We start from the raw sequence: 55,825 nt of genomic DNA, 5'->3' as shown, positions 1-55,825 counted from the left end.
CCAAAATTAAAGCCTCAATCAATTTCTTACTCCACTGTCTCGATGCCTGCTTCAAACCATACAATGACTTTTGCAGCCTACACACCATGTTTTCCCCTTGACTATAAAAACCTTCGGGTAACTGCATGTAGACTTCTTCAAGTAAGACCTATTGCTAAAAAAAGTATTATGCACATTTATATGCCACAATGACCAGCCAAACAGAGAGGCGAGAGCCAAAACAAGACGAACCGTGGTGATCTTAGCAACAAGCGAGAAAGTTTTCAAAAAGTCAACACCTGCACGCTGATTGTAACCTTTAGCCACCAAGCGAGCCTTGAAACGTTCCACTTCACCAGTCGCCTTATACTTGATAATAAAGACCCACTTATAACCAATGCAACTCCTACAAAGAGGCAAATGAACAATAGACCACGTGTTATTCGATTTCAAAGCCCAAATTTTTTCTGTCATGGCCTCCACTCACTGAGGACTACATTGAATTCAACATAAGTTCGAGGTTTAAGAGTTTGGAAAATGGAAAAAATGAATGATTGAGCACAGTTAGACAAAGAAGAATAAGAAACAATTTTTGGAATAGGAAACTGACCTGAAAAGGATGTGGATTGCCGGAAAGAACATAATCATTTAACCAAAAGGGGGCTTAGAAACTCAAGAAGAAGATCGATGAGGATGATCGAAAATGGGAACAGGTTGAGAAACATCAGGATCCATAATAGATTAAGGAACATCAACGCCAAGCAAAGAAGAGCTACCACTATGAGAAGGCAAACATGCTGAAGCATTAGGAGCACTAGAGGAAACAGAGAAAGAATCAAGGGAAGGCACCAAAGAAGAATGATCAAGTGTTGTGAAATCATTTGTAGGCAAACCAGGTGAAGTGGAGCAATAGACATAAGGAGAAAATCAAAATCTAGTACAAATGGATGAGAAGGAAAAAACAAGATGACTCTTTAGAAGCATAATGAAATGAAAAGGCGTTCTTATAAAAAATTTCATCCCGATTAACAAAGAAAACTTTTCTGTCAAGATCAAACAAAACATAGCCTTTTTTATTAACAGAATAACCACGAAAAACAGATGGTATAGCTCAAGAGGCAAACTTATCACTACCCCTTAGATTACTAGCATAACATAAACAATTGAAGACATGAAGATGAGATAAATTTGGTGGCTTATGATACAAAACTTCAAATGGAGATTTCCAGTCTAAAACATAAGTAGGTAAACGTTTAATGATATAATAAGCAACAAGGACATATTTCCCCCTAGAATTTAATAGGAACCTTAGACTGAAACCGTAAAGCTCAAGTAACTTCTGAGATATGTATACGCCTTTCGGCAATACCATTCTATTGAGGTGTTTTGACACAAGAACTCTGGTGAATAATTCCACCAGAATAAAAAAATTGGTTGCACTCATAATTAAAAAATTCAGTGTCATTATCCCTGTGAAAGATTTTGATGGAACAGGAAAACTGATTTTTAACCAAGGAATAAAATTGTTTAAGGTAGATAATAGAATCACACTTATGCTTCAGCAAGTATACCCAACTCATCCTATTACAGTCATCAAAGAAATGACCTACAATCACTATGTGTAGAAATCCTATAAGGCCTCTATAAGTCTAGATGAACAAGTTGAAAAGGAATTTCAAATCGAGAATTACTCAAGGGAAAAGGCAATCTAGTTTGCTTAGATAAAGAAAAAATGACATAATTATGAACAATATCAGCCTTGAATTTCATGTTCTGTAAAAAATCCACTTGATTCATTGTAGAAACAGAGGTATGCCCGAGACGAGCATAACATACACATGAAGAATCATAATGGAAATAAGAAAAACAATTTGTATCACAAGAAGATGCATTGAAAGATTCAAGCAAACTAGACACAATAGAAGGATCAGAAAAAAAAGTGGCAGTAGAAAACAAACCATAGCTAGCAGCAGATTCAAAAATGTAACGGCCTTTTGATTTCCCACCAATCCTCTTCATTCTTCCAGTGAAGAGATCCTGAAAAAGAAAAAAAATTAGGATAAAATGTTACACAACAATGCAAATCTTTAGTAAGATTAGAAACATAAAGTAAATTGTGTTGAAACTTGGGGAAAAAGAGAACATTATGTAAAAGCTTGATCAGACTTGAGTTAACTAGAACCAAGGTGAGTAAAAGGAATGGTTTTACCATTTGGTAAACGAATGAAATGAGAAGAGGTACAAGGAATATGCTGATCTAGACTTAGAAAATCAGATAATATGTGGTATGTGGTTCTTGTGTCAACAATCCAAGAAAATAGTGCATTAATATCAGACAAATTGTAATCGACTATACCTGCAATATTGACAGCAGACTTAGCAACATGAGCCTTATTCATCATATGCAAGATCTAATCACATTTCTCATGAGTAAAAGTTGGAACCAAATGAGCAACTGGTAAACCACCATCATTGGCCACAAAAGATCCCTCATCGAAAGTAACAACAGCAACCTGAGCCCCTTTCTTCTTAGTGAACTTGTATCCAGGAGGGAGACCATTTAGATGATAGCATTGGTCTTTGTAGTGACCTTTGATAATCACACGTTCCAGAAAATTATTGGCGATTAGCATTCCCAGTCGAGTTAGAAAACAGAGCAGTGGAGTCGTGAAAAGTTGAGATAATAGATAATTGTGAACGTTGTGATTTCTTTGAACCAAAATAGAGTAGGCTCTATTACCAGAGGGAAGAGGTTGTATGAGCAAGATCTAGCTTCGAATGGTTTCATAACTATCATTCAAGCCCATGAGAAACTGAAATAGTTTCTGCTGAACCAGATGTTGATTTTGTTGTGGAACTGGGGTTGGCAATTATCCATGGATGGTGGCCAAGCCGACTCACTCGACCCAATTAAATGCAAGAAAACCCAATGAAACATGGGTTTGATCTATTTGAAGTGGGTGATGGATAGAACGGGTGATGAATTCAGGTGTAATTTTTTCAATCCACCATCCCATCTGTCACCCGCCTCATCCATCCATATAATATTAATTTAAAAAAATATTATCTTAAAGATTTTTTAAGGCTAAATCCTAAAAATATTTTTTCATTTTCTCATTTCAGCGTCATTTCTCTATTATTCTCGCACTTTCAACTAAGAATTAAACCAAAAAGGTATGTAAATTTTTTTATTTTTTTTATTCTTTTTTATTTTGATTTATATTTTAACAGTTTTTCTTTATCGTACAATTTCTTAATTGATTGAATTCGTTTTTTCTTATATTTGTGGTAAATGTTTTGTTTAAAGTTTTAGTTCATTTGTTAGCATTAGGTTTTATTTTTTAAATTATTGTATATATTTTTTTAAATGGGTTAAATGTTTTTACTTGTTTTAGCTTTATGGTAAGATGCAATAAAGAGACAGAGATTGATGCTTGCTCACTTATGTAGTTTTTTAGTTTGTTGTTCACTATTGGGAAGTGAGAACTTTGTTTATGTAAATTTGTTATATGTCAAAGTATTGGAAATTTAAAACTTTAATAGTTGTTGAATTAATGTATAAAATATTAAATATTTTTTTAGTAAGATGTTACATGTATTTTTAATTCTGATTTTCTAGTAATAGAACCCATTTATAACCTGACCCACCCGCCTCATCCGCAATTAATGGATGGGATGGATTTAAGTCAATGATCAAGTGGGTGATGGGTGGGTTGGATGACAATTTTGGATACGGATGGTGGGATGGGTGGAACTCTAACCCACCCAAATTTGACTCGTTGTCAGCCCTATAACATCCCAAAATCCGGGTCAGTGACTAAAAATATGAATTTTTGAAATTTGGTGATAAAATTATAATAGTTCAATAGTTCAATGACTTATTGGAAATATAGTTGAAGGTTGTTTAGTAATTATTGAATGAATTAAAGGGTAAAATGGTTAATTGACAAGTAAGATTTTTATTTTCCTTTATAAGATAAGGGAACCACGTGGAAAGGGAGAGATTTCTCCAGAGTTCTCTTCTTCTCTTTTTATTTTTCTTTCTTCTTCACGTGGAAGCCAAGAGCAAAGGTGAGTTTCTGGTTAATTGATTTCTTGATGAATTTTAAGTTTGGTTTTGATTATCAAGTGACTCTTAAGCTTAAAGGAATCTTAATTTGTCATAAACAATAAGAGGAAAGGTATAGAAATGATTAAAGGAAGGAAGTGAATAAATAAAATCTTGGTAGAAAGACATTTATGGGATTTCCAGACCAATTTGACTTGTCAAGGGTCCAATTAAGAAGTTAGAAACAATAGAATTGAATTTGGAACATGTTGAAAATTTAGTGTAATTCTTGAATTACATATGGAGAATAGGATTTTGATGTTAAAGATGTGATTAATGAATAGAAATGAGTTTGAATATGTGTATGTGAGTTAAGAATATAAAAGGGGATGAAATATGAAGAGTTGAGCTAAAAAGAAAGTGAATTTCGTGCTCTAACTGGAATTTCTGGGTTGTGTGCATCGATGCACATTCATTGTGTACCGATGCACTCTCAAATAAATAAACATCGAATGCAATGAGTGCATCGATGCATAGGGAGTGCATCGATACACCCCTTAAAATGGAAACATCGAATGTAAATTGTGTATCGATGCATGGGGTAGTGCATCGATGCACATTTTAAGGAATGCATCGATACACTGTGGAATGTACCGATGCACTTCAATGGGAAATAGAATAAATCTTTCTTTCAGTCTAAGAATTGATAGATTATAGTATATCAATTGGATATTGATAAGTATTAATGCATGATTGTGTAGACATCGATCGAAAGCAAAGTTCGGATAGGCCGTCAGAGTAAGATACGCAAGAAAGAGAAAGAGCTTGGTAGTGTTATTGGTGATCAAGTGAGTACATGATATGAAGTGTAGTTATGTTAAGGAATTATGACTTGCGAGAAGTTTAATTCTGATATTAGGTAATATGAGTACCCAGATGTAAGCATGTAGTGATATGATGATCAGAGAAATTCGAGTCTATGCATATGTTTAGATGTAATTGCATCTCTATGTTTGTGATCTAGGTGAATATGCCTTGTTGCATTACATGTTATGAGATATGTGTTGTATGATAGTGATCTATGAGATATTGATAATAAGTCATAAGATTTCATACATATGTAATATAAGTTAAAAGATAAGAAATAATATGTTATATGCATATGAGAAAAAGGTATATGTGAACTATATGAAATGGGATAAAGAACTATGTGACGTGACCATGTGTGAAAAGGATGAATAATGTGAATTTCATGGAAAAATGCTTCGTGAAAGTAAACTACGTGACTATGTGATCATATGAAATGTGATAGAGAGCTATGTGAAAGAATTATGTGATATGAATATGTGAATGTGTAATGAGGTAAAAGATAATGCTCATGTCATGTGTTATGAGAGCTATAGGTATAGTTGGCATGCCAAGAGTTGAGGGTCTACGCGGTCTTTCGGGACATATGTGTTATATGTGGTCCTTCGGGACATCTACGTGGTCCTTCGGGACAAATTCTACGCGCCCCTAGTGGGAATTATACGAGATGTGGTGACAACATAGTGCACAACCTCTATGTACTCACATACCTTAAGTTCTCAGTAGTGTGCATGGGATAACCAAAAAGGATAACAATAAAATGTGAGTTATAATGAGAAATGTGTTACATGTTTTATATGAGGATATATGTGAATGTGTGTATGTGTTACAGGAAAGAATGGGTGTTATGGGTTATGGCATTTGTTATGTGATGTACATGAATATATGTTAATATATATATATATATATATATAAATGAATATCAATAACTCATATGATGATGTAAAAACATGTTATAAGATATAAAATATGAAAATAAGAGATCATATGAACAAGAGATAAGATATAGAAAGGATAATTATATAATTGTATGAGAAAATATAAATGATGACATGCATGTGTGTATGTAATTGTTACATGAAACAGTATGTATACAAGTATGACGTTGTATTACATGATATGTACATGCATTTGATAATTTACATATGTGTTTATATGTCTCACTAAGTCTATGACTTAGCGTGTGAGTGTTTCACACGTAGGTTCAGGAAAGCCGGAAGAGAAGCTAAGAGGAGCAAGATAAGTTAGTTTCTCCTTACTGAAGGTCAGATCATAACATAAATGAATAACATGTATTTTGTTATATAGAATCAAGTTGGCATGTAGTTAAAAGATTTGTATTAGATACACTCTTATCAGTTTTGTAAAACTATATGTTTTATATCATAGAAAGTAAATGGTTTTATTAGAAATATCAAACTGAATCTTGGGTATTTTGTAAAAGTAAATGTTTTGAGAAGTCAATGTGACACCTCAGACTTATATCCGGGTCGGGTATGGGTTGGGGGTGTTACAAGCCCTATGTGGAACCTCACAATCGCGGGACGCAAAGGGAATAAGAGTCTTATACTCATCTTAGAGAAGCTTAAGGTGAGTAAAATAACTCGAAACAATGGACTCACCTTCATAGAGAGTAGCAATTTATCAGTGTAAAAAGAAGATACCCCTAGCTTACCTAACATCTCATAGACATGAAAAAACATATAAAAACATGAGATAGGTCCAACAATGTGGTTAGAGGAATTTACGTGCATCTCGGATAACATACTAACCTATCTAAATGCAATAGCTTCGGGGTAAGAGCTGAAATTTACGTGCATCGGAACTTGTAGCCCTTAGTCTATCACGGATCCTTAAGAGGTCGGGGTGAGGTCCAGAATTTATGTGCATCAAAAGTTCACATCTCGATCTCACAGATATGGACTCTCGAGCATAAGGTACAATTATGGAATTTACATGCATCAGAATTCGTATTGGTACAACAAGAAATTTACGTGCATTGGATACGTACCCAAACAAAATGTATCCGAATATCAATATAACATAACATAACATAAAAGACAAACATCATAATACTAGATTAACTCGGGTGTCCTAACCATTTCCCGAGTATCAAACAAAGGCTAGTTTTATGTCACTTTATTTCATAACGTTATTAGTCGATTTGTTAATTAGTGATGATATCCTTATGAAAAGGGATCGATCCTTTACACAACAGAAAGTTTGAGATCGATCCTTTTGGTCAAGAGATCGATCTTTTTCCCGAGGGGTTGATCATTTTTCCCGAGGGATCGATCCTTTACTGGACAAAAACTTTGGGATCAATTCCTTTTGTCGAGGGATATATCCTTTTTCTGAGAATGACTTGCTTAAGCTCATGAAACACCCAAAAATCAATCCAACAATTCCCCTGAGACTAGTAAACATGTTCAATGTCTTATTTAGTGCCTTAGAGGTCAAAAGGTACTATCTTTAATGCTTGCAACACACAACCATAGAATATGCCATGAATTGTTTATACATGCTTCATGAAACCAAACCTCCACATGTTTTTCTTACCCTATACATGAAACCAAGTTCATTTAGATGACATTACAAGTAGTAAGGAAAAGTTATAGTGTGTTACCTCAGCTTCTAGCAACTCAAAAATGTCTATAGCTTACTCAAGGATCAACCTTTCCTTGACTTAGCTCAAGGGGGTTCTTGCATCATTTTTCCATCACTCAAAAGTCACTAGCCGATTCCAACATGAAAATGAAGGACACTAGGTGTTAAACAACAACTAAACTACAATAGAAATCATGGGAGGAAGCTCTTGAAGCTTAAACCCTCCTAAAACGTAAAATGAGTTCATGGCCACCATTGAAGAAGATGGCGAGCTTTTCATAAAGCTTAAGAATCCTAGATTAAGAATCTTACCTCTAAATTTTGGATTGAAGAAGGAGGCAAAGAAAGGTGAAGCCTTTTACTTTTCTTCTTGCTTGAGTTAAGAGAAAATGAAGGAAGAAGAGAAGATGAAGAAAGAAAGGAGCTTTTTTGGCTCACCACAAAAACTCACTTCTAATATAGGAAAGAATCACCCCAAATCAACCATATTTTTTTTCAATGGTATAATTACACTTTAGGTTCTTCCTCTTTCACCACAAGCTTAAAAATCCCCTTTTTATCTTCTAAAAGACTAATTTCTTATTCGATTAGACTCAAGTTTAAACTAGAGTACCCTCATAATCTAATAAATCTATTAAATAAATTATCGGGTCGACATGAAACTACTAGGCCAATATTCGGGGCATTACACTCTTAGCTTCCTAACTACCTAACTCGTGACCGTCTACCCTCTTAACAATATCTCCCCTCAATATTTTCATCATTCATTAAATTTTATCTCCGCATTTTATGTATATATTACCTTGTTTCATTTCTGGTGTAGAATGTGTTTATCGTTGGAACAAATACATCAGCAGCCACTGTGATATGGGTTATGAGCTTCCTGATGAAAAAAATCAAAGTGTTTGAAGAGAACTCAAGTGGAAGTGAGGAAATTGATTGGAATAAAAAAGCTTTGTTCAAGAAGATGACACGCAAAGATTAACTTACCTAAAAGATGTGATAGAAGAAACGTTCAGACTACAATTAACGGTTCCATTGTCAGTGTCACGAGAAACAAACAGTACAACATAGCCGATTATAAAGTACCTGCAAAAAGCTTAGTCTACGTGAATGCATGGGCAATAGAATGAGACCTTGAAGTTTAGGAAAACCCAAAAGAGTTTTGTCCTGAACGATTCATTGACAACTCTATCGTCTAGAAAGGACTAAACTTCAAGCTCATAACATTTGGTGGTACTTCATAAATTACTAATACAATTTTAAAACACTTAATTCAACCTTTTTTTTTTAACTTGTAATTTCAATGTTTAAATATGTTGATAACCAAAGGTACTACAGTGATTATCGGCGGTTTATCCATTTTGGTATGAACGGAGAGTAGCAATTGGTGTCGGTGAACTTTGTCTCCATAAAGAGATAGAGAAAAGAGGAACAAATGTAAAGTGGTTGTATTAAGGGTGCATCCTCTCTCGGTCATGTTCAAGAGATTTTATAGAGGTCTTTGGTGTGTGTGTTAGTCGTAGGATTATAGTTACCAGTCGCAACTTCTTGAGGTTTAGCTCTTCGAGATCCTTTCTTTAGAGAAATTCTTTTTATGTCCTCCAGAGCTCCCTTCGCTTCGGAGGGTCATGTATGCTTTGGGGTCCTTCAGTGGTTGCGAGGTGCAAAGGTTGTGTGTGCAGAGGATATTTAGTGATGGTAAAAAACTTATCCCTTTAGTTGAAGAAATATCATAAAGTGGCTTGATTCGGGACCTAGTCGTTCAAGCGTTACAAGACTTTAATGGGTTATACTCGGGAAAACACTGAAATTATTGCTTATTGAATGGCTGGGAGATTTAAATACGTGGAGTCTTGTGTTTGGTGTGGTGTAATGACACGTTATTTTGATCGTTAGGGACATACCACTTCATTCTGTTATATAAAAAGGATTTGGAGTAACTGTCGTAAATCTTCATGCATTTGTTTTCTTTTTTTTTGAAAATTCTACGGGACTTATCAAAAACCCTTTCTACCAACACGAAGTTGGAGTGGACAAACTAAGCCAAAGAATAACGATGTACCCGATCTAAGAGTATTTAGCAAGATTGTGGGCCACTCTATTAGCATCCTGTGGTGCATAAACCACACTACAACTATTAAAAGCATTACAATTATCCCTAATAGGTTGCATGTGAATTCCCAACATAGAAGCGTCTCCTTCCATGCGATTGAACTTGGTAACAACCACAGAACAATCCAGTTCGAAAAAGACATGCTGCCATCCTTCCTTTAAAGAAAAATTCACAGCTGCAGCAGGGCCATGGAACTCCACGAGGCTAGCTTCGAAGCAACCAACAGTGGGGATAGCTAAGCCACCAAGAACATTCCCAGAGGCATCACGAGCAATAACTCCCACTGCAGCAGTTCTTGTAATGGGATCAATAGCGCCAACGGAATTGAGCTTTATAACACCCGGAGCCGGTGAAATCCAACGCCCTATCGGAGGTATCCTCATGCATTGTTGTTTTTCTCTTTGCGAGCTTATTTGTAATTTTCGTTGGAGTTTGCTCTTACAACGATGAAGTGTTGAAAAAGATGAGAAGAAAAAAGAAAGGATAGAGGTGAAGTGTTGACGTATAAAAATATTTTCAAATGTACAACTCGCCACCTTGAGGCCAAAAATCTACTTTTAGATCGGGGTATATTTACGAGTTTAAATTTAGCATCCATACTGGTCCGCAGTGTATGAACGACCATGGGGTGGAAATTATGGGGATCCGATGTGGTTTTACCTTTTCCTTTGCATTTTAGAAGTCGGGTTTCACTTTCCTGTGCACAGCTTCGTGACTAAGGTGCTGGACCATTACAAAATAACATTATGTCAATTAGTCGGAATCAGGATGGATTCTTATGGGCTATTTTTTCATGTGTAGAAAGAAAAAGTGAATAACCTCGATAGTCATATTGTGGTATCTCTTTACCCTTAACAATTTGGCTCAAGAAACGGGCATCCAACTCATATGTTTCACGCAGAGACATGATTAGTTTTACATTAGGGGAACCTATTGTCGGTTAGATCAATCGATGATAGTTGATCTTGGATCTCTCAAAAATTCATCAAGGTGACTCAAAAGATTTAGGATTAACTATGCATTTAGTACTTAAACTATCAATTTTGATTCGTTTTAATATCTAAACTTTTAATTTTATCAAAACTATGCCTAACGTTTATTTTTATTTCATTTTATTATCCCGTCGTTAAAAACTTAACATGTTTAGCACCTAAACTATCGATTTTGATATGTTTTAGTATCTAAACTTTTAATTTTTTTTCAAAACGTAACGTTAACTTTTGAACAGGATACTAAAATGAAACAAAAACTAAATTTTAAGTATGATTTTAAAAAATTAAAAGTTTAAGTACTAAAACAACTTTAACAATGTTAAGGATTGAAACTTTTTCTGATTTTAGCAACCCTTAATAAATTATGTTGGTTTCAACATTATTATTATTATTATTATTATTATTATTATTATTATTATTATTAAATAAAAATCTGGTTTGCTCTCATAACTTCGATGTGCTGATAATAGATATCTCTTGTCTATATATTTCTTGCACGTGTTTGTCATTTATTTGTTCTACTTCAGATCATCAATGTTATGCCCCTTCATTTATCAACTCCATTTTTCTTATGATTTGCAGAAGTTGAGGTGTACTCCAAGTTCTAGGTGAGAGAAAGGGCTATTGGGGTTCTATTAACAATTGTTATGGAGGGATTATCCTTCTGGATTAAAATTAATAAAAAAAAGTTCTACTGAAACGATTTTACAAGTATGAAAGGAAACCACAAATCCCCAAGCCAACAACTAATTGGTAAGGTCCTGAGTAGCCGACCGAGTATGAAAGGGAAAGGTTTGATTTGCATGCCAAACCCTCATGATCCTGTTCTCAGCAAAGCCAGTCGCAGAGGATGAAATTCAAGAGTAGCACAAATTTGCAAAGAAATACTTGCGACAATCGGAATCCGAAACCGCCGAAGCAACTACCTCACAGTTCATTTACAGTAAAGGAAGACGCCCACAATAATTTCAAATCATCATCTTCAACAAGGCTAAAACAAATGGCTCCACACTGCTTGTATCTTTTTACACGGGAAAGAGAAAAAGAAGAAACAAAAAGCCAAGAAATGATACTCCATCACCTCCACATCATGTCGGATCCCACCCAAACGAAATCCAGATAAATTCTCCAAACCCAAGGGCATGAGCACACTACAAGATATCTCATCAGAATGCCTCGTTTTCCCTTGAACCAAGATATTCCGTAGACAACAGAATACGTAACTACCGTGATTGAGCTGGTCGTGGGAGAACTGTAACCCATGCAAAAATTTTGAACAGTCCGGTCCCTGAAGATAAAAGTACAAGCATCCCATGACCTAAAGAGTAGGCTGGGCTAGTCATGGCCAGAATGGCTCTTAAAACATTAATCTAGATAGATGCATCAATTTCCTTTCCATGATCCTCCTCACGAATGCTCCTCTTAAACCTTCGTAACCATATGTCATAATCCATAGGATAAGGTGTTCCACACAAACTATCAACATAATCGGCAAATGCTTTCAATACGGGTGACACATCGCCCAGTTTCTGCTGAATCAATCTCCTAGACCACAATGTCTCCCTCCACTGCAGTTCCCCTTCAACAGAATCAAGATCAGGGAAAGCACCTCCACAGGCAAAATAGAGCATGTAAACCAGGCTCTCAGCATCTGATGCTGAGCACAACTTTCCCTCTTGTAAAGCATAAGTTGATGAAAAATGAAGGTTCATTGCAGGGCGATCCCTATCTTCTAAAATAGCATGTCCCCAACCAATAAGAACAAAATAAGGATGGCTTTCACCAGATCTTACACAGATCACATTTTCCGGCCGAATATCTCCATGCCTAACACCTTCTGAAGAGGCAGTAGAAAGTGCAGATAAACAGTCATGACAACACTTGATAGCATCATCCACGCCAAATTGACCTTCACTTACCATATCAGCAACAGTTTCACCGATTGGACTGGTCACAAGAATTGGGGTGCCACACCAAGGGTGATCACAGTTTCCACCTGAACTAGGTCTCCGACACTGACCAGGATGAATGATCCTTCCAGATGCACTCACTTGTGGCAGATATTTGCTAGATAGGCCTTTCTGTTTCATAATAGTCAATACTTTGGTTTGTCTCTGAACTAGATACCATAAATTCATATCTTCCCATGCTGCTTCCAGCTGAGAAGGATGGGAACCCACATAGAGAAAGAGAGACTTTCCTGGGTCTTCAACTGGAGATGCAACGTAATAAGGAAGCTCGCCATTACTCCGGATTTGGTTAATCTGATAACCTCTTTCCCAGTTTGAATCATCCAACCATAATACAGATCCTACTTCAAGCTTCAGTGACTCAGACTCAAGTTTAACAGATTCATCCTGAACTTCAACAATTTCGGGAGAGACACTGTGCTGCTGGAACTTGAATAAACTATTTCCATTCACTCTAGTATCCCCCAGTTGCCTCTCAAGCCTCCTTGTTTGGAGGCGGCAACCATGATCAGCAGCTAAATCTTCAATGGAGTGCTTAGGCAGGCCAACAAACTGCATAATACAATGAAAAGTTGCAAAAGTTACCTGCAAAGCACCAATATCTTCCCAATTGGCATTTCCAAGCTTGTTCCAGATCCTATCAACCGGGGATACAGCAATTCTGGAATGCCTTTGAATCCACTCAGCAGCACACTTGTAGATATTATTCACATCAAACTCCATTTTATTTACATCTCCTTCAACTTTCACAACACCACCATATTGAGAATCAACAAGAAGAACATAGGCAAAATTTGAACCCAGAGAAAAATTCTGTTTGCTTAAGCTTCTTGAGATGAGCATGCGCAAGGCATAGAAAAGAGCCTCGCCTAGGACAAGTAAAGAAGGCTGTTGTTCGCTTTCCACAGAAAGGATTTGGATATCAGGCCTCACAAGAGCCAGTTCAAGAAGATTGTCCCACTTTCCATGAGGATGTCTTGGGTTCTTAAGCAATATACCAGAAGCGCAGAGACTACCGAGCCTCCCACTAGCTATTGCGTTCTCGGCCTGGTAAAATTTTAAATTTTCTTTGTAAAGACAGGCAATAGAGAAAGGCATTGGTTCATCTTGACTCCAAAATGCCTCCCACAAGCCCTTTACAGTTGCATGTAAAAAATCTTCAACAGCGAGATAAGCAGTTGCTTCAGCAGAATCAGATGTTGAAGCATAAACAGCATTTGGCATTCGAATAAGCTGTTGGAATGAAACCCCTTCCAAAGCATAGTCAAATTTTTGAAGCTCTATCAACTCAAATGGTACACCAAAGGCAGGCTTCATCGGTGCTGACTTCTCATATAATGATTGAAACCAATCTTCAAGATTTGAAGTAAAAACTTCACAATCAATAAATCTGTACAAAAATTCCTTGTGATTACGAGATTTACTGCCAGAAGACACAGTGGACCTTTTTGTACCAGACCCAACTGATTCTTGGTCTGGGGACCCACCTGTCGAACATCACATGTATCAATAAGCTGACAATTAAGACAAGTGACAATAAAATGCACCAAAATAATATTCAAAACAAAGAGAACAAGACAAACACTACAAATTTACAAATAAAATAGGGTGTAGTTAAAGGTTCAAAATCTTTTGAAATTAATCCTCAATTAAAAAGTTACAACACCATACAAAACAGAATAAACGCAACCTAAAACATTTCATGCTGAGGTCAAGAAGATGATACGATACAAACTCTATTTGATGTATCCCTAAGAAGGAAATAAGATCTACTACGCCTCCCAACATTTTATCACAGTCATCCCCACTTGCTGTGGTAAAAATCTATTGCTTCAACTTGGAAGTTTTAACATGCATTTACGAACAGTTAATCCAATGTGCTGTCACCTTTGATGCCATCCAAAAAACGTTTTCCACATCAGATGGAATAAAAAGTTGTAACAAAAGTTTTGGAGCAAGTAGCTTCACTTCCCTAACAATCTCGAAAGAAAGAATTCAGATATCATCTGAAATTTAAATATTCAAAACACAAAATTCATTTCTTAAATCCTATCATCTTAATGATTGAAAGCTAACTAAAATGTCTAAAAGGATATCCACTTAAATGTGCATCACATAAAAATTAAGCCCACATTTATCAGAGAAAGTCCATATCATAAATAAATAATATAAGCCCAGAAAACAAAGATCATTTCCTCTAAACAACCATCTAAGTTAGTTACGCCTCTAAGACAATGGTTCAACTGCTCCAACAAATTAAAGGATTTATATGGGAAGTAAAATACAATAAGAAAAGAAAGAAAAATAAAAGTGTAATTTAACTCAAATGCAATCAAAGTTTTAGTTTCTGCCTGTCAATATTTTGTAAAGCTGCTTTCTTACAGTTATGGAAATCATTTTTGTTTCACTTAAAACGTGTCACATAAATTTATTGGACATAAGAGTTTCATCCAAGATACACAGTCAGGATGTTGTAGAATTATCATAACAGGGTATTAAACTATTAATATAAAAGATGTGCATTATGGGAGCTTGTGAATGTCATTAACTGCCTTCACAATTCTGTTAATGCATATGCATATTAATTTACTCTCTCATTTTCAAATTGTATGAAAGATAATTACCAGGGAAGAAGAGCAAGATGCTGCACACGGTTCTTATAAAGACCTAAGCCATGGGTTTATAATAAACTTGCAACATCGCACAAAAACAAATAAATAAAATCCAGTTTGAGTATATTGATTAACAGAAACTTGAAGAAAAAAAATTATCTTATGAAAAGAAAATGGCAATGCAAAAGCACTACTTGAGAAAGAATGATTATACAACTCAACTATAGAAAACATCACAAGATTTCCTCATAATGGAAATATGCCAGTTTAGAATTAAGTTATCTAGGCCAGTGTAGAATAGATAATTAGGTTGGTTTATATTATTAATTCATAACTTGTAGTTGTATCCCTTCCTGGATTTAGTTACAAATACTAAATGTTATTTTAGTCCTGCACAGGCTTGTAACATGAGGTATTTGAGATATTGATATTTTATAAGATTTTTTAACTTTTGGTTATTGATTTAGACTTTTTGATTCAGAATTCAGATAACTTTTGAGTTCTTTGAATTTAGAATACTTGCTCCAGATCATGTCTTCTCAAGCTGATCATTTTAAGTAAAAGCATATGGAAATACACAAAGCAGAAGCTGTTCTTATGGAAATAATGTTTTGCCCAAACGAACCAGGTACAAGTATATTCATGTAAACAAAAACTCCAACAGTTGGACCATTTCTCCATATTTCACTCTAGCCCATATATTTATTATTATAGGAATTTGGAAAAGCGAAACAAAATTATGTCTACCATAAGGATTATCTCATTGATCTATGACTCCAAATTCCCGCTTATAAAGTGACATTGAGAGTTTTAGGTCAATAAATGCGTCATTTGTAGTCTTTTACACCAAATATAGCCTTCTACCTCATTTTTCCAAAGTGAAAAACAATACGTAGCAATGCTAATATAGTGACATAATGAGTTATAATCGCATTACCATGTTATCCTAAGGCTAACACGGACAAAGCCTTATCTTGCATGTAATTGCACACAGAAATAACTTTGCACAAAAAAGGCCGTTGTCACTGAATTAAGCAAACTATCCATAGTACGAGAAGCCATTGTCTTAAAAGGACCACGGCAAGGCACAAACAAGAAATGCGGCAAAGCAGATGCTATGGGCCTATGGCTACTGAAATCACCTTCCCGGCTTTCGGTGCTAATGCCATAGTGCATCTCCCAAGAAGATAGTGAACTTGCCTTAAAAAGGCCAAACTACACCGTATGGGTCAATAAGCGATTTAGATACAAATAAGTAAGAAGTGGAGGTCAAGAACACAACTCAATTTTTGTTATATTGAGTACCTAGGTTATGGATTGAACATATCTTACATTTTCCCCAATTTTCCTTTCCACGATTAAAGAGGTCTTAAAAAAATTATATAAAAAATGCAAAGTTCAAATATCAAGAAAGCAGTACATGTTAAGGGAAAGAAGCAGATAATTAAAAGCATATACCCATAAATATATAAACAATTAATGGAAGCGGGGGGGGGGGGGGGGGGGAATCAAAGACGTGGTGAAGTAAACAGAGCCAAAAGTGAGGAGCGGAGACAGAAAAGTGATGATTTAGGGTCTAGATTCGGAGGGAGAAAGAGAAAAGAAGAATGAATCTACCTTCCATGCCTTGAGAATTCAGCTCTCCCTCAGTGTCGCCCTTTCTTCTGAATTCAATGGGACTGGCCTGCCCTGTGTTTCTCTTCTCTTCTCTTCTCTTCTTATTGGGTAGACAACAAATAATCACCTCTAAATTTCAGTCCCATTCCTTTTCACCCATGGTCATCATTACTTAAAGAGTAATTTTTAATATTTATATATTATATAATTTAATTTTAACTTTAATGTATATATATATAATTTATTAAAAATTTATAAAATTTTAAAAAGGTTTCTTAATAGGGATTGGTATCATGTAAGGCGGTGGCTGGGTTGGTCGGACGATGAGTCGGATTACAACGGTGGCGCACAAAGCAGATGACGGCTGACGAGCGCGGAAATGGTGCGAAGTTGGTTTCAGCGTAGCTCAAGGACAAGACTTTTTAATTGCTACATAAAGGTCACCAAATTTCATGGTTTGAGTCTCCATTTGGATTGTTTCCAACCATAGGTGAATGGGCCCATTATAAAGCTCACTTGTGGAATCACAAAACAAGAAAGGACACCAAGGTAACCCCATTCTGTTTTATCTTATAACTCTTGGGTAAACTATGCATTTAGTACTTAAATTACTAATTTTATCCCGTTTTAGCACTTAAATTTTCAATTCTTTCAAAATAATACCAAACGTTTGGTTTTCATTTCATTTTAATATCTCGCAGTTATCAACTTAACGCGTTTAATACCTAAACTATCAATTTTAGTCCGTTTTAATACCTCAACTTTCAATCTTTTCAAAACTTAACGTTAAATTTTGAATGGGATACTAAAAAGAAACAAAAACTAAAGTTTTTAATGTAAGAGTACTAAAATGAAATAAAAATTAAATTTTAGGTATAATTTTGAAAGAAAAAAATTAAGTATTAAAACAGACTAGGACTGATAATTTAGATATAAACATGTAATTTACCATAAACTTTTTTTTTAATCTTAATTGAGTTATAACAGAGATTTTAATCAGTTTATTCTTCTATTTTTTTATGGTTGCTGTTGTTGCTCATGTATTAATACTCAAAATATAATTTATCTTGGTATTTACGTCAACTATTATGTTTTCTATTTTATAGTGGGCTTTCTTTTATCTCAAATCCGGGAAATTTATTTAGGCTTGTAAACTAACTGAACGTTCAGCGAATCGTTCGTGAATAGTTCGACGGGAAGTTTGTTTATTTATTAAACGAACGAATATGAATAAAATTTTATGTTTGTTTATAAATGAACAAACATAAACAGATGGCTCGTTTGTTCATTTACGTTCGTGAACGTTCGATAATATGTTCGTTCGTTTATGTTCGTATATGTGTTCATTTATGTTTAGCTCAATCTCTCTAGACCCATTTAAAATATTAAAGCCCAATAAATTTTAATCTGATACCCATAAAAATTTTAAAATTCAATTAATTTTAAATACAAATAAAAAAACTCAAAACAATTAAAAAAATATAATCCTAAAAATGTTATGAAGGAAAAAAAATCTATTTTCATTTATGTTGGGTTACATTCGTTTACGTTCGTTCGTGTTTGTTTCCGTTCGTTTGTTTACGTTCATTTATTGTGTTCATTTATATTCGTTTACATCCGTTGTTTATGTTCATTCATTTGTGTTCGTTTATGTTCATGTTCGTTCATTTGTTCGATTAAAGTTAAACGAACGAACATGAACAAACTCTCGTTCGTGTTCGTTCGATTCGTTTATAGGCCTAAATTTACTCTTTTTCTTTTAGGTGAATAGTGAGAAGATTAGGATCCAATTGGAAAAAAATTGAGAGTTTCACAAAGGTGCCAGCCCAAGAAAAAAAAACATAAAATGGATATATTAAAAATTTCTCTCTAAAATGGGTTAAAACAATTATAATTATTATTCAAAATAATTTATTGTAAATTTTACAACACAATCTCGAACAAATATTTTATCTTTTTAAAAATAATATTCGAACAACCAATTAAATCTTAAATCACGGTGTTTTTAGAAGCACATTTAAAAATCTGACCCTCAATTTAAATCAAATTCAAGTATCAGTTTCGAAATGAATTGAACAATGGGATAGGCTGAATGATCAAAGGATTGGAAGAAAAACAGAACAACAATGATCGTATACATTATATATATAATTGTTTTACTGTTACGACAACTGAGGAGAATGAAAATGCTTTCAGGACATGAGAAGGAAGGGAAGCAATCCTAGACAAGCAATGAAGACATGATGAGGAGATGATGCGAATTGCTTGCTTCATAAGCAAACCGGCGTATCTGATTCGACTTTACAGTCCATTTTTTGCACGATACAGATTCGGGTGTAACATTATCTTTCTTCGGATTTAAGCACACATAAAGATGGGGTGTAGATGATGACGTTACACACCGTATAAAGACGGGTTGGCTAAAGTAGAAGGCTGCAACAAGAATTTTGTGTGACAAGAAGGTGCCTCTAAAACTTAAGGAAAAATTTTATAGAATGACAATAAGACCAATGCTGTTGTATGGATCAGAATGTTGGGCAAGAAGGATCACGTAAGGAGGATGGAGGCCGCAGAAATTAGAATACTTCGATGGGTATGCGGTAGGACTCTATGGGACATGACACCAAACTCTGCAATTAAGATGTCTTTGAGGGTGGTGTCTGTATCCGAAAAATTGAGGGAGGGAAGACTTCGATGGTTTGGGCATGTCCTTAGGCGACAATCATCGGATGCGATCAGGAGGGTAAAATCGATTACAGTCGACGGTGCCAGATGAAGAGGACGAACAAGGAGGAAGTGGGAAGACTGTTTGAGATCTGATTTGAAGGATTTAGCCCTTACCGGTGACATGACCTCTAATAAGAAAGTATGAAGACTTAAGACCAGGATAGCCGAGTAATGTGGGTCACAACCATAGGATACAGCATCTTTGACTTCTTTTTAATATCTTTATAGTAATTTCCATGACTTCTACTTTTTATATGTTTTTATACGTTTCTGTCATTGGAATTTATAAAGGCTTAGAATTAGGATAGCGGAGTAGTGTTTCCTAAGTTTAGGTTTTAACCCTTTTAATTCTATTCTTTCTCGTGGCTTGTTATCGCTGACTTCTGTGTATTCTTCTCTTCATGTTTCTTCTTTTAAATTTAGTCGGAACTTACGTTTCTATCTATATGCAGAGATTATTACGCAAGAATTTATTTGCAGGGATTTCTTCACATTACAGAATCACATATGATGACTGCATAAGAAGACTGTTTCAAATATGTATTTATTTATTTATGCATTAATTTAATTTTATCTTTATTTTTAATTTTCTTACTGCCGGATGTCTTCCACGAAAACTACTCCCAACCTGACGTTGGGGACAGCCTACTACCCTACTTCCCCCTTACTCCCATTGTATACGGGAATAGGGTTTTGTTGTTGTTGTGTCTGCACACGAGTGGAGGAGGTAAGGAGGGGAGACAAAAAAGTGGTTCAATTCAACCTCAAGATTTCTGAAATGTGCAAGAAGTTAATCCATGTAGAAGTCTAACAAAGCCCAAGAAACTTAGCTTCCCTTCTGAGTGCCTAATCCAGTCTTGAAGAACAACGTGAACAGGTACTGATGAGCTAAGTCCAAGTTCCTGCAACGTACACAAATGGTTTACCATTTAGAACAACATGATTTGAGATTTCACAGGCCTCGTTTCAGACCCTCGCTTGGTAATCATGGTATAGGATAAATGGAAGAATCTCATTCTCAACTGAGTGCTCTATATGTCTCTCATCTTAATATTTTGCTGCAATAAGATGTTCTCGAACACTGGATTCTAGTTGGGGTTCAACCATTTCTTTTTCATATATTTTGCCCCTTAGTTTCCTAGGTTCTATGCCATGATATAGGTAATTGCCTTCAGTTTTACAATACCTAGGCTAGGGATACTATGACGAAGACAGAAACAGAGAGACAAGCAGGGAAGACTTACCGAGGCAAGTTCCTCTATCATAATGGGCCTGTTTCCATCCTTATCGAACAAATCATATGCACAACTTGCATGTTGCTCCCATGTTTCCATTCCTTCTAGCTGACGCACACTTATCGCAGAGGCACAAAATTCTTCGAAGTTCAATTTTCTATACTGAATACAACTAATCTGCACAACACAGGAAAAACAAGCTTATAGTATATCATTTTAAAGTTTAAACACGTTCCAAGTATTCTTTCAGAGGCTCTCCTCAAGGAAAAGATAAAGTAGATGAACTTGGAAGCTTTACCATGTTGACATAATCAAGGACCCGTGAATCCTTCATAGCATCAGTAGAATTCTTCAACATTGCCTGCAAATTCCATGCTATTTAGCATGACTTACAATGGATAAAAATTACAGCAAACAGTTAGAGAAAGTATCACACAGTCTTAAAATTCTGCATGGAAATAAATCCACTTTTGTTGGGTCCTAATAATGTGAATTGTTCCCGGAGATAAGCAAGCTGCGGAACAGTTAACGTCTTGGCAAGAGCCTGCCATAATAGGGAAGCTTCAGCCAAGGTATCGAAATTCGCAAGGCTTGTTTCTTTATATCAATAATATAGGTCAATCATAAGAATCATAATTCAACTGAAACCTAATAGCACCATTCATGGTACAAAGTGTCAATAATTCAGCATATCTCGGCTAGTCTACCTTATATTATAAGTTCTGCCAAGTTCTATTTGGTTTTACTTTGTTTTGCGGTTGTAAGTATTGAGTGGAAGGAGCATAGAAGCACTGTAAGTGCTTGGACTGGTTCTGTAGGATCTTAGGAAACCCATCTGGTTTATATATCTCATACCATGACAAGTTCACCATTACACGTTTATTATATTTACATAAACCAATCTAATGCCCAAGGTAATAGTAGAATAAGTCATTGTTCCTTCTTGTCTTCTCTTCCATTTTATAATTTACTTTCAAAAGTACACAACAGCAAACAGGATCTCTCTTAATTACACTAGACCTCTGTACAATGCCGTGTGTGACAAAATGAAATCACAATGTTTAATCATTGAGTTGCATGGAACAGCTAAAAACAAAGATGAGCAAATCAGTGGCTCAAAGTTGTAGAAAATAGGGTTGGATGTAGAAAAATCAATGGCTTCAAATTTATGTTACCCTGGTGTTTACATGTAGAGAAGCGCAGTATCTATCATGCATAACTGATGTGCTTATCACAACTAAGGGTTAGAACAAGATCAAAACGTCAATTATGCCAAAATGATAAATGATTTAAACATCTGCAAGAATGACGTGCCCAAAGTATTGAAGATTGTGACCATATCATTTTAATGTGTCAATGCCCAGGGTAATTTTCCTACTCCCAAAAATGGTGCTAGAACTCACCCTTGTAAGTTCAATACATATACGAGGCCAAATCTATTCACACTGTGTAAAACTTCTTACTTTTACACCTTTTTAGGATTGTTGGATGAGTGAAAATAGACAGTTGAGGTTAACAATAGGAAATAAGAAGAAATTCACTGGAAAAAAAAACAAGGAGATAATCTTAGCCGTCTATATTCACTCATCTAATGAACCTTAAAAGGTGTAAAACTTGCGTAAGTGGATCCTAACCCTATATATACGTAAGAGAGATAGAGAGACTGTCAATATGGATATTGCTAGATTCTTATAAATCGATGCAATGCCACAATATCTGTTTAATTTTGATGAAGGCATTTCCAGAGTAATCACATTTTAGATGATCGAGAAAGTCGTCACTGACGATGAGCGTTTTAGGGTTAATCCTACAACTGAAGATGAAGTCTGTATTTTGGACCTTGCTTTCATTTATGATGCAGACAATCAATGAAGACATTTGATGGAAAAGACACTGTAGTTACCTGTAAGAAACCTAGACACTCCAAGTAACAAACTTTAGCAAGAAGGCTATATACTTACTCCCAATGCGGCTTTTCGCAGTGAAGATGAACCTATATAAGCTTTAACAAGCCTGCAAACTATCATATCTGATAGTATCCTTACATCATGGCAATTTGCCAGCCATGGATGACCTAAGCATAAAACATGAACAATGTTGTTATTAAATTCCTGGGTAAGAGAATGAACCAAAAAAAGCCTCAAGTGGAAGGTCATTATAAATAATCATCCTTTGAGGTGAAGTAGACTTATGGAAGAAAAACTGCAAGGATACTTTCTTTGTTTATATGAAAGTCCACTTATGGAAGAGAGAAAATTTGTAAGGATACTTTCTTTATTCATATGAAATATAATTGTTGTTCTATACCAGATGAACAAGTTAGGATTCGCAACATAAATAATTTCAAATTCTTAGAGCCTGCACAGCAGTTAGTCTCTTACGGTAGTCTTTGTTCAACAATCTCTTTACGAAATCTATTGCTTCAGGGGATAAAGAAGGCCAAGGGGCTTCATCAAAGCTTGGATCAGCTTTAAGGACAGCTCGAAAGATGCCAGATTCTGTTCGAGCCCAAAATGGTCGACTTCCACAAAGAAGTATATAAGCAATTACTCCGATACTCCACATGTCTGCCTCAGTCCCATATGATCTCTGTAGTACTTCGGGAGCGACATCATATGCACCTCCTACGATGTCATTCAACCTTTCATCTGGGAAATCCTACAACAATCAAAACCCAATCCTTTGAACAGAAACAGAGAATGAACATCAATGCGTAGTTCTAACCTGGCTTCACATAGTCCGAAAGTCCAAAATCAATTGCCATCAGAGGAGAACTCTTGTCTTTAGTAGTGAAAAGAAAATTCTGAAACAGAAAAAAAACACATTACAATTAATGGAGTGCCATACGTGGCGATCATAATGTGGGAGTTATCATCCCGAAGTGAAAATTCTATCATTGGGCATAACCTTACAATCAAGTTCTACAATTTCATTGGTTCATTGTTTGGTATAATATATATATATATATATAGAGAGAGAGAGAGAGAGGAATAGAGAACAGACCAACGTTCAAATGCAGAATTTTCAAATCAAACAATGTACAGAAAACAGTTTATACTCCTTTAAATGAAAGATTCAGTCAATGATTGAACAGATTGATGGTGATGATGCAAAAGTAAACATGCAGCTTTTAACTTTCGTGCACCAAATAAACATCCACAAAAAAGGGTTGAGATCCCATCCAATATTTTTTTTGTCCACTGCATTCAAATATACTAATCAGCATCATTCATGTATAGAACCCAACTTATGAAATGTGAAAATTATTTTTATGATTAAACTTGTATTGCACAGAATTGGGTGGAGAAGTAATGGATGGGAGCTTAACCCCACAAAAAAAATGTATCAAAAGACTGCGGCAGCTCAAACATAATACATGGAAATGAATAACAAGGGAAATATGGGAAAATCAAACAGGATTTTAAAGAAAGTGTACTTCCAAGACTGACATGGTGGAAAGAGATTAAAATGAAAGTCAACCAAGACAAATATATCTATAGCAGGAGTTCACCAGAGTAGCCCCTTCAGAAAATCAAAGTAGCAACTCATCCCGAACAGAGCAAAACATTCAAATGTTAAACCCTGTTATTCTTAAATAGAGGGTGTAGAAGAGAATAGCAGAGCTAAGCATAAATCATAACCACTCTCAAAAAGGCCAGTCACATTGTTCCAATGCCCAATTAGTCACATAAATAAGGTGAATGAGGCTTCCACCCTATATACTTTATTTAATAGTTCGACTAAGTTTCTAGGACGGAGATCATGAGACTTGATGCTGATGGAAACAAAGAGCACGGCCATGATGCCTAATACATGAGTCAATTACCTCAGGTCTGAGGTCACGGTGAACGACACCTTGGAGATGACAAAAGGCCACAACACTTAAAATCTGATTCATAACAGCCTTCACATCTTCTTCTGGGTATTTTCCGCCCCTAGAGAGCGCAAGCAAAATCCTTTACTGTTAGAGAGTTGTAAAACACGTCAAACATTTTATCATAAAGGGTAAAGGTAAGAGGTGCACATGTACCTTGAAAGTATTCTATCTAGCAGTTCTCCACCCTTGCACAATCTGAAAACCATTAAAAGTAATAGGGAATAAGATCCAGAAATCGAACGGTAGATTTTTCACCCCAAAGAAGAAGAAACAGAGGCAGGAAAAAGTAAAACAATAAGAACAAGACATCATGTAAAGCAAACAAAACAACTTTCTTTCAAAATTTGAGAATAAATATTTCCACCTAGATGGATATACTTTGACCTGATGCAAACCATTTTGGCCAACAATTTTCATGAATAGTATCTAAAGCAGTTTCATTAAAGCTTTCTGGTCTCCTTGAGATTTACAGCCTCATACAGATTAACTGTATTGCAGTTAAACTCCAATGTTGCTGATCACTGAAGTGCAAAGTGGAAATCAGTTTTGGGGAAATTTCTTGCATCTATCCATATGATTTTCAGGCCTACTTCCCATGGAGTCAAAAGGTAGAATAATCCGTCACATGATTAAGAAATTATATGAAGAAAAAAAAGCACTAATGCAAGACTGAAAGCTATATCAAGAAAATCCAATCTGCTCAAACTTACTCCATCACAATATAAACATTATCATCATCTTCATAAGCATCATTGAACTGAACCAAGTTCTTATGGCCAGTTAAAGCTCGTAGTATCTTCACCTCTCGTCTTACATCCTCTATGGCAATTGCTGTGGTCATCTACATTGTGTCATGATAGAGATCATTAGTTTTTAGAATAAGTAGCCAAGACAACAGTAGCTACTACAAACTATGGTCTTTCAAAAATATAACATGTCTAACATCATATTTCACTATAACCTAATCTAATAATAATAATAACAACACAAAAAGAATGCTGAACCCCTCAATTTAACATACAAATACAATATTTACAAACCAAAGCTGCTTAGCAAGAATTAATTATAATGCTTAATATCACTAACCCAGCTGAATATAACTGATTGAAGACGACAGCATTAATGATAAACTGAACTGTAAACAAACAATCAATTGTGAAACCTATGATATCAAAGCAACCAAAGGGATATATGAGATACAGCTAAAGAGTTAACATAGTGGTAAGATTATATCGGGATGATAAGATCTTCAATCAGAGTGAATACTAAACAAAATCCCGCAATTGCTTATTAATGACTAGTGCAAATGAAAACTTCTCTAAAAAGTAAACTTAAGAAGGAAAAAAAATTAGACCTTGGACTTTGGAATAACTTTAGCAGCCACATCATGGCCTTTGAGGCTTCCTTTCTTGGCCTTAGCTGAGCAAGTATATCCGAAATTTCCACGCCCCACTTCCTCACCAAGCTCATAATGAGACGCAAAATGCTATGAGAACCCAAAACTCTTATCCAAACCAACCTCACGCTCATTTCCTTCAGGGATTGAGGCCTCGTTAGGCTTAATCGAGCCATGCCTTCTTGCCAGCAACGACCTGATATGCTTTGCAGGAGAAGGGGGAGGGAATGGGCGTTTGAAGAAGCGCAAAGGAGTTGAATTCACACTGGGTATAGCTGGATATGTCTTGAAGAGGCTCGGCAATAGACTGGGAATGTAAAATGGGAAATTTGATGACTTGGTGGACTGGGAATTTTGTGGTTCATCGTTTTCTCCTGGGATTGAGATGTCCCTTGATTGCTTTTGCTGGTTTTCATTGAGTTTTCCATGGCAGAGTCCCATTATTGGAAACAGTCACCCCAAAACACAATATCAGTAATCAAAAAGTTCTTTGATCAAGGTGAAGAAAAACTAGGAAAAAGTGAAGAACTGAAGAGAAAAAGGGTTGATTTGGGTGTGTTCTTGAGGTGAAATTCACTACAACTTCACAATTTGATTAAAGGAAAGATCAAACATAGTAAAAACGTTTCAGAAGAAACAAACTCCAAGAAAATTCCAAAGCAAAAAATAAAAAATAAAAAAGTAAAGAGTACCCAAGAAGGAACTATAAGCAGAAAAGCAATTCGATTTTACTGATCACACAAAAACAATGCCAGATAGAACGAAAGATGAAAGATAGAGATTCTATAGCTACGTGAGGTATAGCGTCCTGTACCACTGTATATGCTGACATGACTGACGTGATTTTAATCTATGCTATAGTTGTTTATCTGACATATAAGGTATAATGCGGTATAAAAGATGCGTTATATCTTTAATTATCATCTATTGTCCCTATAAATACCTCTTCTTCTATTATTTTTATCACATCATATTCTCTTAAATTCTCTCAAATATTCTCTCTATTTAAGGTATATTTTATAATATTTTTAATATTATATATTTAATTTATTTAAATATTTTACTTTATTTAATGTTTCACTAATATAATTTTTTTTGCAGATATGTAATAGAAGACGGTCTACTTCGCTTAGATGGAAATTATATATCTCGACACTTTACTGATACGGTAACATTTTGACGTTTTAATTTAATTTAAATTATTTGAAATAATTTGTTGATTTATTTAATGCATGATTATTAGATTAAGAATTAATTTGTGTAATTATTTAATTTTAGGAGAAGGACCGTGTATTAGATCATTTTATTAGGAATCTTAAATTAGTGATACCTAGCTGTGTCTTGCCGTATTTAGTAGAGGCTGGATTTGGTTACATAGGTAGATATCAGGGTCACTGTAAGATAGAACCAGACTTTATTTCTGCCTTAGTAGAGCGGTGGAGGCCGGAGACCCACACATTCCATCTTCCGTGCGGAGAGTGCACGATTACACTTGAGGATGTTGCTATGCACCTAGGGCTTCCGGTGGATGGAGATGTGATATAAGAGATCTTGCAAGGTTCCTGGACTACTTTGTGCCGGGATAATCTAGGACGTGTCTCGGAAAGTTTTATCGGAGGTAGGATACCGTTAAATTGGTTAGATGTCAATTTTCGGTAGTTGAGCGCAGACGCCTCTGATGATGAAGTTAAGATGTATGCACGGGCATGCATACTGCAGTTGATAGGAGGGTTGCTGATGCCGGACAAATCACACAACCTAGTTCATTGCATGTGGTTGCGATATCTTAGTGACTTTCGTCTGGCCGGATCATTCAGTTGGGGCTCGGCAGTTTTGGCTTTGCTGTACAGGAAGATGTGTGGAGCCACTGACTACAGGCGTAATGTTATCGGCGGATGTCTTCTGCTGCTGCAGTCTTGGGCATGGTATCGATTGCCCTTTTTATGTCCCGTTGTGAAGAACCCATTCGTATTTCCACTACTTCTGAGGTAATTATAAAACTGATTTTGTATATTAATAATTTTATATAGCGTATAATAATTTTTTTCCTTGAATAGGTGGTCTACTGATAGGAAAAATCATCAGGAACTACATGATGATTTAGAAAAAATTAGGGTGCTAATCGATCAGAAGGCTGGCACACAGGTATGAATTTTAATGTTTAAAAATCGATTTTAGATTATAGTTATATAATTAGATTATTATTTTGATAAAAAATTATATAATATTTGTTTTAGTTTGAATGGGTGTCATATTGTATTGATGATGTGAGGGCGGTGATCCCACCTGAGTTGAGGGGCCCATCAGATGTTTGGATGGCGATGGTCCATCTGATCTGTTATGCGACCGTCGAGTGGCACTCTACTGATCGCGTGCTCCGGCAGTTTGGTTGTTTTCAACCAATTCCGGAATCACCTCGAAATATGGATGAGTTGCATAGCTTAGATAGACGCGGCAAGACAGATACAGAATGGCTGGTGAGGCATCATGAGTGGGTCGTGTTGTGGGAGGATCGACATCGGCGCTTTCCCCGTAGAGAGCCCATTTTACTTGACCTCTTGAGTGTTGCTGAAGGTTATTATGAGTGGTTCAACAGTAACGAGAAACCGTTTATGCTTCTCGAGGATGCACAAGGATAGACCTTTCCGCGACGTCGACAGAGACGTTCACTGACACAACACCATCGTCCCCCGACTCGTGGACGGAGAGCAGGTGCTTCCGGTTCATCCTCAGCTGCACCAGCAGGACCTTCACAGCAGCCACCACAACCATTTATGATGCCGCAACCATTTATGATGCCTCAACCATATATGATGTCGCCACCTTTCCATTACCAGATGCCGCTGCCGCCGCCTTCACCTTGTTTTATGACCCCGCCACCGCCACCATCACAGATGACCCCTCCTGGAGGCTATTATGGGTCTATGTTTGCAGATCCAACTTGGGGTTCATATGCTGGATATCTGGCGGGTTCAGCCTCATCACCCATGGCCGCAGCACAGACACCTCCTGTACAGTTTTCACACTCATCGATGTCTGGATTTTATGAGTTTTCCCAGTTTTCGCAGGCCAGTGGGATAGTCAGTCATACACCTCCAGGGTACTTATTCTATGGAGGTGCTTCATCGTCATCAGCTCCTCATCAACCTAATGTACCTGCTCAGGATGACGACGACGACGATGGTGATGATGATGACAGCGAGGAGTCATAACCAGTGATACGAAGAAATTCTCCTCGAGATCGACAGCCACTGCCCTGCGGAACACATTCGCATCGCAGACATTGATAGATTTTTTTTATTATATTTGTATTTACTTTATTTTGTTAAATTGTAATTTTTATTATTTCTCATTTAATACTTACTTTATTTTGTTAAATTTGTTGGACTTTTTTTTAATATATTTCAGTTAATTTTGTTTATTACCATTTAATATCAGTTATTGTAATTTGTTTATCTTTTACCATTTAATTCTTATTGTAAGTTTGTTGTATTTAAAATTATATTCAAATACCAAATTGTTATTAGTTTGATAAAAATTAATGATTGTGTTCGTTTTTTTAATCTTTATCAAATGACATTAACTTGAAGTAAATGCAAATTAAAGTACAAGAATTATTATTTGATAAACAAATACATCATTTTCTCATCAATTGTTACTTGATGACAACAGAAGTGGACATGCTTTTCTAGTGTGTCCTGGGTTTCTACAATGCCCATATCTTCTGTCTTGTGTAGATCTTTCTTGAATATCCATATCACAATGAATTCGATTAGATTTTGGACGACCACGCTCCCTGAATAAACTCTGATTTGGTACAATCGGAAGCCAATCTTGAACCTCATCAGGGTCTTTATCATTACCTATGGGGGAAACTCAAATTCGTATACCTTAAAAACTTCATATAGTAGGTATACGGGATCCAAAAAATGGTTATAGTATTGACGTGTATGCGAGCAAGCTGCTATCACATGAGAGCATTGATACTTTAAAGCTTGAAAAAACCCGCAGTCGCACGTTCTTTCCCTTAGATTTACTCTTAACAACACAGCTTCAATCCCTTGAAGAGGTCACGGCAACTCTGTGACACGAAACATTTCATGCCTTCTAGAGAAGCTTGTTACAGACATTCCATTTGATGTAGTAATTTTTTTGTAGATCTACAACTAATCTAGGGTGATAGACATGACCGCCTTGCATCCAGGTTTGAGCTTGTCCCCCGAGCTTCGCAAAAAGCGCCCCCAAACAAAAATATGTAGTTTTTACCAAAGTCGCTACAGGTAAGTGACATGCACCCTTTAAGGTTGAATTGATTGCCTCAGCCAAGTTGGTCGTCATGTGTCCATATCGATATCCACCATCATATGCGTTCGTCAACATTTCTTTATCGATCAGGCTGATGTAATCGTATCATTCCTCGTTCTTCGCCCACAAATCTTAAAGCATTGATTCAAACGTTCGAGGAAGTAGTTCGTAACCTGATCAAAAAATATATAACTTAGCAACTTGCTTTCTTTACAAAATTAAAACGATTGAAAGAAAATAAACTACATCAGTTTCACTTACCCATGCGCACAATTAATTGACGCTCATCATTCTTCTTGTACCTTCCATGATAGTTCGCAGCAATGTGTCGGAGACAATACCTATGTTGGACAAAGGGTGGTTGCCACATTGGACTCAAAGACTCCATTGCTGCTTTGATCCCAGCTCCACGATCTGAAATGACACAGATATTTTCCCTCGTGATAACATGTGCACGTAAATTTCGGAGGAAAAAAGCCCAAGAATATGTATCTTCTCCTTCGACAAGAGCAAAAACAACTGGAAGAATGTTGCGATTGCCATCTTGGACAACTGCCAATAATAAAACTTGCTTGTATTTGTCATACAAGAAAGTCTCGTCGATCTGGACCATAGGCTTGCAGTATTTGGCAGCATTAACGCATTGTGGGTAACTTCAAAAAACCCGGTAGAATTGGCTTCGATCGCGAAGAACTCGATCATTATGGTATACATAGGAGGTTTCGAAGTCAACATGGAAGTTCGTTGTAAGATGCATCCCATTCGCCATGAAGATTGACAATGACATTTTGTTTTGCCAACCAAGCTTTTTTATAGGAGGCAGTGTACCCATACTGCTATGGTATAGCTGAAATCAACACTGCAACATCTATATGAGAGCTTGTTTTTACCATGGGCATGATGGCTTGGCATATCATTTCAGAGTCCAAGTTGGGATGATCTTAGTTGACCCCTCCAGCACAACATGTGTGAGGACCGTTGTATACTGTTAGTTCCCATATGTTGTTTTTCATCTTCATTTTCGATACACTAACCATCCAATTGCATTCATTTTCACGTCGGGCACAATAACATACATATTTTTTGGTCGTCGATCGATTGACTCTGGACTGAACAGAATTACGGATATTGTAATTTTTTATAGCCATCACCGCTTCTTCTTTGCTTGAAAACTCCATGCCTAAATATAACTCACCGTTATTTATTGATGATTAATATCCATAGTCACAGAGATGAAGCATATCCGCAAATTCTGGCCCGTACATTGCACCATAATCAGCTTCATATATGTGTGTAGGAGGTTCAGTTTGTGCCACATTTCCTGGAACTTCATCATCATCGGAGTTGAATTGCGGTGATTCTGGGTGAATGAATAGTCCAGTCTCAGCACTATCCGGACCAGGCTCACGAAGCGGTTCTTCTGGTGGAGATGATGGTTCCTCCATGCTCTCCACATTTAGGTTAAAAAACCTACTACTTGCACGTCTTCCCCTTGAACTAGAAGGCATATCGACATTGAGATTGAAAAAGCTCACAGTCGAATGCCTCCCCCTGGAGCTTGAAGCCATCGTGTCAAATGGAAACTACAAAGATGGTTACATCGATGGCATCTCCATATGGTCAAAGAAATTTGCAGATGAATGCCTTCCCCTTGAACTGGACGTGGTGTTGCCATACGGATTGTTCGTGGACCCACCTCAGTACATATCGTAAGGAGTTGCGGATGAATGTCTCCTCATTATGGCATTAAAATCATTACACATTACTGTAGTCGGGCTGTCAACTTGATCAACTTGTTCAGCCAGCCCATAGTGGGAGCTTAATGATTGACCCCGAACAACACACACTTGAACAAAATATGCATACATCTCAATAGCGGTGTCTGAATAATTACTTTGAGCTTCAACCATCATTTGAACATCATCATTGTTCAAAAGTTTGAACGCTGTATAAGTTAATGGCAACAATGATGTTGGAAATCTGTACTGCAACGACGATATTCTTCTACTACTTCCAACATGAATCTTCCTTGAAATCTTCGTTATCAGCTCCTCAAGAGTTATGTTTCTCTTGAATGATATTTTAACACGCTCATTTGATACGAAAACAACGCCAGTTTCATCTTCTCGGATTTCACCATCATAATAAATAATAGTTGAAAGTTGCACCATTCTTTGAGTTTAAAAGTGCGGCAATATTATATCTGCAAAAAAACTGAAACAAACCTGATTAAATAAATTATATATGAACGAAAATATAACGCAATAAATTTTTTACACATCAACGTCAATAATTTAAATAATATAATTTTATATTATTACTTGTACCGCAAAACTATTTTGACGTATGCTCCTGCTTTTTAATTTTACAAACACAAAAATTAATTGAAAATAATTAGTATAATATTTTTTCAAATAATCATAATAAACAATAAGTATAATAAAAAAAATTATTACAAAATTTATAACAAAAAATCGCACGAACTTCTAAATCAAATATGAGAAAATTACCAGAATTATTACTCATTGACGGAATTGTTGTATTAATTTATAAGTTGAGATGATAGATGTGAGGAGATGTGAGAAACTTATCTGGGAGAGAAGGGTATTTATAATCATATAAGGCGCGGTACCTGCACCGCGCTATATGTAATTATTCAGATAAAAGGACCGCGCTAAATATAATTCATACCCAAGTATAGCACTGAGCAGGGGCAGCACTATACCCCTACGTGGCGTATAGCGCGGATCAGGGGGCGCGCTAGACCCACGTGTAAGCCATGTCAACGTATAGCTCGATACAGGGAGCGCGATTTACTGCTACGGGTGTTAGATCGAGAAATATAATCTGACCGGTGTTAGATCGGTAAATATATCTATCACCGGTGATTTTTCGGGAAAAACGCCAAGAACAAGAGGGAAAAAAGAAATAAAGAAATGAAAAATGATTACAAGAAAAAAGTGAGGTAAAGATGCTTAGCAGAGTCAGCAAGAAAAGAAAAAAATCTGGAATATAATAAAATAAAGGAAGAAAGGAATGGTTCTTTGCGATGTGTTTTTGAAAGCTTTTTTGTTAAAGGCGTGGAAAAGTCTTTGCATCAAATAATCAATTAAATGAATGGTAGGGTAGGGTAGGGTAGAGTTGGGGTTTGAGATACTTCTTGCAGCCAGCCAGCCTGTGTTTTCGCTTCCCAACATATTATTTACATATCATAACTAACTTGTAACCATGAATTATGATGATGATGACTATTTTCTTGTCCAATTTCTTTAGAGAAAATAACTTTAGTGACCGAAAATGTCTTATAATATACGATTTTAATCAAAAAAATTTGGATTTACGAAAATAACTAACAAATTCGCAACGCGAACTCTAAATTCGCAACACGAACTCTAATTTCGTAACACAGTTTCCAAATTCGCAACTCAGTTTCTGAAATCGCAACGCGAATTACTTTTTCACAACGCGATTTTCCAAATTCACAACGCGATTTCCAAATTCTCAACACGGAATTTTAAATTCGCAACTCGATTTCTGAATTTGCAACGCGAATATCTTTTTCGCAACACAAGTTTCCTTTTTGCAACAAGATTTTCTAATTCACAACACGAATTTTGTTTTCGCAACTCAATTTTCGAATTCGCAACACGAATTTTAATTTTGCAACAACTTTTATTTTCGCAAAACAAATTTTTTGGGTATATAAACTACGCAGCAGCAGCAACTAATAACCTAAATCCCTAAATCGCAACTCATTTCATCTCCATATCTCATTCTCTCTGGCGACATCCGTTCCTATATCCAACGACATCCTTCCCCATCTCTAATTTTTTTACATAATTTTATTTCTATATAATTTTTCAATGATTTCTCTCCCAAATTATCAACTATCAACTTAATAATGGTATGTTTTTCTCTAAGTTAGTGATGATATCTAGTTTATAGCTCGTTTGTTTAGTAAATTAATTTACAATTTGTAGAATGAAATCATCTAATGTTGATCATGTTTGGATAGATTTGTGTTTTGGAGGGTCATGGGAGAATGTTAATGGTGTTTTACAATATATGCCTTTACCCATGAATATTCAACTAAAATTGTCATTAAAAAAGTTAACTTATGAAACTTTAATGTTACGTGTTTCAAAAAAATTGAATTTAGAGCCTTTAAGTGGATTTAGACTATCTTATTAGAGAAAATGTAAAGTTTATTTGTTAACCGACAATGAAGATGTTGAACGATTCATTGCTTACATTAGTGTTTCGCAAGATGATGTTACATTGTATGTTGTTGAACCTAGAAGTAGTGAAGTTGGGTCAGTAGCGGGTAGTAATCAACTAAGTTCTTCAGCCCCAGTTTATGGTGTTCACAATGTATAACGTTGTTATCAACCTCAAAATTTAATGGTTCCAACACAATTTCATCACCAAGAAAATTTTGTTTCACCACATTTCCAATACCAAACACAATATCAAACACAATCTCAAAACCCACAACCTTTCCCTAATCCAAATCCCAATCAACTTTCAACACCAAATTCTGGTTTTCGTATTGACCAATTAGACGATGATGAGCCAACAGAAAAAAATGTGAGTACTAGTCAGTATTCGAAATTTGATCTTGGTCAATACCCAGACTTTGATCTTGGTCAATACTCGGATTTTGATGATGTTTCAGAAGAAGAAACAGACCCTGCGTGTAATGATTTTGATATTGGTCAATACCCGAATTTTGATGATGAAACAGCCGCTGCCGAGAAAGATGTTATTGATGATATTGAGGAGGAAGTTACGGCTGTGAATGAATATGTTAAACATCCATTATGTAATTCATATAACCCTGAAGAAGAAAAAGAAAAAGAAGAAGTCCCCAAAGAAAAGAAAAAGAAGAAAATGCCATAGGAGTATAACTGGAATATGCCAGAATTACTTCAGATACCGGAAGAAGAGTTGGTAAAGATAGTAGTTGATTGTTACACAAAAGTTATTCGTATCAAGAAAGATGATTGTTTTGATACAAAGGAAGACTTGAGGATAGCTTAGTATACGAAATGTGTGGAAGATGGCTATCAACTAAAAGTTAACAAATCAAGCAAAGATCATTTCGAAACAAAGTGTATGATTGACAAAAACTGTTCGTGGTGTATGATTGCAAAGAGGATAAAAGATTGTGAAATGTTTCAAGTTAGGACTTTTATTGATAAACATACATCTTCAATAACCCAAGTTTTTCCTCACCATAGACAGGCAAACAAAAAGGTGTTGGGTGGTTTTCTGACCTAGTTAATGTTTTTGAATGGCAGGGTATATCGGGGACATGAAATTATGACTGACATGAATGCTCAGTTCAAGATTAGTATCTTATATTCTCAAGCTTGGAGAGCCAAATGTTATGCCTTGAAATTGTTGAGGGGGTCGCCAGAAGCATCGTTTGCCCAACTGCCGGCTTATTGTCACAATTTAAAGCTGAAAAATCCTGGGTCTGTAACTTATATCAAAACAGATAGATATGGACGTTTTGAGTTGCTGTTTATCGCCATTGGTGCTACGGTTAGTAAATCAATATAATTTTATTGACTCATTTTTGTTAGTTACATGCATTTCACATTTAAATGATTATATTTCTTGTGTATATTATTTTGTAGATTCGTTCGTTTATTACTTGCATGCGCCCAGTTATTATAGTTGACGGAGCACATTTGAAAGGTCGATACCTTGGAGTAAACTTATTAGCAGTAACCATGGATACTAATAATGGGATACTGCCAATAGCTTACGAGGTTGGCAAATCTGAAACCTCTGATTCATGGACATGATTTATGGGGCATCTTAGGGATTGCATAGGTCCTATTAGCAATATGACAATCATATCCGATAGGGAACACTCAATTGACAACGCTGTTAGAAGGTGTTTCCCATATGCTTTTCATGGACTTTGTGGTGTTCATTTGTATAGAAATCTAAAATCAAGGTCTGTTGGTATAAAAAATCACAAATGGACATACTGAAAGGCTGTAAAAGCTTATCGGGAAGTGGATTTTAATAAGCATATAAATTGTTTAAGACGTGTTTTGCCTCAATGTGCTCAAACACTAGAAGATGCCGGGTTTGAAAGATGGTCAAGAGTACATCAACTTGGAGCAAGATATGGTTTCATGGCGTCTAATAGTGCAGAATCAATCAATGCTCTAAGTTGTTATTCCCGAAAATTACTCATTACTATGTTAATGGAGTTTTTTCGAGCCTCTATTCAACAATGGTACTACAAGAAAAGAAACCATGCATGTATTATTTCTTTAAATTCGTAACTTATCATATTTAATATATTTCACTAAGTATTATTTATTTAAATTTATAGGAACATTGGAACGTCGTGTTACACCATGGACTGAAAAAAAGATAACGAAACGTGTTGTGAAGTCAACGTCATGGAGAGTTGAACCATGTTCAAACACTTTGTTTGAAGTATTGAATAATAACTTAAATGGGCTTGTCGATCTAAATGCAAAGACGTGTAGTTGTATGAAATGAAAAACATCTGGTTATCTGTGTGGTCATGTTATAAAAGTTGCTCTTTATCTAAACCAAGATGATTCAAGCACATACGCTATGGATTGCTACACTACAGAAGTATATCGACAGACTTATGCCGAGATTATCTACCCTATTCCACATCCTTCTGAGTGTGACATACTAGATGACTTGCAAAAAGTTTTGCCACCAGTCATGGACAGAAGGCTACCTGGCCGACCCAAAAAGCACGATTGTATACCGTCTAAGGGTGAAGAGAAGAAGATATCGACATGTAGTCGGTGTAAGGAAAGTGGTCATACAAGGTTGACCTGTGGATCACCAGTGCCATCACAATCATCTTTTCCTCTACCAAAATATGAATCCTCATCAAAATTCAAAGCTCATATGGTGCCAAGCAAAAGGAAATCAAAATCGCAATCAAAATCAAAATCCCAATCACAACCGGCTTCACCTTTTGGGACTATTAACTTTGATTATTTTTAAATAAAAACGTTGTATTATGTGTATTTTATTTGTAAATGCATACATTTTCAGTTAGACATGCATTAGTAATTTGAGTTTGAACATTGCTATGATATGTTCAGTTGTTATCACTTTTCAGATTGTTGTCTGTTATCTTTTTAAAGATGTTTGCCTTGAATTGAATGTCAAATTTGCAACGTGAAAGTCAAATTCGCAACACGAAAATCGAATTCGACACGCGAAAATAAAAATCGCAACGCGAATTTGATTTTCGTGTTCTGAATTTGACTTTTGCAACAATCACAACACGAATTTGACTTTCGCATTGCGAATTTAATTTTCTTAAAGGTAGTGTACCTTTAACAAGTCGTTTTTGCCTTCAACATAATGCAGATTGAAATTAAACATCAAATCAATTAAACAAAAAAATAATTCTTATTTATACTTGACAGCACATTGATACATCAATTAGCCCCTGACAGTACATCCAAATGATCCTAATACATCAATTTCACGCAGCTCACTTGAAGGATTAACCTGCAGAAACGTTATGGCCATGAGATTTTCTACACATCTAAAACCAACAAATATGAGTTAAAATTATTGAATTTTAGGTACTTAACCAAACATTTTCAAACTACTTTTGATCAATATTTCATCTAAAACAAAGAGTATATATGATAACAACACTTGCTCAAACTTACCAATAACAAATGGTTGTTTATGCACACTTTCAGCACCCGGATGCAGGTAGGACACATCTCGCATATATCTCTCTAGCCATAAAATGCTTAAACCATAACCCTACTGCATTTCTATCTCTATCTGTGGGAGGTAGAAACTGTTTACCTCCTCTCATCATACGTTCCAAGCATATGCATACGAGAGGACCACAATCCCCTCTGGCTCCCAACGTTTGTTGTGGCGCTGTCTCGTCTCTCATCATTGTAACTTTTAACTTATTTGGCTTCTTGTTTCCTGAATTAGTCCAATAATTAATCGCATCCAAGTATTTGGCCAAATGATCACTCCATCCCCTACAAATAATATCTTTCAAATCAGACAATAACATGTAATTCAACATGATGTAATATACTATCATCTTCAAGGATGGGAGCTGAAGCTCGACGAGAATCTAATGACGACGTTCCATAACAGGGATAAACACTTGCAATATAATAAATAATAATTCAACTGCATACATAAAAAAAATTTATGAACACCTTTAAATATGAAAAATCTAATAATAACCTTGTTGACCTCCCACCATGCAGGATAAATGATAGCTTTTCCATTACCTAACGCATATGAAGCGTCTCTATGATCCTTCAAGTGAGCTGCATGAAAAGACGAAGGCATATTAGTCCATCACGTCTTTTTGATTTTCTTCAATTTCCTTATAATCAGAAGACGTGACACCCATGCATCAATATGTTGTTTTATAAAAAAATACATATATTAGTGAATTTAATAAATTTTTAAAAAAATAATCAAAATCAATATAAGAAGAATATAATACTTACCCCCCATTCGAAATAACCATTCTCTTCAACCCCTAATAAATCACCCCACCAAGACCGCTCAAGAAACATATGTATATTGTCAATTTTGCATATGTCAGTGTAGCACCCTTGGCTCCGCTCATGTAGATAAAAATCAACTACGGTCTTAGCCCAAAGAGTATTATCCATAATTGTGTCCGGTAGTGTGCTCATCTCATGCTGAGGAATGGTACTGGCCGGTAACTGATATGAAAGCCAACTCTGATCCATCATACCAGATACAAGGGGGGGTTTACTAATATATCGACATAGTATGCCATGTGGATCCTGAACGGTGGGAGGTGGATCCTGAACGATGGAAGGGGCTTCTTGAACGATGGGAGGGGCCTCTTGAACGATGGGAGGGGCCTCTTGAATGATGACAAGTGAATCGAGCTTCTTCTTACACAGTCTTGGAACTATTGGGGTGAAAGGAGACGTAATGGCACGTCCATGATGTCTGATGCATGAACCCTGTAGTGCAAGAAAAACCCAACATAAAACATCTACCTTATCGGGCCGCTAAAAATAAATTAATACATAAATCAGTAAATAAATAAATAAATAATGCTGAAAATAGGTTATTTGCATTTTTAGTATAGTATTTATTATAAAATTAAACAAACTTACCTCATTGCGTAGAGTATGAACCTTATTCTGCAACGATGAAACAATCTCACGTAGAGCGGCTACCTCATCACGTAAAGTAGATACCTCACCACGTAAAGCACCATTTTCATCGCGTAAAACAGCTACCTCACCATGTAAAGACCGTACCTCATCACGCCATGTACCATTATCGTCACGTAAAGTACCGACCTCATCACGCAAAGCACTGACCTCATCATGTAACTCCCCTAACTCATCACATGGAGGTGGAGAACGGGGAGATAAATGTCGTGGCATCTTTGTCGGTCGCCTATCATAAGGTGATGATGGAGAAGAGGCTCGATGATGTGATGGAATAGGTGATGGCTCTCGATGTTGAGGTGTATAATCGGCTCGATCAGGTGATGGCTCTCGGTGTCGAGCTGTAGAATCGGCTTGATCAGGTGATGGCTCTCGAAGTGAGGGGTGCTCATCATCCGTCCCATAAAAAAATGGCTACTAGCTTGCCACCAATCAGTGGCAAGCTCAGCCTCTATGGGTGTCAGCCTCTGTAATGGATAGTTTGCCTCCTAACAATATAAAAGCCCAAACAAAGTCAAACGTCTACTAGTAATAACTTATTTATATATGATAATATTTTTGTTAACTTACATCATTCATCGTCGTATATGGTAGTAAATCTTCCCAATCTAATAGCCAGATCCTCCTCCAGGTAATAGCCCTAGGAATATCATTTGAATTTTTGATGGCATATGTCCGCATGCTGGGAAAAGCCTCAAATATCCAAATCTACAAATAATATAATAAACAAACATTAATTTTAGTAATTATTAAATAATTTATTATAATTTTGGAAACATTATATAGAAATTCTTACCTTAAAGGCCCAAATAAAGCCTACCAAAGTGTATTTGGAACCATGGCCACGCAAACTATGACGGTCCTCAAAGGCAGATGACAACTTTTTCCAAGTAGCTTTCCATAGATATGAACCCCATGGAAACACGTTCCATTCATCTAGGTCCTTTACCAATAATATTAAATCCTGAGAAATAGGTTGTCTGCCCTCTTTGGCTATAAAGTCGGCATTTAAAAGTAATAAAAGGCATACTCAGATAACATCAAGGTCATCCATCTAAGAAAAACCATCTTTAAGAAGTAATATTTTCAAATCGCCGATGTGTAAACTGGGCTTCACCTTTGCCAGCTCAGGAAAAACCCGAAATAACCATGATGGGCGGGTGATATGACTAGTGTACGGACCTACTTCATCGTGTTGTCCGAAACATAGACCAATGATTAAGCAAAACTCCTCCTGCCCAAAACGAGTATACGCCGGTGGAAAATGAAACCATATCTCTTCATCACCACGTTGTATCCCCTCGGGTAGATCGATAGTCATGGTCTGAAGAAACAAATGGGTCAACATAACATCTCCACCTGGATGTTGTACTTTCAGCCATGGCCCGAAACAAGTATTCTCAAACAAATTTCTTTGTACTGGTGTAAGTGTCGACGCAATTATAGTGGCTAGGCTTAATTTATTCCTTAAAGTCAATGTAGCCAAAAACAATTCCTAACAAAAACAAAAAAAATAAACATACCAAGTTAGATATACCAAAAACTACAAATTATACAAAATAAACAGATATGATATTAAACAGGGAAAATATAGCCAAATATGTTTCAAACTATCCTGGTATTCACCCAAGTCATTATTCTATCATAGTTCACAAAATGCATCAGATAACATTCTAGAAGTAAGCACTTATATAAACATTTAAAATGAATACATATAGGTTTAGTGCAGGTTCAAGGACAACATAAAGAGTAGTAGTTTATTCTTGAAACTTAAATTCACAACAAGTGAAGTTAGTATTTGTCTTTGTTTTTTGGTTGAAGTAATGCAATTCATTCAAGTTTCAATTTGCAGAAGAAGAGTAGTTTTTGAAACTTAAATTCGCAACACAAAAATGAAATTCGCAACGCAAAAACTAAAAACGTGTTGCGAATTTAAGTTTCAAAAACTATTCTTCTGCAAATTGAAACTTGAATGAATTGCATTACTTTAACAAAAAAATATTAACTTCACAGGGTTAAAGACTAAAACAATTTATCAGTATTGGCAGCAACCGAATGAATTTACTAAGAAATATAAGTGAAATGGTTAATCTATATATTGAAATTACCAGTAAATTTATCATCAATTTAAATATGAAAAATATAATAATAATACAAAATTTTCAAAATAAAAATAATTAAAAAAAACTAACACTCGATGGTTGATTTTCCATTTGTGGCCGTGAATGGTTGTGAGAGGGTGGCTCTGAGAGATGGAGATAGAGGGGGGTCGTCAGATATAGGGACTGTTGAGTTAATCGATCGATGGAGTTGGCCAAGAAGGGTGGTGAATTGGCAAATAAAAATTTCGGTAGAAGCTTTGCAGAAAATTGAAAAGATTTGCACAATGATTTAGAGTGGTTCGACTTTTTCAACCAAAGTCTACGTCCACTACCTTAGCTATCCAAACTAAGGATTTTCCACAAATTTACTAATTTGTCTTTATTTTGAGGACAAAGAGTAACCTTGCAAATGCCTCAAGAATTATACCCCAAATTCTTAAGAACACTCTCTCCCAAAGAGAATAATAAAAATTTTGCAAACTTACAAGAAAATCCTCACAAGGCAAGATGTTTGGACAATTCTAGAAAAAAGAAAGAACACTCAAGAATAATACAATTGATCACAATAAGTGTTCTTGAAAGCAAAAATGAATATTGAATGAAATAGGCTTGAAAATGCTCAAACTTGAGGTTTGATGCTTTCTCTTTGATTCTCTCTTGATTCTTGTTGATTGTTGTTTCTTGTTATTGATCAATAGCTTCTAAGCTTGTTTAAATACACCTTCAAATGATTCTGAACGTTGGGGATGCTTAGTGGAGTCAATAGAGTCGTTTAAGTGTGAAAACAATTAATTAAATTCAGTTAGGAGCGTCAGTACATCGATGCATACCCATGGTGCATCAGTGTAAAATTCAAATATTTTGACCGTTGGACCCTTAGTGCATCGGTGCAATAAGAGTGCATCGATGCATCAAGTGCATTCGATGTTTCAAAATAGCCAGAGTGCATCGATGCATGGCTGATGCATCGATGCATCAAATGCATTCGATGTTTTCATAAAATCCTCAGTGCATCGATGCATGGTGTGTGCATCGATGCATGAAATGCATTCTATGTTCAATTTATTCCATGGTGCATCGATGCATGGATTGGTGCATCGGTGAATCACTTTGAAAATTTGATTTTAGGCTTGATTTTGGTTCAAAAAATACTTTGTGAAAATTGTTTCAAAAATATATTAAGTATAAAACACAATTTTACACTTTTAATAAGGTTTGAAATTGATCTTGAAAGACTTGGAGTAATAATTTGGTATTCGATTAATTAAATCGAATATACTTAGAAAATCACTTGTAAAATCTTAAAATTCATTTAAACTTAATTTGTTATATCGAAACATCAAAAATGTTTTCAACAATCTCCCCCTTTTTGATATAACAAAACATTTGTGTTATTTTAAGATTTTCTAAAAATTTGAAATCAATTTTGAAAAATTACTCCCCCTTACTATAACACTTCTCTCTTTTAACACTTAATATTTCTCTCCCTTTTTGTTAAATCAAAAAGATATTAAAATGTTTTTTTAACAGGGTTTTTGAAAAACATAGCCAATTGATTATAAGTAAATATAACTTAGGCTGCTAAGATCACAATCAAAAGAGATATTAGTCATTAGTTTCATAATCAATATTCATAAACAAATGTGAAATGACATAATTGGTCATAATGTAACTTGTATGTAAATGATGCAAAAATAAAATTAATAAACATTAAGCTCATAATGAAAATTCAAATATATAATTATTAAGTTCAAAAATCCATAAAACAACAAATAAGTTCAAAACATCCAACAACCATAAAGTTTAAACATCCAGAAACATCAAAATCAATCCAAGTTTGAAAATCCAAGAAAACATAACAAGGAAACAAATTCATTCCATCGGAGGATCGGGATGAGGAGGATAATGAGCTCGAACTTCAAGAGTGAGTGTGTCCATACGTTCACGCATCTCCCGCTAAAACTCAGTAATCTGAGACTCCATGGAGGTAAACCGCAGATCAAACGACTCCAAGAACGATCGAAAATATGGTGGCATTTGATCTTCTTGCCTTGCCGGTTCCGGTGCAGGCTCATCGTCTGTAACGTGATCGTCGATATCTTGCATAAGTTGTTGAAACTCAGGATCATCGTCAGTAGCCGGTGTCGGATGAGGAGGAGGAGCACGAGAAGAGCTAGGAGCAGCTCGTGAGGAATTCGCTCCCGGAGCTTGCTTACCGGGTCGAAAGACCCAAAGACCAGTTTCCTCGTCTTGTTTCCAATCCGTTTTCTTCAAGGAAGTAAGGTTGATTTGATTTTGGAGTGGAATAGGATTTTCGAGAGAGACGTCTAGACTGAGTTTGATAAAGAGGTTACTCAGAAGACATCCATAAATCAATGTTTCAACATGTTTTGAAGGATCAATGTTTCAACATGTTTTGAAGGAACAATGTTTATGATGTCCACTAGTTGACTAAATATAATGTGGGGTAGATTTATTTTGATCTTATTCTTAATACAGTGCATCCACCATAAATCCCTAGCACGTAGAGTGGAGTACCTACCTTCGGATGGTTTAAACCTCCAAGAAATCATCAAATGAAGAAAATGATCGTGATGAGATCGTAGAGTACTAACACTAGAATTTGGAACATAGGGATATTCCACATTTTCATTCTCATTAAATAACCCATCATCATCTAACCCAAAACAGAAAGCTATAGTCTCGGGGTCAATATTAATATATTGGCCTAAAAGATAGGATCTAATGGTTATAGTCCCACATTGAGTTTCGTTTTGAATACATATTGCATTGGAATAGAAAATGCGGACTAACTGTTGATAAACGATAGGTTTGAGTTGAAACATTTTATCAAACTTCCAAGCTATAAGAATCGAAAGGTATTCAAAGTCAATATCTATCATAGCTTGAAGAGAAGGAATACGCTCTTCCCGGATTCTATAAGATTGAAAAGAATTTTTGTACCTAGAGTACAATTCATCTCTACGACGCTCAGGCATGTTAAAATAAGATTCTAATAGAGATGTAGGTGGAGGAGGAACGAGATTAGGAGGTTGGTTTGAACGAGAATGACTCGATGAAGTTCTAGGGCGTTTGGGATTAGACATGGTTTAGGAATCGAAAAAAGGAATATAACCTGCAAATTGAAACACATGTATGCAATTTAATTAATCCCAAAACTCAATTGAATCCTCAATAATTCAAGGTTCTCTAAATCAAATCCTAATGGGCAAGGTTTTGAAAACTATTTGAAAATAATTTTTGAAAAATCATAATATGTACATGAAAACAACATAATAAAAAACATCAAATTTAAAAATTAAATTCAGATTTTTGAAATACAATTTTTTTAAATTTCGAAAATTTAAAAAAAATTGAAAATTTGTAAGTTTTTGATGAAATTGGTTGTAAAATCTAGTTTGAAATCATCAAATACTCAATGCCCGATATAATGTTCATCCTAGAACTAATCTAAACTAGTCCTAAGATCAAAAATCAATAAAATAGAGGTTTTTGAAATATTACCTTGAAAATTTCGGATTGATGAGAATGAGATGTTGTTTTGCACGAATTGATGATAAAAGCATGATAAGGAGTTGAAAAGATTGAAGATTCTGATAAAAAACCAAGGATTTGGAGCAATTTTGATAGTAAGGAGAGAGAGAGGAACGGCGGCCAAGAGAGAGTTTTAAGAGAGTTATGAGAAAATGAGGAAGAAATAGGGTTTTTATCCAAAAACCCGATAGATGCATCGATGCACATTCAAGGCGTGCATCGGTGCACCTTCATGGTGTATCGATGCACATTCAAGGATGCATCGATGCACTGTTAGGTGTATCGATGCATTAAGCACAAAAATGTCAAAATTTTAAACACTCAAAATGCTAAATTAATTTGCTCTAGTGGTATTGGTAACTCATATATTGAAAAATTAATCATGTTCAATCAATCAAATTAATCCTAAAATTACTTTTGAACATAAAATTAATTTTCATCAAACAACATAAACTCCCCCTAACTAATAGCAAAGAATGCAATAAAAAATTATTATTATAAGTATTTTTCATTTATACTTAAGTGATAAAATTATTTTAAACACTAACTGAAGATAGGTCAGTTAAACCTAATTCTCTCCTAAGTGTCCAAAATCTTTCCTTGTCTAAAGGTTTTGTAAAGATATCCACTAATTGGTGTAAAGTATCAACAAATTCTAGAACTACATCTTCCTTAGTGACATGGTCTCTAATGAAGTGATGTCTAATTTCAATATGCTTAGTTCTAGAGTGTTGGATGGGATTTTTAGTAAGACAAATAACACTAGTATTGTCACATTTGATAGGAATGGTACCTACTTCAATTCTATAATCAAAAACTTGTTGTTTCATCCATAAAACTTGTGCACAACAACTACAGGCTGAAATGCATTCCGCTTCAGTAGTAGATAATGCAACACAATTTTGTTTCTTTGAAAACCAAGAAATCAGCATATTTCCAAGGAATTGACAAGTACCGGAGGTGCTTTTCCTATTTAATTTGCATCCTCCATAATCCGCATCAGAGAAGGCATGCAAGCTAAAGCTAGAGTCTCTAGGATACCAAAGTCCTAAATTAGGAATATCCTTAAGGTATCTAAAGATCCTCTTAACAGCTAGTAAATGTGATTCCTTAGGGCATGATTAAAATCTAGCACATAAGCAAACACTAAACATAATGTTCGGTCTACTTGCATTTAGATAAAGCAAAAAACCAATCATTGACCAATATAATTTAACATCCACACATTTACCTCCTTCATCTATGTCAAGCTTTGTTGATGAGTTCATTGGAGTGTCATGTGGTTTCCCATTTTCCAGTCCAAACTTATTGAGCATGTCTTTGACGTACTTAGCTTGATTGATGAAGATGCCATCTTTTCTTTGCTTAATTTGGAGTCCCAAGAAAAATGAGAGCTCCCCCATCATGCTTATCTCGAATTTACTTTGCATTAGCTTAGAAAATTCTTGGCAAAGAATATCATTAGTAGAACCAAATATTATATCATCAACATAAATTTGAACTACTAATAAATCTTTACCTTTATGATTTAAAAACAATGTAGTGTCAACCTTCCCTTTTGAAAAACCTTTTTTCAATTAAAAAGTTTGACAATCTTTCATACCAAGCTCTAGGAGCTTGTTTTAAACCATAAAGCGCTTTTGTCAATTTAAGAACATGATTTGGAAATTTTAAATCTTCAAAACCCGGAGGTTGTTCCACATACACTTCTTCCTTTATAAAACCATTTAAAAATGCACTTTTAACATCCATTTGATATAATTTAAATTCATGAAAACATGCAAATGCTAATAACATTCTAATTGCTTTCATCCTAGCTACAGGAGCGTATGTTTCATCATAATATATACCCTCTTCTTGAGTATACCCTTGAGCAACAAGTCTAGCCTTGTTTCTCACTATATTACCACTTTCATCAAGCTTATTCCTAAACACCCATCTAGTACCTACAGTAGATTTATTACTAGGCCTTTCAACTAATGTCCATACTTTACTTCTCTCAAATTGATTTAACTCTTCTTGCATAGCCATAATCCAATGTTCATCTTTTAATGCTTCTTTAATATTCCTAGGATCTATGCATGAGATAAATGCAACATAATTACAAATATTTCTAAGAGAAGATCGAGTTGTTACCCCTTTGGATGGATCACCTATAATCTCACCATCCTTGACATAGTTGTACTCTCTTGGGTAAGATACTTCCCTTTCTTTAATGGTTGGATTCTCGAGAGGATCTTGAGTTTCCTCATCTTTCGTTTCTTCCTTTGATGATGGTTCTCCAATGTCTTGTTTAACGTCATTTATAATACATCATTCAAACAAGAATCCTTCCTCAGAAGGGGATTATCATCGAAAACAACATGTATAGATTCTTCTACAACTAAAGTTCTTTTATTAAATACTCGATAAGCTTTAGAATTTAAGGAATAACCTAGAAAAATTCCTTCATCACTTTTAGCATCAAATTTGCCAAGATTGTCTTTACCGTTGTTTAAAACAAAACATTTACATACAAAAGGATGAAAATAGCTAATGTTAGGCTTTTCATTTTTGAAAATTTTATATGGAGTTTTCTTTAAGATTGACTTAATCATTACTCAATTTACAACATAACAAGCGGTATTTGTGGCTTCCACCCAAAAATATTTTGGCAAATTGTTTTCACAAAGCATGGTTCTAGCCATTTCTTCTAAAGTTCGATTTTTCCTCTCAACAACTCCATTTTGTTGAGGGGTTCTAGGTAATGAAAAATTATGGCCAATACCATTAGAATTACAAAAATCAGTAAATTCAAGATTTTCAAATTTAGTTCAATGATCACTCCTAACAGTAGTTATAGAGTAACCTTTTTTGTTTTGGATTACTTTTGAAAACGTGATGAATTTTTCTAATGCTTCATCTTTAGTACTTAAGAATAGAACCCAAGTATATCTAGAATAGTCATCTACTAAGACAAATGCATATTGTTTTCCACCCAAGTTAGTAGTCCTAGTTGGCCCAAAAAGATCTATATGGATCAATTGTAATACTCTACTAGTTGATACATCATTAATGGATTTAAAAGAAATTCGCTTTTGTTTTCCTTTAGCACAAGCATCACAGATTTTATCATTGTCAAATTTAAGTTTAGGCAATCCTCGAACTAATTTTCCTTGAATTAGCCGTTGCAAAACACTCATACTAGCATGTCCTAGTCTCCTATGCCATAACCAACTATCATGCTCATCCTTAGCAACTGGGCATAAATTAGTCATATCAATAGAGTCTAAATGCACCATGTATATGTTTCTTATTCTATGACCAATAAGCATAATCTGATTAGATGCAATGTCAATAACTTTACATCCATTAGTTTCAAATATGACATTGAAACCTTTATCACATAATTGACTAATACTTAAGAGATTATGCTTTAATCCATTCACATATAAAACATTTTTAATTTTTATGGAAGAGGTATTACCTATGGTACCTATACCTTCGATGTGACCTTTTGAATTATCACCAAAAGTCACTTCTCTTCCATTTTTGGCGTTAAGCTCTATGAACCGGGTTTTTTCTTCAGTCATGTGTCTTGAGCATCCACTATAAAGGTACCATGAGTTTGAATTTATTTCCCGTGCCTTGTAGCAATGCTCCTTTTCCTATAAACATAGATTAATTTCTAATTTTTAGTACTCAAATTCTTTTGGGTCCATATTCATTAGTTTTCAAAATTCTAGTCCCTTTAGGTATCCATTTGTGTAGGATATCTTTATCTTTAGTAGTAATGACTCCTTTAGGAACCCATATACTTCTAGCGATTTTTCCATTAGAGGTTCTTCGGGGACCTCTATGATTGTAGTTTTTAAAACTTTTTCTAACAAAGTTGGATTTTGAATTTTCAAAACATTTTGTTCCAACTTTATCAAAAGAAGGTTTAAGATCATCAATTTTCATTTGATGATCATCATTGACCTTTGAAAGTAAATTTTGCAAATCCGAATTTTTCTTTTCAAACTCTTCTAGTTTGATTTGCAAATCTTTGATTTTACTTTCAAAATCATTATTGGTCTTGGATATGAGCTTATTTCATTTTTCAATTTTGAGACATCATTTTTATATTTTAAAAATAATTCTCATAATCCGAAGCCAATCCATTATATCCTCTAATAACTCTCATAGATAAATCATCTAATTCATATGAGTTAGAGGTTACCTTAGAATCTTCCCCGAATGCCATCAAACACAAGTTTGCTACTTCTTGTTCCTCTTCATCGAAACCCTCTTCATCTCTCCGTGTAGCCACATGAGCCTTGTGCTTATTCTTTGATTGACCATTTCTTTTCAATCGTGGACAATCATATTTGACATGTCCCAGCTTTTTGCATTCATAGCAAATGATAGGGTCTATCTCTTTTGGTTCATTTTTGAGGCCTTCATTTCGTTTGAATTTCTCCTCGGTAAGGTTCATCATTTTTCTGAACCGTTTGGCAAACAATGCCATTTCCTCATCATCGTCGTCTTCATTCGAATCACTCTCATCTTTTGTGGATTTGAGAGCAACTCCAATGTTTTTCTTCTTCTCATTCTCCTTTGGTGTTTCGTCAATCTTATCGAGAACCAATTAGTTCTTCAAGAGTTAAAGACTTTAGGTTCTTAGCCTCGATGATTGCAGTCTTCTTGGATTGCCATGATTTTGGAAGTGAGTAAACTAACTTCCTCACAAGCTTTTAGTTTGGAATGATCTCTCCATATGATTTGATACCATTGACAATCGTTGATAATCTATCCGTCATAGCTTTGATATCTTCATTTGGTTTCATCCTGAAATTTTCATAGCTATGTGTTAGAAGACTAATTTTAGATTCTTTTACCTCGTCGGTGCCTTCATGAGTGACTTGTAGTTTATCCCATATTTCTTTGGCGGTTGTAAAAGATGAAACTCTTCCATATTCATCTGGTCCAAGAGCACAAAATATGATATGGATGGCTTTGGAGTTGAGCTGAAACATTTTCCTCTCTTCTTCGCTCCACAATCTTGGATGAGTGAGAGGCTTGATATATCCGTCTTTTACAACATTCCATGCTCCCATCTCACTTGCTTGAATGAAATACATCATCCTATTCTTCCAATAGGCATAGTTAGCTCCATTGAAGAAAGGAGGCTTGTTGACGGGAATCGAATCAAGACTGAAGTTGAAGTTTGAAGTGCCGACCATTGATGACTTTGAAAATCGATGTAACTCTTCCCGGATCGACTCAAGAGGCGATTAGACCTTCAAATAAGTGAGGCCCTGATAGAAATTGTTGAGTTAATCGATCGATGGAGTTGGCCAAGAAGGGGGTGAATTGGCAAATAAAAATTTCGGTGGAAGCTTTGCAGAAAATTGAAAAGATTTGCACAATGATTTAGAGTGGTTCGACTTTCTCAACCAAAGTCTACGTCCACTACCTTAGTTATCCACACCAAGGATTTTCCACAAATTCACTAATTTGTCTTTCTTTTGAGGACAAAGAGTAACCTTACAAATGCCTCAAGAATTATACCCCAAATTCTTGAGAACACTCTCTCCCAAAGAGAATAATACAAATTTTGCAAACTTACAAGAAAATCCTCACAAGGCAAGATGTTTGCACAATTCTAGAACAAAGAAGAACACTCAAGAATAATACAATTGAGCACTATAAGTGTTCTTGAAAGCAAAAATGAATATTGAATGAAATAGGCTTGAAAATGCTCAAACTTGAGGTTTGATGCTTTCTATTTGATTCTCTCTTGATTCTTGTTGATTGTTGTTTCTTGTTATTGATCAATAGCTTCTAAGCTTGTTTAAATACACCTTCAAATGATTCTGAGCATTGGGGATGCTTAGTGGAGTCAATAGAGCCGTTTAAGTGTGAAAACAATTAATTAAATTCAGTTGGGAGAGTCAGTGCATCGATGCATACCCATGGTGCATCGGTGTATCAGTGTAAAATTCAAATATTTTGACCGTTGGACCCTTAGTGCATCGGTGCACTAAGAGTGCATCGATGCATCAAATGCATTCGATGTTTCAAAATAGCCAGAGTGCATCGATGCATGACTGATGCATCAAATGCATTTGATGTTTTCATAAAATTCCCAGTGCTTCGATGCATGGTGTGTGCATCGATGCATGAAATGCATTCGATGATCAATTTATTCCATGGTGCATCGATGCATGGATTGGTGCATTGGTGCATCACTTTGAAAAATTGATTTTAGGCTTGATTTTGGTTCAAAAAATACTTTGTGAAAATTGTTTCAAAAATATATTAAGTATAAAACACAATTTTACACTTTTAGTAAGGTTTGAAATTGATCTTGAAAGAGTTGGAGTAATAATTTGATATTCGATTAATTAAATCGAATATACTTAGAAAATCACTTGTAAAATCTTAAAATTCATTTAAACTTAATTTGTTATATCGAAACATCAAAAATGTTTTCAACAGGGATGGATGTCGCCATAGAGAGTGAGAGATGGAGATGATACTGAGTTGCGATATAGAGTTTTAGGTTATGAGTTGCGATTTACGGGATATACTGTTTATATTTGTGTTGTGAAATTAATAGTGTTTCGAATTCGAAAAAAAATTCGCGTTGCGAAAATAAACGCGCTTTGCAAATTTGACTTCTGTGTTGCGAATTTGGAAAATCGCGTTGTGGAAAAGAAATTCGAGTTGCAAATTTCAAAACTGAGTTGCAAATCTGGGAAATTCGCGTTGCGAATTTGGAAACTGTGTTGCGAAGTTAGAGTTCGCATTGCGAATTTGTTGGTTATTTTCACAAATACAAAAAAAGTTGGTTAAAATCGTATATTATAAGGCATTTTCGGTCATTGAAATTATTTTCTCATTTCTTTAATATTAACTTGGATCAACAAGGAACAAAAAAATACATACTTAAATCACTAAGCCTCCATATACATATAGATCTACATGCCCATTAAGAAAATGTAAATGAATTATACTCCGAATTTGAGATTCCTCTCGATGATGACGTAGGAATGATAACGGGTTTGGTTTCTAGTTAATTCAATTCAACATAAAAATATATAGGGTAAATTACACGAGTGACTATTAAACTATGGTAAAAAATCATTTTAACCACCTATATTTCAATACGATTAAACATACCATTCAACTATTTTAATGCTTCAATCAAGTTATTAATAAATTAAAATAATGACACATATCATCAATCAATTAGAAAATTTAATTTATTTTAATTTATAAGGGGGGTAAAGTGGGATTCAAACCAGGGACCCCTTGGGTGAAGGGGAAGCATCAAACCACCAGGCCAAAGCATCATTTGGTTATCTTAATACAACAAATGCTATACATTTTGTAACTTAGTACATTTTTCTTTAGAAAACAAATAATATAATTAATAAATAAAAATTAAGAATATTTTTACATTAACAAAAAATATGAATATATAAAATATATTAAAATAATAATAAAATATTTTAAGTTAATATATTTTTTTAAAAAAATAAAAATAAAAATATATTTTTAAGTGAAGATAAAGGTAAAATATATATATTTACATTAAAATAAAAAAAAATATATATTTAATAGGTCGAGACAAAAATAAAATATATTTAATAGGTTTGGACAAAAATAAAATATATATTTAATAAGTTAAGATGAAAATAAAAAATAATAATTTTTAAAATTTAAGAATTAAGATATATAAAATATTATATTCATATTTTTTTGTTAATATAAAATATTATATTTTTTAATTATATAATTTAATCTTATATATATAATATTAAATTATATAATTAAAAAATTAATATGTTTTATATATTTTTATTTTTTATTAATGTAAAAATATTCTTAACTTTTATTTATTAATTATACTATTTGTTGTCTAAACGAAAAATTTACTAAGATACAAGATATATATTATTTGTTGTATGAAGATAATGAAATGGATGTCTTGACCCAATAGTTTGGTGCTTTCCCCTTCATCGAAGAGGTCTTTGGTTTGATTCACACCTGCCCTTATGCGTTGGTTTATTTTCTTTCAACCAGAGGGTGACTGTCACCCTCTGATGGGAGGAATGTAAATCTATAAATTGAAAGAATATATATAAGTAACATAGACATATTATGTAATTATACCAAAATATATTTAACTGTCACGTCACTTGTTCCGTTAATTGTTAATAACAGGTGACTTAATTGAAACATTTAAATAGTTGGATAGTATGTTTGATCAAATTGAACATTGGTGGTCAAAATGATTTTTGACCATAGTTTATGGTCACCCCTGTAGTTTACCCAAATATATATCATTTATCCGACTCGAATTTTTAGAGCATAAGTCTGACCCGACTCAACCCAATATAAAATAAGGATTTAATTTTAAATAATAATAATTTTTTTAAAGAAATTTCATTATTATCCTTAGGTTGGATCGAAGTTTTTTCACTCTCCACTTGAACCTGACCAGATCTAAACCCGATTTTTTTTAAAAAAAAAATTGACTCAATAGGCTCGAGTCAGAACCTGTCGAATTCGGGTTAAATTGCCACACTATGATGTCGCTAGTCAAACATTCATCAATAGGATAGAATTGAGGGGTGGATGGGATAGACTCCATCACCCCTTTGAAAATGTAAAATTACTATATATTTTATATTTTTTATATATTTTTAATTGAAAATTTGTGTTCGTTCCCTTTAAATTTTATAAATTCAAGTTCATCCTCTAAAATTAAATTTGTCCCTTCTAATATAAAATCTTATATCCATCCATGGTGATCAAATATTAGTTATGAATATATGTACAGAAAATAAATCTACATGCTAAGTTTTTTTGAAATTCAATGGTTTACAATTAATTTACTATACCACTTAAAGTTGATAAACCCAAACTATTGTATAATAATGTAGTCCAATAATAAATTACAATAAAGAATTCATACCTGGTTGCAGTAGGAAGATTAGATTAAATAAAAATACAAAACTAAAAGATTAAATTGGAAAAAAAATAAAATTAAGTAGAATTGTTTATGGACGATTAATTGAATTGTTTAGCCTAAACAATCGGTTAATCGTTATAACGATTATAAGATTTTCTAATAATAATTTAACTATTAATAAACGATTACGATTAACCGTTACTAACGGTTCAGTTACATGTTAATGGTTAACCTATGATTAACTTATTATAATTATTTGTCAAATTTTTTTATAATTTATACTACAGAAAAGTGTAGCACTTAACATATACTTACATCGGTGTAAGTAAATAAAATAAAAAAGTGTAACACTTAACACATACTTACACCAGTATAAAGTATGTATATCTCCTAATATCTTGGTACTTAACAATAAACACATAATTGTATTAGTGTAAGTATGTTTATGTATTTTTAAAGAAATAAAAATTAAAAATAATAAAAAATGTATATATTAAGTTATTTGTGTAGAAATTTATAAAAAATATATGTAAATTAGAAAAAATAAAAACATTATGTTAAGTTATTTGTGTAAAAACATAATAAATTAAAAATTGATTTTATTAACGGTTAATCGTTAGTTAACCGTTTATTAAAATTTGTAACCGTAATCTTAACCATTAACAATCATTCTTAGCAGTTTGGTTAACCAAAATTGTTTAGTATTAACGATTTGACTAATTGACATGATAAATATAATGATTATACCGGCTAATAATTATGGATAACAATTATGATTTTTTTTAAAACACTTTCAAAATTGATGTAAAAAATAATTGAAATAAAATATGTATTTAATACTAATAGAAAGATATACGATTCAAATTTGATTAGAAATGAAATTAAGAAAAATCATATACGAAATCATAAAATATACAATATGAGAACATTTGATCGAGCATCAATAATTTATCTGTGTTATTAATATCAAAGGTATAGTATTGTTACATGTAGGTCTTGGTGGAAAAATGTGAGTTTTAGTGTTGAAAAAACTGATGTTAGTACAAAATAATATTAGCAATCACAAGACAAAATAATTGAACGAAAATAAAATACAACTTTGACTGTATCCTGGATGCACCACTGTCATAGTAGAAAAGCTATCCCAATTGGTGTAATCGTGGTATTAGACATCGCCTTGCGGGATTGACACGAGACTCGAATTTAACAATTTTGGATTTAATCATATTTTGTTAAGTCTATTTTTTTTAAAGTTGAGTTTGAGTCAGATCGTGTCAGATTTTTTAGAATATATGTTCGAATTGAGTCTGAATTTAAGACGAAAAATATCCGTCCCAATTCAACTAAAAAAATAATATAATTATACCTTATATTTAGGAATAGTCGTAATAATACATCTCTTTATATTATTTTTTAATAACACTTTTATAATATTCAAGACTCCTCTTTGATATTAAATTATTTTCACTAAGGCTCTAATTGAGAAATTTTGGAAAATATTAATAGGAAGAAAGAATAAGGATGCTGCAGTACATTAGTTCATGGAGCGGTTAAAAGATACCTATGTTATCCTGTTTTATGTAAGATTTATTGATTTATTATTTAATTATATTTGATTCGATTTATTTTTATTTATATGATTAAAATAGTAA

The 55,825-nt window shown here is 34.6% G+C and overlaps 2 protein-coding genes and 1 pseudogene across 2 annotated transcripts; all 3 read right to left on the bottom strand.

Moving 5' to 3' along the window:
* Positions 1 to 9,571: 9,571 nt before the first annotated feature.
* On the bottom strand, positions 9,572 to 10,000 carry LOC120182789. Its single transcript, XM_039187660.1, has one exon. The coding sequence runs from the start codon at positions 9,998 to 10,000 to the stop codon at positions 9,572 to 9,574; it is 429 nt and encodes a 142-aa protein (XP_039043591.1).
* Positions 10,001 to 11,328: 1,328 nt separating this feature from the next.
* On the bottom strand, positions 11,329 to 16,937 carry LOC120182290. Its single transcript, XM_039187283.1, has 2 exons — positions 16,809 to 16,937; positions 11,329 to 14,066 (listed from the first exon to the last, which is right to left on the bottom strand). Exons 1-2 carry the CDS (start codon positions 16,813 to 16,815, stop codon positions 11,980 to 11,982), a joined length of 2,094 nt encoding a protein of 697 aa, XP_039043214.1. The 5' UTR covers positions 16,816 to 16,937; the 3' UTR covers positions 11,329 to 11,979.
* A 3,200-nt stretch (positions 16,938 to 20,137) lies between these two features.
* Positions 20,138 to 26,638, bottom strand: LOC120181552 (annotated as a pseudogene).
* Positions 26,639 to 55,825: the final 29,187 nt, after the last annotated feature.

This window comes from Hibiscus syriacus, unplaced genomic scaffold (genome assembly GCF_006381635.1).
Source record: "Hibiscus syriacus cultivar Baekdansim isolate YM2019G1 unplaced genomic scaffold, ASM638163v2 tig00003721_pilon, whole genome shotgun sequence".
NCBI classification, from domain to species: domain Eukaryota; kingdom Viridiplantae; phylum Streptophyta; class Magnoliopsida; order Malvales; family Malvaceae; genus Hibiscus; species Hibiscus syriacus.
The sequence above is the reverse complement of the archived record's forward strand: the minus strand, read 5'-3'. Positions and strand labels throughout refer to the sequence as shown.

Excerpts from the sequence above, each read along its gene's own strand:
- LOC120182789 (XM_039187660.1), bottom strand. The coding sequence starts at position 10,000 with ATGAGGATACCTCCGATAGGGCGTTGGATTTCACCGGCTCCGGGTGTT.